The sequence below is a fragment of the Miscanthus floridulus genome, chromosome 15 (genome assembly GCF_019320115.1).
Source record: "Miscanthus floridulus cultivar M001 chromosome 15, ASM1932011v1, whole genome shotgun sequence".
NCBI lineage: Eukaryota > Viridiplantae > Streptophyta > Magnoliopsida > Poales > Poaceae > Miscanthus > Miscanthus floridulus.
In genome coordinates, this window is record NC_089594.1 from 19222934 (window position 1) to 19288983 (window position 66050).

A 66050-nucleotide genomic window follows, 5' to 3' on the forward strand; every position below is an offset into this window, starting at 1 on the left:
CTAGGTTTCCTTGGCAGGCAGATGTAGGAACCCCCCTTTCCTATGGCACATATCCATCGTGGCTATACTCATAGGAACAGAGGCAGCCCTATACCCAAAGTGGCAAGCCCCATTTGCGCCAAAAAGGTAACCTCTAACTAGTTAGGAAAGATCCTATTACTGAGCTAAAGTCAGAGCCATATGACTCTCCCGGTTGCACTGTCAGTCCCAGCTTTTGCCGACAGATAAGTCCTTATGGAGGGCCAGGAGCAATATGAACAAAGGTCATTTGCACTTTCGCCCTATGGAACAGTTGTTATAAATCATGTTACTCACTTTGTTCCATAGTATCATTCAGCAACGTGTATGTCAAGTTCAGTTAGAGCACTAGCAATCTACCCATATGCATTTGACCCATAGGAGACAAGGAACAGGATAAACAATCACTAGGATGTCCTTACGGGTATCAAAATTAGACACATGCAAATGAGTAATTGATTAAAGTGAAATAGGACATCAAGGAAGGCCCATGTTATACTTGCCTTGGTTCACAAACTCGTGCTGGTCCTGCTGGTCGTCGAAGAGTTCTTGGTCTCCAACGTTTTCCTCACCGTCTGAACACGACCAACACAGCAACATACAACATTCCAAAAGCATTCATGCAAAGCAAACATTCCTATCATTAGAACAGTACACCAACAGTATTGAAATCAAGATAAAATGTTTGTAAAACTATTCTACGTCTCACTACGATCACGTCAACGCGAAGTTCACGAAAAACGGAGCTAAAATGCGAAAGTTATGATTTAAACGGGTTTTTCCTATAGCCATATATTTAATTAAATCTAATCATGAAATTAAAAAGTTCTAAACTTGACTAACAGTAGCTCCAACATGTAGCTTATGAAATTACGAAGCTAACGCGATTTGAATGGATCAATTCGGAGCTAAAACGACAATTTTATAAGCGAAACAGTTCAAATGGCATTTCTGTAAATTCTGAAAGCGTACTTTTGACTTGAGCCGTGGAGTTTACGCTTTCTAATCGAGATTGCGCATTCGGGGAAATACGTTTTGGGCTGCGGGTTAGGACTTAGAAAAGTCCAGGGACTCTTAAGCAAAATTACCCGCGAAGGGGTAACTTCTAATCCTGGCCGTTGATCTCGCGATGGGCGGCTAGGATCGGCCTGGGGGGGACGGCCGGCCGGAACAGGTTCACCGGCGGCCAGGCGCCATGGCCGGCGGCATGAAGGACACGGTCGCGCGCGGATTAGGGGCTAGGGTTCACCAAACGGACGTCTGAGGGCACCCGTGAGCTCGGGGGGAGAAGGGGGTCACGGCCATGCCGTTTTGGCGGCCGGAAACGGGGGCTAGCGCGGTGGCCGCCATGGCCGGCGACCATGGCTCGCGGAGCTCGCGGCCAAGGCTCAAGAAGCCAAAAAAACGAGAAGTGAGATGCACGGGGAGATAGAGGGAAGGACGGCGAAGCTCACCAAGGGGGAAATGGAGACGGAGGCGGCTCGGAGGAGGCTGTCCGCGCGGAGGTCCCGAGCTCGACGATGGCGGATCCCGGCGACCACGGCAGCGGCGGTTGCGGCCTTCCTCGGTGCTTGGCAAGCGCGAAAATGAGAGCGGGGGGGGGCAGCCGGGTGCGCGCGGAGGGGTCGGCTGCTATTTGAAGCGGCCGAGGCGCGAGGAGGGGCGCTCCCACGACGCCGTTCGTGGGCGACGGTTGCGGCGCGGGGCGAGTGGGAGGTTGGGGGCGGCGCCGACAAGTGGGCCCGGACGGTCAGCGGCTGGGCGCGGGCGGTTGCCTGGTGCGGGCGCAGGCGCGGCTGCTGGGCTGGGCGCGGCTACTGGGCCGGCGACGCCGAGGCGCGCGGCTGGGCTGCGGTGCCGGGCTGGGCGCGGCTGCTGGGCCGAGCGGGGAAGGGGAGAGGAGGGTGAACGGGCCGTGCGGGAAAAAGGCCATGTGGGCCGATAACAAGGAAGGGGGAGATGATCATTTTCACTTTTTATTTTCCAAACAAATTTTCCCAAAAGCATTTTCAAATAATTTTTGATTTCATTTGAACTCTAATTCAAAAACAATCAGCACATGAGTAAATAGTGCAGCAGCATGTATGCAAATCTTATAATTGATTTTAATTCGCCAAAAATTATTAGTTTCCTATAATTGAATGCACACTTAATAACATAATTAAATCAAATTTACTTATTTAAAAGAATGAAAAATTTTGGGTGTTACACGCGCCCGCCCACACCTAGCCCTCGGCGCCCGCCCCTGCGCGCCGCACGCCGACGACGCACGCTCCTGGCGCCCCGCGCCCGGCCCCCTGCCCCCACGCACCGACGACACATGTATGTTCCTCCTCTCCCTTTCTCTGCTATCCATCCCCATCTTGAATAGAGGCTGAAGAATCCTATGCTTGGATTCCCATCCCCTGATCCTAGCTTGTCCCCCTTGTCTGTGTTTTGAAGATAGTAAGGCTTCGATTTTGGCGATCAAGGTGAAGTGGGGGCGGATGGTTAGTAGTTTTGCGGGCAATTGAGTTCACTGTATGCAATTTGAGCTGTCACTGTTTTTGTGTGGTTTTTTTAGTGCGAAGTTGTATTTGAGAACACTTTCAGAGCACAGAATTTGCTCAGCTGCTGAGATTTGTAGACGTCCTATCTGTTGGATAAAATATGACAATGGTTTTATGATTGATAGAAGTTTTCTGTTTTAGAGTTATAATGAGCCTCAATGCTGAGCATATAAGTCCAGAACTGATTTTATTTGCTCTTCTTAATTATATTGCTTATGCAATTCTATGCCTTCGCCTTCAGACTTGTCGTAAGATTGAGTAGCAAACCACTGGTGGTCCTGAACATGTTTTCACTTCTCAATATGTAATTTGTACAGTTGGGCTCAAAGGACCAGCCACTGAGGAAACTCCCACTTAGTCACACTAGAAAATGGTACATGCTACTGTTAGATGTACCACTGAAGGGAATGAAATTGTTTATCTTTATATCTGGTTACAAAACTGCTTGTATTTGTTAGGTGTACCACTGAAGGGAATGAAATTGAACATGATATAAGCAGTTTCAAAAATTAGTATGCTTGTGTTTGCTTATACATAGGTTTAGGATTGAAGTTTTTTTAGAGTGGCAGTTTCAAAAATTTAGGTATTGGGATATCAATTTGTCAACGGATTAGAAATTAAGAATGCAGTTTGCAGGATTTTTTTTACATGGTGCTGGTGATGAACATGAAATTTCTAGCAGCAAGTACACATGTTATTTCTTTAATGATCTGTTCTGACTTCCTGGATTATATACTATAGTAAAACTTAATTATTTGTTTTTTATCAGCAAGTACACATGTTATTTCTTATTTGCAGTATGACATGATATGATTTGTGGTAGGTTCTTGCATTTGAACTATGGTTGGATTGATACATGACGTTGTAGAGAAGAATTTAGTTTTCATTGTTGAGTTATCAGTTTGACTTCATCGTAATGAGATGTGCTAGATTGCTTGTCAAAATATTGCTGCATTGTTCTAGCATGCTAGCTTGACTGTATTTTTTTTATGAAAACTTGTGCTACTTGCTGGACTATGATAGTAAAGTTGTATTACTTGCTGGACTATGATACTTGCTTGACTGTATTAGTTGACAGTTTCGATTTAGGTGATTGTCGTCCACACCTAGCATGTCAAAATCAAGAACTGGAAGCACAAGCAAAAGCCAACTCCTAATATAAATAATACAAAATGCTATTCACCTTATAATTTGAGACTTGGAGGATATACTGTCGTTCCTTGGAGTCCATCATAACAAGCTTTGTTTGCCAATCCGTCATTTACTCTACTTGTTGCTTCTCCACATCATTTTTAAATTTCTCCAGCATCCTAGAAACAACACAAGTACTTATCATGTTTGACATAGAAGCTGGAGGATATTTTGTTCTATGTTTTGTGTTTGGTTTTGATTGGGCTCCATGGCACTTACACTGCATACTTTCAACTGTCTTGATGCTTACTACTTTTAGCACATGCCACTCTGTAACTGTCTTGATGCTTACTACTTTTAGCACATGCCAGTTGTTGTCACTGTCTTGATGCTTACTAGCAGTGGTTGTCACTGTCTTGATGCTTACTAGCAGTGGTCGTCAATATCAAATCCTTAGTACTACTACTACTAATACTTAACTACTACTTAAGCTGTCCTTCCTACTAGTCTGTACTCTTACTCTTACTCTTACTACTACTTCACTACTCTTACTCGTACTACTCTCTATACTACTACTACTGCTCTACTCCTACTCCTATACTACTACTACTCTACTCCTACTCCTATACTACTACTACTCCACTACTACTACTCTACTCCTACTCGTATACTACTACTACTCCACTACTACTACTGCTGCTCTACTCTACTACTTTTACTACTACTCCTCTACTCTACTCTACTATCTCTACTACTCTCTACTTTTCTATACAATTACTACTACATAACTACTGCCACTGCTCTATACTACTACTACTCTGTACTACTTAACTGTTGCTGCTACTCTATACTACTACTTAACTAATACTTAAGTTGTCCTTGCTACTACTTTATACTCTTACTCTTACTACTACTTCACTACACTTACACTACTACTCTTACTACTACTCCACTGCTCTTACTACTCCTACTACTCGTCCTCTTACTACTCCTACTACTCCTCCTCTTACTACTCCTACTACTCGTCTTACTACTTGCTACTCCTAAGTGGCTGCTGTTGCTTTTTTTGCCAAATCTCCCAGGACTCGCCCAGGACTTGTTGTCCTGTCTTTTGCCATCAGCTGCTGCACTATGTTTGCTAAGCAGCTGTTAGTTTTTTTACCAAATCTCCCCTCTCCTCTCCTCTCCTCTTGTTTGTTTTGCCGATGATGAAATTGTCCAAGTCCATACATTATATGGAATATGAGCTGATGATCAAGAACTTGTGAGGAACTTGGCATCATTAGCAGCCGCCCCTACATTACCTTCTCCTCTCTTCTCTGTTATGATGCTTTGATGCTCCAAGTTCAAGATCAGATGATGATTGACATGTTTCTAAGGCCTCTACTACTGCTACTACTAGTTTTTTTGATATATTGTTGTTTTATAGGACTACTTTGGTTTATAGCCCTTTTTTATTTCTTATACCTTCTCGCGTACCTAAAGCACACTTTCTTGCATCTTTTAGAACAAAGCGCGAAATAATGTCGTGGACAACAGACAGTGCAGCTCGATGCCCCGAGCATGATGAGCAGCCAACCCTTGAGAAGCAAGCACTAGAGGACTAGCTTACTCAGGAACAGTTCGATAATGAGGTAGAAAAGGATCTAGAAGTGATGCTTACTCAGGAGGAGAGTGACGAGGAGGAAGGCCCCGAAGGAGAGGCTGCTGAAGGCGAAGAAGAAGAGGATGATGATGATGATGACTCAGAAGAGGGATATGAAAGTCCCGAGGATCCTTTCCCACCTGAAGCAAGAAGGAGGCCAACGGAGGAAGATTTGGACAAGGATTTTGACCCGAACGAGGAGGTAGGGAAGAAGCCTTAGCTTGTAAATTTTGCTAAAGCTTTGGCTGTGTTACCTCTGCTAACACTTTGACCTGTCCTATATGCAGGTCCCTCCTGAAACTCAGAAAAGACGACATCGATGTCCGCGACATCTTGCTGGACAAGACAAAGTAGAGGAAAGGAGAGCAGAGGCAACAGCCATAGAGATGGATCATGATGCCTCTGCTCCACAAACTCAAGACACAACCATGACTACCAAGCCTAAGAGGAAACAAGGGGATAGAAAAGGAAATCTATATCCAGATAAGGCTTGCTATGTGATAACGGAGGTCGGGCCAGCAGGGGAGATCCTTGAGCCGACGGAATTAAGAGGACGATTCCGTAATGTGATCGGGGCCCTAGTAAGAGATAAATTGAACCCAGCAATCCCTAACTGGAAAGAGGTACCAGAGAACATAAAGAATGCACTATGGGATAGGCAGCTGAAGATTTTTGGAGGGTAAGCACGAATTGGTAAAAAAATGCTATCAGGATGATGGGAGAGTCATTCTGACGTTGGAGGTCAGAGCTCAACACGAAGTATATCCAAAAGGGGTTAACTCCCTTCAACGAGTTTGGCAAAATAACTCCTAGTCAATGGGAGGAGCTCATGGCTCAGAAGACTTCACCGGAGGCATTGGAGCTCAGTGCCCGTGACACCGAGCTGGCGAAGAGGAACAAACACCACCATCATCTAGGCCCCGGTGGCTACTATGCCAAGGAAGAGCAGTTTAGGAAGATGGATGAAGAGGCCGTAGCTGCTGGGAATATCGATGTGACGAACTTGAAGGTACGCTCAAGGAACTGGATATATGCGAGGAGTACAAAATTATCCGGTAGTAATCTTAAGTTTGATAAGCCGGAGACCCAAGAGGTGGTATCAAGGATACTGAAATATGGTGAAGACAAATAGAAGGGCTCATTCAATCCTTCCAGAGAGAGGGACGAGCTTAGCCTTGGCTTGGGAAACAAGGAGCACACAGGCCGCACCAGGGGGCTAGGGAAAAGGATGATCTGGAAGCAAGGATTCGAAGAGGACAGGCACATGTACAAGAAACATGGCCGAGACCGAGAGACTAGTCTTGAGCTCCAAGTGAAGGCTCTAGTTGCGAAGGCGCTGGAGGAGCAAGGACTATCTACGGAGCCATGGATATTAGTGACGCCGCTGGGAGAACTGGCATTAGTTGGCAGCCCTCCGAAAGTTCCTAGCAGCCAAGGTTCCACTGCAGCCATAACCCTAGTCGATCACATACGGGAACCAACTAGTTGCACCTTGGTGTTTCTCAGCGGCCGACAGAACACTGTGATGGAGGTGGCAACGGGTGTGGCACATCCTCCTAGTGGCTTACACCACAATAATAAGATACCGCCGGACTACACTAGGGTCGAGGTGCATATAGTGAAGCCCAAGTTTATGTAGTGGAGGATAGACTACGCAACTCCCGAGGGGCTAGTGTTACTCGGAGACGTTATGGGGTAGTTCATCCTCTGGCACAAATGGGACATTATATTGGCTGCTTCTTCGCTGCCTCCCCCTCTCCCAAATTTGGAGCGAGTTGTTGAGGTCAGGGAAATATTTTCACCGTCTCGTGACCCCCACATTCCTGAGATGCCACATTCTTCCCCGCCTGCTATCGAGCATGTGTCTGATGAGATGCCACAACCTTCTCCAGCTCATACCGAGCAAGTGCATCATGAGATGCCACGGTCTTCTCAACAAGCACAACCGATACATGAACAACGAGTGCCTGCTGAAGAAGGTGATGCACAAGAAGATGAGGACGTGCCTGAATGGGAACTTCGAAAGAAGATTCCAATCAACATAAGGCCAGTTTATGTTCCGATCAAAGACGTCTCGTCGGTGTCCAAGTGGTATTCCCATGACCAGTTCAAGCCTGAGAACCAAGTTAAAAAGTCTCATCACGGGGTTCTGAGGAGGCCGTCACTAGCAAACTCCACCAAATTGCAAAGAAGTATCCAAATGTTGATGCCATCAAATGGTCAAAGGATTGCCCGAAAACATATGAAAGAGGGAAGCCCTTCCTACCAAACTAGGACATCCAGTGCCTACCACTTGGAATGAGAAGGTTCCATGATTGGTACTTGCGTGTTCTCCCAACGAGCATAGATATCATACAAGCATGCTTTCCCACCGGCACATTTGGAAGCCCAGCCGGGAAAATTGTCTTTGACTTCAATGACATGCACACATGCTTTCACCTGGGAGAAATGGAGATGAATCTAATTCGCACATGGTGCCTGTAAGTCCTTGTCCTCCCGATATGATATGAATGTAATCTTTGAATTTTGTTGTAACTAACCCACGCCGTGATTAGTAAGATGCAAGTGCACATTGTCAAACAAATGCCAAGTGTGAAAGTCAGGTATGTAGACCCTCAAGCTATAGCCCAAACAAATTTTAATTACAATAAACGGTAGACACTGGATGCCAAAGAGCTAGCAGCTGCAAAGACTCTTCGGGAGAAAGAGCGCATCCGTAGTGCGAAGCTAAGGGAAGAGTCCCTTAAGGTTGCAGCATACATTGCCTTGGCTTTCAAAAATCTCCAACACCACTCTACTATATGGCTACCATACAACTTCGAGTAAGCTCAACTCTATACTTAAAGCTTTGTTCGATATATTTTATTCGATGCAAAAGGGCTTATCTAGTTCTATGATTAAATCCATGCAGCAACCACTGGATTTGTATAGCCGTCGATGCCAGGAGGAGCATGGCATGGGTCTTTGATTCATTAGATAAGGACACGGTGACATACTAAGACTTCATATCGATTCTCAAGACGTATACATATCGACAATCCTCATTAGCTTATATGTTTGTATACATACTTGTAACGTTCACTTTTGGATACTAACAAGTTGTATTTGCTAAAATAATTCGAACAGGGCATTTAGGTTCTATGTCACTAATCATCATGGAAGGCATGATCCAGCAAGGAAGAAAAAGCTGGCTATAAAAACACTGTGTGCGGTAAGTGTAACTTACTTCTTCAGTACTCCGTTACATGGCTGTCAAAAGCATTACTTAACATTTTCATATGCAAAACACACAGTGCCCCAAGCAGAAGCCTGGGAGTGTATATTGTGGATACTATATATGTTCTATACTGGGTAACATCGGTGCTTATAGGAGACACCCCTTAAGGGTAAGTTTGAACCTCTTCACCCGTAGTATAAAAACTTCGTAAATGGTATGAAATACTAAACCGAAACTTGTTTTCTTGTAGTGGAGAGAAGAGAAAGGAATCAAAAGAGACCCATACAAGGATGACCAACTCTTAGAGCTCGTTGGCGACCTTTGCAACTTCATATTGGACCAGATTGTACACGTCAGAGGCGCCTACCATGACCGAGAGTCTGAGTTAGGTACAAATCCTCAGTACCAACACCTTCGTGAGACTGAAAGGCTAGCTCTAGGACGTTGATAACAATGTGTATGGAATTTGTATATTTAATGATGGATTGTATATATTCTTGTGAATTGGACTTGTAATTGTAGTTTATAGAATACTCTTATGCTTGTAGTCACGGTCGCGGGGTGTTTGGCAACGCGAACGCTGGTCGCGAGGCGTTCGGCGACACGAACGCGGTTCGGAACGTTGGTCGCGGGGCGTTCGGCAACGCGAACGTGGTTCGAAACGTTGGTCATGGGACGTTCGGCAACACGATTTTGAATTGTAAATTTGAATTTTTTTGGCGGGAAAACGTACTGTAGGGGCGGTTCTAGATTGAACCGCCCCTACAAATACCTGTTTGTAGGGGCGGCTGGTACTACAGCCGCCCCTACAAATTGATTTGTAGGGGCGGCCTGGGAACCGCCCCTACAAATGTATGATTTGTAGAGACCCTTGCGTAGGGGCGGCTGGGCAAACCGCCCCTATAAAGGGTTACCAGCCACCCTTACAAATGCTTTTTGTAGTAGTGCCTCACTGTATGTATATCTTCCTTCTGATATCATGATGTTATATTGGGGTGATTGTTTGTAGTTAGCTCATCAAGAATAATCATTTTTTTTCATGAGCTTCCTGTATAGTTCATCTCCTATGGTGACCGAGCTTTTTAACGTTTGCTGTATTTTGTTGCTGCAGGGAGCTTTGGATGGTGGCCTGGATATTCCTCACAGTGAGAAGCGATTTGCTGGTTTCAAGAAGGATGACAAGCACCTGGATGCTGATATCCACCGCAGGTACATCTATGGTGCCCATGTTACTGACTACATAAAGGTGAGTTGTGCTTGCTGCTTATCACACCACATTTTCTTTTCCTTTATTCCCTTGTAAGTTTATTTCAGAAATTATTGACCGTCCTACATCACGACATTATTAGACTAGAGGCTGACTAATTTCTTCTGCTCTTTATGTCCCAGAACCTTGCTGAAGAGGAGCCAGAGAAGTACCAGCCTCACTTCAGTGAGTACATTCAGAAGGGAATTGAGGCTGAGGACATAGAAGCTCTGTACAAGAAGGTCCATGCTGCGATTGGTGCTGATCCTTCCATGGTCAAGTCAACCAAGCAGCCACCAAAGGAGCACAACAGGTATAGTAGCTACCCTCCTTATTTTTTATATCTATACGCTATATATGGTCACCATAATTCTATCGTTTGCTCTGCCCTTACCTTCTGTGTGTTTTCAGGTACAACCCCAACAAGCTGACATATGAGCAGAGGAAGGCGAGCCTCGTTGAAAGGCTCAACCAACTCAACTCCTCCACAGTTAAACCAAAGAATCTACTCACGTGTCTGCCTCTAAATTACATTAAAGAAAGGTTAATAACGAAGCTAGAAAGGAGGAACCTTATCTATATCCAAGTAACATTGAAATGATTTCAGGTATGTTACGGCTGCCAGGTTTTTAGTAGTGTGGCAGTTCTTAATCACCAGTGTTAGCTTACAGTGTTTTGTGTGCCCTTTAGGTTTTAGGGCACTGTTCTACAATTTGCGTTGTAAGTTCGTGATTACCACGCATAGAAAATGCTATGATTTCAAAAGTATGCATAGTACATGTGTCCTACACCATAGAAAAAAGGCTCCAGTCTTTCAGTTTTTGTGCATGACATATCTACATTAAACTCATAATATTGTTCCCATGCAGAGATTAAACATGTTTTTTACCTGCGCCTTAACCAGATGATTTGCCAGCGCGCGCGTAATGGACTAGTATATATAAGTAGCCATCGCTGTCCGCCGATGGAGCGCAGAAGCCTTCATCTCTCACCGGGAAAGCCGGGCCTGGCGCACAGGAGCCACCTCTGCCCGCCGACGGAGCGCAGAAGCCTCCATCCTCACCACCGGAAACCGGCACTTTGCCGAGTGCCGGAGGCTTTGCCGAGTGTATTTTATCGGGCACTCGGCAAAGACGGTCTTTGCCGAGTGCCGAATAAAATACACTCGGCAAAAAAAACACTCGACAAAATGCGTCTTTGCCGAGTGCCTTTTTTCTGGCACTCGGCAAAGATGTATTTTGCCGAGTGCTATTTTTCGGCACACGGCAAAATGTGTCTTTGCCGAGTGCCTTTTTTCTAGCACTCGACAAAGATGTATTTTGCCGAGTGCTATTTTTCGGCACACGGCAAAATGCGTCTTTGCCGAGTGCCTTTTTCTGGCACTCGGCAAAGATGTATTTTGCCGAGTGCCTTTGTTTTGGCACTCGGCAAAGAGGCATTTTGCCGTGTGTATTTTTTTTGGCCCTCGGCAAATCAGTTTTTCAAAGCAATTTTTGTGGCCCTAAATGAATTCAAATGAAAAACTTTTCAACTACAAAGTTGTATAACTTCTCAAGATCTACAAAGTTTATTTTGGTCATTTCTTCATTTGACAAAGCGACAATAACGTTGTTCATAAAATCTACATCTCTCATATCTCTCATTAGTTTCATGAAAGTAGAAGAGAGATATATAAGATTTGTGAACAATGTTACTACCACTATGTCGGATGAACAAATGACCAAAATAAACTTTGTAGATCTTGAGAAGTTATGAAATTTTGTAGTTGGCAACATTTTGATTTGAAATCATCTTGTCATGCAAAAACGACGTTTGAATTTGAAAATTTTAAAATTTGAATTTTTCAAAAGACCTCAGATGGAAAAACTTCCTAAATGAAAATTGTAGATCTCCAAAAGTTATGAAACTATGTAGTTGACAACTTTTTGATTTGAAATCATCTTATCATGCAAAACTATGTTTGAATCTCTCAAATTTGAAATTCAAATTTTTCAAACAACCTCGGATGGAAAAACTTCCTAAATGAAAATTGTAGATCTCGAAAAGTTATGAAACTTTGTAGTTGACCACTTTTTTATTTGAATTTGTTTAGGGCCTCAAACAAGCAATTTACTCTCGGTTTAGTATAATATATGAGGATAGATAATGGAATCTAGACACAAGTGACAGTGTAGTGCAGTGGTAGAGCAGCAGACACGTGAGGGAGATGTCGTGAGTTCGAATCCCGCCGGCCACGTTAGCCGCAAATTTAGCGCAAAAAATGCAGCGACTTCAATGGAGACAGGCGGGCGCTAGCCGGTGGCGGTCTCCCCCGAATTTTTTTTGAAATTTTTTGCTATTATTTTTGGGTTTTTTCGCATTTTTATTTTGCCGAGTGTAAAGGCTTTGCCGAGTGCTTTTCCGGCACTCGGCAAAGGCTTTACCGAGTGCCCGACAAAAAACACTCGGCAAAGTATGTTTGCCGACTAAAATTCGCCGAGTGTCGTTTGCCGAATATCGACACTCGACAAACCCTTTGCCGAGTATTTTTTAGGCTTTGCCGAGTGCCCCTGGCACTCGGCAAATATCCTGATTTCCCCCTCACCGGGAAAGCCAGACCTCTGCCCCAGCCTGCCTGCGGCGCGCAGGAGGCACCCCTGCCCAACAGTGGAGCGCAGAAGCATTCATCCCTCACAGGAGTCGGGTCTCCATCCCAGTCCAACCATGACGCATAGAAGCCTTCAATCCTCTCCGACACCGAGGCACCAAGGAGCCCAACCACGATCGACCCGGAGATTCAGGCGCAGGCATGGGCGCTGCTCCCTGACTTGGCAAAGGATTTGAACATGCTCAGGACTTTGAAGCGGACGGGTGCAGTTAGTACGGAGGGCAGCTCAGCCTTGTTTAGTTCCACCTCAACTTCCAAAAAGTTGCTACAGTACCTGTCACATCGAATGTTTGCGGCCCGTGCATGGAGCATTAAATGTAGACGAAAAGAAAAACTAATTGCACAGTTTGATGGGAAATTACGAGACGAACGTTTTGAGTCTAATTAGTCTATGTTTGAATACTATTTGCCAAATAAAAACGAACGTACTACAGTAGCCCCAAAATCCAAATTCTCACAACTAAACACGGCCTCAGCCATCAATCTTCACCCAAGCGGAGCTCACACAAACCCAGAGGCTACAACCACGAATCCCCAAGAAGATTTGGAGCTTCAATGCGCCCTCCTCCAATCCAGGATTCCGGCAAACCAGGGGTGTTTGATCCAGCTACTAAAATTTAGGAGATGTCGGGAGAATATTGCATAGGATGTTCGGATACTAATAAAAAAACAAATTACGTAATCCGTCTCCATGAGACGAATTTTTTAAGCCTAATTAATCCGTCATTATCACATGTTTACTGTAGCAAATATTGTCAAATCATGGACTAATTAGGCTCAAAAAATTCGTCTCGCAAATTAGTCACAAACTATGTAATTAATCTATATTTAATACTCCGTGCATGTGTCTAAACATCCGATGGGACAGCGACTAAAATTTAGGAGGGGCAACCAAACACCCCTAGAAAGGGAAAGAAGTGCTGAGGGGAGAAGGCATTCGTGGAGAGCAGTCTAAAACCAGCAACACTCAGGCTACTGCCCCTGCCTCAACGGTTAGTACCTCTACACACAAATCCCACTACTACAATAAACATTCGTAGGAGCGGCTAGAGATCGTTTGTAGAGGCGGCTCAGCCAATCGCCTCTACCATACCGTCTCTATAAATCATGTATTTGTATGGACGGTTCCCAGACCACCCTTACAAATCGATTTGTAGAAGCGGCTGGTGTTCCCAGCCGCCTCTAAAAATTAATTTATAGGGGCAGTCTGGGAACACCAGCCGCCTCTATAAATCGATTTGTAGGGCAGTCTGGGAACACCAGCCGTCTCTACAAATTGATTTATAGGGGCGGCTACAGTAGCAACCGGCCCTACATTACATTTTTCGCAAAAAAAATTTAAATTTACAATTCAAATTCGACCAGAACATATATTTTTCATGCACAACTCTATCATGACTTATCTTCTGCGATTGTACTGAAACTCAATGACAATACACATTTATTTATACCAGATTATAACAAATATTCCATAACAATACACGGTGCAAATTATTGTGCTTGCTGTTCATTTAAACTATGAGACCGCACATAGGTATATGAAAAGTAATGTGAAAATCAATCTTCGCTCGATGCAAGTAACACAAGAGAGAACAAGACACACCGCAGTAATTGATGGTATATCTGCTCGACCTGGAGAACCATGTAAGATGTGGTAAAAAAACTAAAAATCTGCATAAATTATGAGACTGCTATTATTGGATATTGGTTCTAATAGAACAAATACCTTTGGAAAAAGAGGTACGAGCTGATGAAAGATGTTACTATCTTGATAGAGTTCAAAGCATTCCAACACCTGACAGACAAGATAAATGGGAAGGCAAAATTTGGTACAAGCTACATATGTTTACCTTGTTCTACAAATGTAACGAGGGGTGGATCTATGGAAAAAAGGCAAGTAAACTGCACATAATAAATAGATCAGGCGCAACACTAACCTAACTAAATTAGTTGAGTTTGGGACGCAGTGGAGAGCGCTATAGAAATATGATTTACAACTGCAACGCCTATATCATTAAGAGGAAACGGTTAGATAAATAATAGTAATTCCCAGTGACATTTCTCGCTGCAAACCAGCATGTTCTTTTAAAGGGTTTTAAATTTTTTGCTGCGGCAATGGAAAAGGTAACATTTTTTTTGAAAGAAGACATGATTTTTAGAGGCTTCAGAAACATACCAATCAATAATTATCATGTTGGCCATTCCGTTCCCATCCTATCCATGACAAGGAGAACAAGGTAGGCAGGTTTGTTAGGCAATAGGCACCTGCATTGTGTAGGAGCAAGATGACAACCCAGAAAAAGAAAAAGGGTATGCAATAGCAGACAACAATACAATTGACTGAAAGTAAAGTCACTTCTAGAAGAGCATAGCTGCCCATAAAAGCAATGTTCACAGTAGCAATTGACATTGTGCATTTGTGTAACAGCACAATATCCATATTTTCACTTTCAACGGGGAGAACAATAATTAGCATACCTTTGGCCTCATCATACACCTGCAAGCAGAACTGTACATAGCATAAATAGCAAATCATCAATAGGATAATAGCCATGTCCTGTTCTAAGTGATCAGGCATGCTGATTTCAATAGAGAGATATGTAAAAATAATTTGGAAATCTACGTATCCACCTTGTAAGCTACTCTCTCCATTGCAAATTGTAAGACATTTTGGCTTTTTAGATACATAGATAGTAGATACATGACAAAAGTAATTTATGTAGAAAGGACAAAATGTCTGCATGTTTGTAACTCAAATATCAGTTAAGCTAAAGCGAAATAATTAACATGACGCTGACCACATCACAAGCAGCCCAGGTTGCAATGCAGTGCTTTATAACATGAACAACTTTTCCTTTAGTGATAAAGAATTGACCTTCTAAAAAAATAGTGCTAAAGAACTCGATAGATAAGCTGTGAATTTTGGCAGGGCATTCTTCCAATTTGGGGTAGCCTTCCTAACCTCTGCATGTACAGACGTATTTTTCGGAGCCTGCTCAGCCACCTAAGTGTGTGCGGTTTTAGTTTTCCTCTCACATAGATGATACACACACACATAGATAAATAAATAGATAAATGTGTGTGCGGTTTTAGTTTCCCTCTCACAGAGAGAACTACTCAAATATTTTAGAACAGAGGGGGTAATATGTCTGCGAACGAACTGAGCTCAAGCCAGCTTGTGTACCACGGATCACATGATCCACCACAGCGGTCAAGCAGGGTTCGACGGGAAGTGCATTAAGATCTCCGTTCTTTGTGCAAACAATGCTAATCATCAGGCCGGTGGCTTAGAATAGCCTCCATGAAAAATAAATCAATCATCTAGATGTATTCAAACCCAAAATCTAATAGGATTGAACTCGAATCCCCCAAAACCGAAGAGGAAAAGGGACAGAGGTGGGAAGAGGACGAGGGGAGGGAGAGGAATGGAGCCTCACCAGCAAGTATCGGGAGTGGACGAGCAGAAAAGATAAGCGAAAGAGGACGAACAGGGAGAGCAGCGGCGGTGGGTACCAGAGATGGCGGGGAAGCGGTAACCCTAGCGCTCCCGCGCGTGTCGCTGTCCACGACCGAGGCGTACGGAGGGGCCCAGAAGGCGAAGGATCCGGCCAACCAGGCGACAGATCTGGCCACCCAGCAGACGGATCCGGCCAAGGACGGGGATTCACCAGAGCGACATCCATCCGCGCCGCTGCGACGACGCGCCGAGGGAGTGGGTGCCCGCCCTGCACCCGTGCCCAACACCGGGTCCTGCCCGCGCGGGTGCGCCGCGCTCGCACCGCACCAGTGGCCACCGGCAGCTGTCGGGTCCCACCTATGCTGGTGCGGCTACCTCTCTCTGGGTGCTCTGCTCCGGGCCTTGGCTGCATCCTGTCGCTCCGGGTGGGCCCCTCTCCAAGCCTCCGCTCGCTGCGTGGGGGTGGGGACCGGATCTAGGGCCACCGTGGTCGGATTTGCCACCGGCCACCAGCCAGCACCCGTGCGCTGCCTCGGCCAGGGCTCCGCACCGCCACAGTGGAGGAAAGGAGGAGGGCGGGGGAGGTGAGGAGGAGGCCGGATCTGCGCGGGGAAGACAAGGAGGGTGGGGGAGGTGAGGAGGAGGCCGGATCTGCCACCGGCCACCAGCCAGCACCCGTGCGCTGCCTCGGCTGGGGCTCCGCGCCGCCGCAGTGGAGGCAAAGAGGAGGGCGGGGGAGGTGGGGAGAAGGCCGGATCTACACGAGGAAGGTGAGGAGGAGGGTGGAGGAGGCCGGATCTATGCGGGGAAGGCGAGGAGGAGGGCAGCGGAGGTGAGGAGGGCGTCGTGGTGTGGGAGGGAGCGAGCAGGTGGAGGCGGGGTGCGACCGTGCGAGTGAGCGACCCGAGGAGGAGAAAGGAGTCTGCGGCCTTTTGTACGTGCAGCGTTTGTAGAGGCGGCCGGTGATTGAGCCGCCTCTACACATCATAATACTGGAGGTGGCTGGTGAGTGAGCCGCCCCTACAAATCAGACCCATTTGTAGGGGTAGCTCGTATCACCAGCTGCCCCTGCTGTTCTATTTGTAGGGGCGGCTGGTCTCTGGGCTCCCGAGCACGCCACTGTAGGGGCGGCTCCATCACTAGCCGCCCCTACAAAAAAATTTATCCCATTGCTACAAATCTTTTTTCACGTAGTGTCCGATGCTGCTCTGAGAAATCATATCTTGGATGTTGAGGGAGGATGGGAACCAGCTAAGACATATCACCGAAGAAAATAGGATTAATAGGGGACGTCCATCCATGGCTCACATCGAGCTCGGGATAGATCGACGGGCTCTGTCTTCTTCAAGAGTAAGATGGAGAGCAGATGTTTTAATTGCTTTTCCCGAAATGACATCGCTCCCTCCTGTCACCGGCCTCCTGTTAGTTGATCTCCACCAACAGGCCGAACGGCCTATTGGGCCCTTGGATCTGCGCCTTGATCGGAGGCGCCCAACCCTAATATGGTTGGTGGGCCCCTATCGCACAGCACTATAAAAGATATGTGGGGATCATGGCTCGGACGACGAGGTTGACTGGAGCCGCTATAACCACCCACTGAGAAACCTAATCCGATCTAAAGTGAGTGCTGCCAGCGATGGGAAGCTCCTCCGACTCCGTCGTCACCTCTGCATCGCCCCTACAGTGTCACCACCAGGCCACTAGACCTTGCCTCCTCTCCACCGCGCCGAGCTCCTTCGACACCGGCGTACTCAAGGCTGCGACGCAACTGCGCCAAGGCGGTCTAGAGGAGCTCTAAGTAAGATGCTTACCCTAATCTATGGTTTAGAGGCACTCTGTTATCCTAACAATGGTACTAGAGCCAAGGTTAACTGTGTGTAGATCAGTATGGGGTAGAGTATTGAAAAGAAATAAAAAAGAACAAGGGTTCAATCCGTTTCAGATTGAAACCCTAACCCTAACTGGGTAAAAGAAAACAGAAAAGGGACCAGGGGTGGTGGATGTCACCCAACTCCCAGTCACCACCGCCACCGAGCGGGGAAAGATGCCGCACCGCCGTCCTCTCGGGCGCACGGCAAGAAAAGAACATCCGTGTTCGAATCAGAGAAGAGAAGAGATAGGGGTCTCGGCACTCCAAGCCAAACCCTAACCCACGCAAATAGCTCGGGGAAGAAGAATAGAACGCCACATAATCCCCAATCGGCAAAGAACCAAGAAGAAACAGACTAGAAAAGAAAAGAATTGAATTAGATCCCTTCGGATCCAAGAAGAACAGAGGGTTCGGTGTAACCCTAACCCTAATTGGGTGAAAGAAAGAAGACAAAGAGGGCTCGGCACACGATGCCGAACCCCAAAATCCATAGTCCCTCTGGGGAAGAAGAAGTGCCCATCCCGAAACCCTAACCCTAATTTTAACCCCATCCCCAAATCAGGTTAATCCCAGAAGAAAGAAGGGGAAAGGGAAAAGAGGAAGAGCCGTTTGGGCTTACCTCGCCGCTGCACAGTGTTGCTGCATCATCGGCGCGCGAGGAGAAGAAAGGGCCGAGCCGGGGAGCTGCTCGCCGGGCTCGGCTAAGGGGGCACCGCGGCCAGGCCGCTCGACGGCGGCGCGCTCACCCGCTGGGGAGCGCGCACGCCAACGAGGGGGCTGGCGACGGTGCCATCGCTCCACCGTTTCGCCTGCTCGCTTCGCTCGGTTGCGGCTGCGCTGCGCTGAGGAGAGAAACCAGAGCGGCGAAGAGAGAGAGAGCAAAGGAGAAAGTGATGTTAGGGTTTCAGGAGGAGGCCGGCGTCGGCGGTTTTTACTCACCCGATCTCACCGCTCGTCCGTCCGATTGAATCCAACGGCGCCGGTTGATTGGGTTGGCTTTCAGCCCAGGCGGGCGCGAGCGTCAGGCCATTTTCCCGGCCCAGGCCCAGGTTGTGGCCTGGGCGCGGGGGAGATCTCGGGACAGTGCGCGCGCGGGCGTGGGCCGTGGGCCGCTTTGTCGGTTGGGCCGAAAACAGTGATAGAAATGAATCAGTTTTCCTTTTTCTTTTTCCAGTAAATGTTTATTTCCTGGAAATTGATTAATGGCTTAAAGAAAATAGAAAAGAGATTTTTTCCATGTGGGTAAAATTCAAGAAATTGAGAGTTTTTCCGCTGTAAAAGAATGGAAATTGATTAGTGGCTTAAAGAAAATAGAAAAGAGATTTTTTCCCTGTGGGTAAAATTCAAGAAATTAAGAGTTTTTTCACTGCTAAAGAAATTATTTATTCTCCAGTTATTTTGAACCAACGTGATATTTAATTGGAGAAAAGGAGAGTTTTCCGCTACTAAAGAAATTGCTTATTCTCCAGTTATTTTGAACCAACGTGATATTTAATTAGAGAAAAAGAGATTTTAACTTGATTATGATGTTGTTATTTTCTGACCAACGTTGTTAATAACAATATCATGATTTTTAATGATTTATGCATTAATTCTATTTCTGCCCAACGGTGATGTAGAATTAGTGTATAAGAACATATGTAAATTTTAATGATTTATGCATTAATTCTATTTCTGCCCAACGGTGAAGTAGAATTAGTGTATAAGAACAGTTGTATGTCTTAATTTTGACCAATGTTGGAATCAAGGCATGCAATTATTGTTATTTTTATGTTTAAGAAAAAGATTGACCTAGCCTTCATCTTGGCTGAGATGGACTGGGTAGTCACCTCACCGTGTCCCACTGATCCTGTGGCACCGGTGAGGGAGACAAACGAGGCTGATGCCACTTAGGCAACTAAAGAGAGGGATTTTGAATCCCAAAAGATGTCATACGGCCTTGAGCATAGAAAGTGGGTCACTGCCAACAAGAAATATTTGGCTGTGATAAAGAACACGATTGAGCCTACAATTATGGGCTCAATCCCAGAGTGTGACACGATCACCGAGTACCTCGATAGAATAAAGAGTCAGTTCACTGGCTCTTCAAAGACATATGCTACCCAGCTGATAAAGCAGCTGGTGACAGAGAGTTACTCTGGAAATGGTGGCATAAGAGAGCTCACGATGCGTCGTCGAAATTATGGCACTATCGTTTATGCCATATTTTCGAGGGGGGAATAGAAAGACTAGTTAAGAATAATATTCTTCCTCCATTAGAGCTCTCAGATTTAGAACAATGCAGAGAATACATAAAGAAAAGTATGTAAAGAAAATTAAGAAAGATGTCAAACGAAGCGCAGGAATTTTACAGATTATTCACACAGACATCTGTGGTCAGTTTCCTGTAAAGAGTTTGGATGGTAATGATTCGTTCATAACATTCATAGATGATTACTCCCGTTATGTCTACATTTATCCAATCAAAGAAAGAACAGAAGCATTGGATAAATATAGATATTTAAGGCAAAAGTTGAAAACCAACGTAATTTAAAGATTAAGATAGTCAGGTCCGACCGTGGGGGGAGTACTATGGTCGGCATACCCCATATGGCCAAGTTCCTGGACCATTTGCAAGGTTCTTACAGTAGAATGGCAAAGTAGCCCAGTATTCTACACCGGGCGAACCTCAGTAGAATGGAGTAGCTGAAAGACGCAATTGTACCCTGATGGATATGGTGCGCAGTATGATAAGTTACTCCACCTTACAGTTGAGCTTGTGGATGGAGGCGTTAAAAACCGCCATTCACATTCTCAATAGAGTACCAAGTAAGTCGGTGCCCAAAACACCGTATGAGTTGTGGATAGGAAGAGTACCCTCACTAAACCACTTACGTGTGTGGGGGAGCCCTGCTGAGGCTAAAGTATTTAACCTAAATATTGGGAAGCTAGATCCCAAAACAGTAAGTTGCCATTTCATTGGCTACCCAGAAAAGTGAAAAGGTTTTCGTTTCTACTGTCCAGAGAGACATACAAAGTTTGTGAAAACAAGATATGTTGTCTTCCTAGAGGATGAATTGATGAGGGGGAGCATGGTATCTCGAGAAATTGACCTTGAAGAGAAGCAGGTGTGATTCATGAGCCAATTTTCTCACTACCTGCTGTCGCTGCACCGACAGTGCAAGATACTGTGGTGTCAGCACCTGTTGTTATTCCGCCTGTGCCAACAATGAATGACCATGAGGAACTTGTTCTTCAGGATCCTATAGAACCTATTGCCACACATGAGGGGGAGCAACAACAGCCTCAAACAGAAGATGTGCCAAATATGGAGGTTCCTAGAAGGTCTCAAAGAGTTAGGAAATCAGCTATTTCTACTAACAATGAAGTATACAACACTGAGGAATTTCAAATGGAGGATGATCCCACCTCATTTGAATAAGCCTTGAAAAGTGATCATTCATCAAAGTGGCTTGAGGCCATGGAAGATGAAATGAAATCTATGAATGCCAATAAAGTTTGGGACTTGAAGATAATTCCTAAAGGAGTGAATGCCAATAAAGTTTGGGACTTGAAGATAATTCCTAAAGGAGCCAAAACAGTAGGCTATAAATAGGTCTACAAAACAAAACTTGACTCCCAAGGGAATATAGAGAGATATAAAGTGCAACTTTTGGTAAAAGGCTTTACGCAAAGAGAAGGGATTGATTACAATGAGCCTTTTTCTCCAGTCTCATGTAAAGATTCCTTCAGAATCATAATGGCATTAGTGGCACATTACGATTTAGAATTACATCAGTTGGATGTAAAGACGGTATTTCTCAATGGAGACTTGGAGGAAAATGTTTACATGGCACAACCGAAGGGTTTTGCCATGGAAGGAAAAGAACGAATGGGATGTCGCCTAAAGAAATCCATTTATGGATTAAAATAAGTTTCAAGACAGTGGTACTTGAAGTTTGATCAGACAATAAGGAATTTTGGGTTTTAAAGAGAATGTAGAGGATAATTGTGTCTATGCAAAGTTTAAGAATGGGAAGTTTATCTTTCTTGTCCTATATGTGGATGATATCTTACTTGCTAGTAGTGATGTCAGTCTACTACTGGAGACAAAGAAGTTTTTGTCCTCAAAATTTGATATGAAAGATCTTGATGAAGCTTCGTTCATTCTAGGGATCGAGATTCACCAAGATAGAAGTAAAGGGGTATAAGAACTGTCACAAAAGGCATACATAGAAAAGATCTTAAAGAAATTATGTATGCACAAATGTAGTCCCTCACCTGCTCCTATAGTCAAGGACGACAGATATGGGGATTTTAAATGCCCCAGGAACCAATATGAGATCGATCAAGTGAAAGTGGTTCCATATGCTTCAGCTGTCGGAAGCTTGCAATATGCTCAAGCATGTACGTGCCCTGACTTGGCATTTGTTACCGGGTTACTTGGCAGATTCCAGAGCAATCCTGGAATAGAACACTGGAAATTAGTAAAGAAAGTCTTGCGTTGTTTGCAAGAAACGAAAAGCCTCATGATGACGTATAGAAGATCTGATTCACTCCATATAGTGGGATATTCAGATTCTGATTATGCGGGAGATGATAGAAAATCCATGTCTGAATATGTATTCACTCTCGCAAAGGGAGCTATTTCATGGAAAAGCTCAAAGCAAACCGTCACTACATCGTCTACAATGTATGACGGTTTGTAGCGTGTTATGGGGCAACGGGGCAGGTGAACTAGCTAAAGAAGTTCATACCCGGGTTTTGAAGGTGGTTGACGACATCTATAGACCACTTAAGTTATACTACGATAATAATCCGGCAGTATAGTATGCTCACAACAATAAGTCAAGTGGTGCTGCCAAACACATTGACATAAAGTATATTGTTGTGAAAGATAAAGTCCGGGATCATGTCATAAGTCTTGAGCATATAAGTATCGAAAAGATGCTCGCAGATCTGCTTACAAAAGGCTTACCACCCAACGTGTTCAGAGAACATGTAGCTAGCATGGGTTTAAGGGAAAGCCTAAAATTCCTGGACAAAAGAAGGCCCAAAAGTTAAGTATCTATTTCAGAACAGAGTGGGGTGTTGTAACTGTTAAATCTATCGGCAATTGACCGTGACGATGAAACATGCTCTATGCGCTAATCTGTAATGGAATGAACAAAAGTAAATGATATGAAATTGAAAGATGATATTGAGATCAAGGGGGAGAATGTTAGTTGATCTCCACCAATAGGCCCACCCTTGGATCTGCGCTCTGATCGGGGGCGCCCAACCCTAATATAGTTGGTGGGCCCCTGTCGTACAGCACTATAAAAGATATGTGGGGATCACGGCTCGGACAACGAGGTTGACTGGAGCCGCTGTAACCACCCACAGAGAAACCTAATCCGATCTAAAGTGAGTGCTGCTAGCGACGGGAAGCTCCTCCGACTCCGTCGTCACCTCTGCATCGCCCCTGCAGTGTCACCACGGCCGGGCCACTGGACCTCGCCTCCTCTCCACCGCGCCGAGCTCCTTCGACACCGGCGTACTCGAGGCTGCGGCGCAACTACGCCAGGGCGATCTAGAGGAACTCTAAGTAAGATGCTTACCCTGATCTACGGTTTAGAGGCACTCTGTTATCCTAACACCTCCAAGATGCTGGAAATGCTACCAGTCCGGGCACAGAGCTAAGGAGTGCTCTCTCAACTCACGGCGGCTCCAGTGTAAAAGAGAGATCCACCATGAGCAACGCCACCACGCCAACACTCACAAGCAGAGCTCAGGCCACAGTGGGCACAAGATCGACCACCGCTCCTTCGCGGAGGTGGTCAGAGGCAGGGAGGGCAAGGAGGAGGACCAGGGAGGCATGGCGGTGGCTCGGTACCCTGGCGACCCATAGGCCAGGCCCGCGCGCGGCTACTGCATAGTGTCGGCCACGGGTGACATCCGCCGGCGCCGGGACGAGCTCATCGGCAGGGCGGCGGTGTGCTGGTTCCCCGGCAACAGCCACAACACGAAGCCACACCACCACCTCGGGGACGCGCTCCGCAACCAGCTCGACATCCACCACGACGACGTCCAGGTGCTCAAGCACTTCCCCGAGCAGTTCCTGGTCATCTTCAACAACCCAAGGGACAGACAGCGTGTGGTGGACGTGGGCGTCCTCCTCGACAACGGCCGCTGCTTCCAGTTCGCAGCATGGAGTGAGCGCCGCTATGCCAACAACGTCAGCTGGGAGTTCCGCGTCAAGGTCCGCATCGAGGGCATCCCGGTGCACTGCTGGGCGGAGGAGGTGGCAACCAAGGCGCTCGGAAAGAGCTGCGCCATCCACTACCTGGAGGAGACGACCCGGAGGCGCCAGCGCACCAGGTCCTTCGACCTCTGGGCTTGGTGCTGTGACCCGTGCGACATCCCCACGGAGGTCCAGCTCACAGTCACCGAGCCGGACAGGGGACATCCACACCACGACGAGCCGGTCGACATCAAGCGGGGTCAAGTCTACATTCTGCGCAACCATCTGGAGGTGGTGGATGACCTCACCTTCCTGCAGGAGCCGGGGAGGATTGGGTGACCTGCAAACCGCAAGGCTCACCGTGTCTTCGACTGGGACTATGGCGTGCTGGACACGAAGGGGGAGCGCCTCCACGGGAGGCGTGCTGGCCACGACCGCGGCCGTGACATGGGGCCACGCCGGGATGACGACGACTACGATGGCAGGCGCAACCACGGCAACCGTCGTCACCGCAGCCTCTCCGCCTGGGCAAGGAACTCTTGCTGCAGGGGAGGCGCTGAGGATTGCATCAGCTCCAACAGGTGACGCGGCCGGGGTGAATCACCACCACGAAGGAACAGGCCGTCAGGTGGAGCCTACCAGGCGCCAGCCCAAGTCTGGAAGGTTAAGGAACACAAGAAAGAGAAGAAGGCAAAGAGGGTCTCCTTTGCAGACCCTATTGCAACTGAGATGAAGCCACCCCCCACCTCCCGCCCCCCCCCCCCCCCCCCCCCCCCCCCCCCCCCCCCCCCCCCCCCCCCCCCCCAAGCGCTCTATCACTGAAGACAGCATTATGCTTATCAAGGGTACTTCCTCCTCTCCAATCCAAATTGACGATACTGATCGTGTGGTCGCTGATTGTGTCATGTTGAATTCCTCATATACAGTGGCTAACAGCACCACCCTGAGCAGCAGCAAGGAGAAGGAAGGGGGACAGGATGGCCACACTACCAACAACTCCTTCACGAGTGAGCAATTCAATTTCTGTGACACTAGGGTAACTGAACCTGTAACAATGCCTCATGTTGTTAATTCTGATAATGCCTCTGCAGAGATGGCAGAACCTGAGGGGATGCAAGGCAAGCCCGCAAGCAGTGACTACTGTGGCATCACTCCAAGTGAGGAAACATCACCTCCTAATATTACTCCTAATGCTACTGATAGTTCTGCGTTTGAGGTTACTGCTAATTGCGCGTGTACAGACACAGCTACAACGCCTAATACAACTCCTATTTCATCTACAGAGCAGGAGGCAGGCAAGACAGCCGAGGAGGCACTGGCCGATCTGGGGATGGTACTCGGACATGGGATGCATGATGAGTCTGTAATCATAGAACAACCTAGGCCATCCCTAAACGCCAATCACTCATCACCTGTGCAAAAACCCAACCATAGAGCAAGAACTTCCGGTGGGAGATGAAAGTGATCCTGGTTAACCTGCTGGCCCTGGAGCCTTCGGCGGAAAACATGTATGAACAGGACTTGGGTAGATAACTGGGACCTGCTGGCATTGTTGCCTTCGGCCCTCCCCATCTGCGCTCTTTGGACCTCGGGAGAGAACCGCGGTCTGCTGGCTCTGTTGCCCTCGGCCACTCTCAGTCGTGAGCAAGTAGTAAGAATTATTCATTATGTCGGCTAAGAATTGTAACCTGCTGTGTTGGAATGTGAGAGGTTTGAACGACGGGGCTAAGCGCGCATCTGTTCGAAACCAAGTATTATCTACTGGTGCTACAATTGTTTGTCTACAGGAAACAAAAATCAGCACCTGGACACGTAGTCTATTAGTTGAGACAATCGGGGAAGAATTGGCGAACAACGTAGCGTTTCTGCCTTCCGTGGGTGCTAGCGGGTGCTAGCGGAGGAATACTTACTGCTGCATCCGATCGTTTTTTCAACATAAGCCAACCACACCTCGCCGCCCACATAGTATCGGCAACGATAACGATGCTAGCAGAAAATAAGACTTGTACCATAACCGGGGTCTACGGACCGCCTAGAGTGATGCGGATAAACTTTTGTTTCTCCAGGAGATCACGGATTTGCGCACACTTTGCCTACCAGCCTGGCTGGTGCTGGGAGACTTCAACTTAATCCTAAATGCGCAAGAGGAAAACAACGCACGTCTTAACCTGCCAATGATTAACAAATTCAGATCAACAGTAGACAATCTAGAACTCGCTAGGATTGATCTAAGGGGGAGGAAGTATACCTGGTGCAACGATTAGCAATCTCCAACAATGACAAGAATTGACCATTTCTTTGCATCCGCGGATTGGCTTGAATTGTTTCCAAGAACCGACCTCCGAGCGTTGGCCTCACTTGGCTCGGACCATAGCGCTTTATTTTTACAAGGGGATGTTAGCCTGGATTTTTACGTAGGTTTTAGATTTGAGACTCACTGGGCGCATAGACCAGGTTTCCTAGATACCATTAAAGAATCATGGATCAAACCGGTGAACATTCAAGACGCCATCCTTCGGCTCCATGTCAAAATGCTACGGACAACCAAAGCTCTAAAGAATTGGCGGCGAAAATCCCTCGGTGGTTGGAAATTGAGTTGGGCCATTCTAACTCTAACCCTGGCAAACTTAGAAAAGGCACAAGAAGAGAGATCTCTCACACAGGAAGAATGGGAGTTCAAGAAGTATCTCAAAACAAAATCCATGGGGATCGCAGCTATATACAGAAATCATGAGCTCGCCAACACTCAAGGCTAACTTGGATTCGGAAGGGAGACACACCAACACGCGTTTCTTCCAACTGCATGCAAACATGAGGAAAAAGAAATCATTCATTGCCACCCTCAATGGAGACTCGAGACCGGTCATCTCGCAGGAAAACAAATCGGCTCTGGCTTTCAATCATTTCTCAAACCTGGTGGGCTCTCCGAGTATAAGAACCAGAGCAATTAATTGGGAGGAGTTAGGCTATGAACACCATGATCTGGAGGATCTCGACGCACCCTTCACCTCGCAAGAAATTGAGGCTGTAATCAAAGATATGCCATCTGAAAAGGCGCCCGGTCCTGACGGATTTATAGGATGCTTCTACAAGAAATGTTGGCCAGTCATCAAAGACGATGTGATACAGGCGATCATGAGTTTTTCAATAACCAAACATCGAAACTACACCTGATCAACATTGCAAACATTGTTCTGTTGCCTAAAACCCAGGATGCAGCCGCGTTATCAGACTACAGACCTATAAGCCTAATCAACAGCTTTGTGAAAATCATTACGAAATTACTCGCAAACAGACTGGCACCTCACATGAATGACCCTATGTCTAACGCTCAGAATGCATTCATAAAGGAGAGGTGCATCCATGATAATTTTATCTATGCGCAACGGGTGATCCAACTACTACATAAGAGAAGGAAGCTGACCCTATTCATAAAATTAGACATATCCAAAGCATTCGATTCCATTGGATGGAGCTTCCTGCTAGAGGTACTTGAAAACTTGGGGTTCAGCACAAAATGGAGAGATTGGATCGCGGCTTTACTTGGCTAGGCAACCTCAAGAATTCTGATCAATGGTCAGCCGACGAAGGAGATAAGACATGAGAGGGGGCTCAGCAGGGGGACCCCCTTTCACCACTACTGTTCATCTTAGCTATTGACCCATTACAGCGCATCATCGAGGTCGCTGTGAATAGAGGCATTCTGAATCCAGTTTTACCAAGGGCAGCGAACCTTCGGTGTTCACTATATGCGGATGATGCGGCAATTTTTGCATCCCCCAGTAACCTAAAAATCGATCATTTACATAGAATCCTTAATTTCTTTGGAGAATGCTCGGGACTCAAAATCAACATCTCCAAAACAGAAATCTACCCGATCAAATTAGACACCAACACAGTCATGCAATTACTTCAAAACTTCCCTGGCAAAGTTTGCAACTTCCCTGGCAAATACCTCGGCCTCCCTCTCCATGTGCGGAAATTGAGGAAAATAGATGTGCAACCCCTTTTGGATAAAATTGGTGCAAGATTGCCAGGGTGGAAGGGGAGATTCTTATCTTCAACTGGGATACATTGGTAAAAACGGTGCTCTCCTCTCAACCAATCTACCACATGACGGTGTTCCCCTGAACTCAAATGGCTTATAAAAAGGATTGATCGAATGAGAAGAAGCTTTCTTTGGAGGGGAGAGACACCCGACAAGGTCTATGGAGGACATTCGATCGTCAACTGGACTACATCCTGTCGTCCCAAGATTAAGGGAGGGCTAGGAATTCTAGATTTGGAACGTTTCGCATGAGCGCTTCGCCTACGTTGGCTATGGTTCCAATGGCGCCAATAGGAAAGGGCATGGAACAAATTAGAACTACCATGTGATGGCTGGGACAGGGACCTCTTCGCAGCATTGACGATAGTAATGATCGGCGATGGCAAAACGGCCAAATTCTGGACTTCATCGTGGGTGCAAGGAATGGCGCCTAAGAGCTTTGCGCCAACCTTATTCAAGAAAGCCAAGAGGAAGAACGTCATGGTGCAAAAGGCAATACAGGACAATAAGTGGATTTCTCACATCACCCCAATCCTGTCAACTGCCAAAATTCAGGAATACGTCCGACTGTGGGAAGCTGTACAGCTTGACGCTAGTAGGGAGGACAGCATAATATGGCGCTGGACGGCAGATGGAGAGTATACATCCAAGAGTGCGTACCGCATTCAATTTGAAGGATCATACAGCAAGCTACGGATCATGCCGATACGGAAGGCTAGGGCTGAGCCGAAATGCAGATTTTTCGTGTGGACGTTGCTACATAAGAAGATCCCCACGGCAAACAATTTGATAAAGAGAAATTGTCCAAATGACCCTATATGCAAACTATGCGGAGTTGATCCAGAAAACCCCACACATTTGTGCAAGGGTTGTCCCTTCTCAAAACAAGTATGGTCCATCTTGAAAACTTGGTTTGGGCTCTCAGCAATCAACACAGTGGGAGACAATGGGTCGCTCCATGGTTACTGGCGCAGATGTAGGCTGCGGATAGATAAACCTCACAGGAAAACTTTGATGGCCTCATGATCTATTTTTGGTGGAACATATGGAAAGAGAGAAATAGAAGAACTTTCCAAAACAAAAGCTTGTAGCCAAGGGAGGTGGCATTCTTATGCAAGGAGGAGATTGATCAATTCCGATTGGCCACAAGACCAAATGCAGAAGCTCATCAGTAGCGTTTATTTTCGTCTGTTCCCTTTCTCTTTAAGAGTTCTATTGGTTTTGTTTTCTTTCCTCAGTAGAGTGGTTTGGTCTATATGCCTTTAGTAGAGTTGAGTCTGTTGTTGAGGTTGTAAAAACTTTGTAACACCCTTTTTTCCCTTTCTATCGTCTAATAAAAATCCGGCAAAAGCTTTTTGCCACCTTTCGAAAAAAAATATAGTACATAATTAATATCATTAGATAGATCATTAAATTTATTTTCATAATTAATTTATTTAGATATACAAATATAATGTTGCTAATACTTTCTATAAATCTAGTTAAACTTGAGAAAATTTGACTAGTACGAATACCACAACGACACTTAGAGATAGAGTGAGTAGTAATTAGTTCCTGGACCTATACGCACTACGTCTCTGTCCAGACCACAACAATTTCTATGACTTCCTGTCTCGATCAATAGGAATTCTTGGCCCATATCAGTGCATATTAGTTGTTGGTTGCTCGATCCATAGCTCCTAGTCAATTGTTTAATGTTGTGGTCTCCTCTCTCCCAACGTTCTATATGATCAAGCAGATTGACAAGTTTAGAAAACACTGGAGACGAGATGACTTAAATGCAAAATGGCCTCTTAAGGCGGCTTGGGAAATGATGTGCATGCCAAAGGATGAAGGTGGTCTATAGGTGACTAACTTGAAATCTCACAACGAAGCCTTAATGATGAAAAATCCTCACAAATTTTAAAGTAAGCTGGACATCACTTGGGTGAACATTAGTTGGAAAAAACTCTACCCAAATGTAAGGCTAGCAAATCATGTGAAAAAAGACTATTTCCGTTGGAGGGATAATCTGAAATTGTTGGACACCTTTAATGTAACATATATACCAGTTTTTTATGTAATACAAAAATATGAACTTTCAAAAAAAAATCTCTAATATGTGTGTCATGTAGTTGTTAGGTCAAACCTAATTCAAAAGTTTTCTCTTCTCACCCTGTTTTCAAAATCATGACTTCTGTTGACGTTGAAAAAAATGAACGTGGCGCGTGCGCGCCAGCCTCGCTGCCAGCACAGCAAGCCGGGAGAAACCACGTGGAGCAGATCCCGAGATCTCCCAGGACTTCGGAAACACAGGACCGGATGGTCGTGGCCTGAGACGTGCTAATCAATTTGACCCTATAATTGACAAGGAGAAGAGATTGATCAGTAATTTAAGGTGGAACATATCGGCGTTGCTCCAGATAGTTCCAAATGTACGGCTAAATAGCCGATGAGATAGGGCTATTGACTAAAGAGTCGATATCCAACATGTTCAGGATGCAGAGTGAATAAAATAAACATTATCGGCAATTATCATATATTAATTATGTAGATCTTAACGGTCGATGATCATGAAAACATGCAAAAGCGGAAAGAATAGATGTGAAGGCATTTATATTGATTGAGAATCATACTAGCTTTTGACCAAGACAAAAACAAGTACAATCATTAAAATAGGCAATGTATCCTCAATAAGCAAGTTATCGGCTAAATAGCCGATTCCGGAGATTATGTTGTATAACATGAAAATACTCATCTATTGGGTATAAATAAATCTACGAACTGACTAAACTCAATCTACTGTAATGTCAACAAGTCAAGTCAGCTGATGCAGCATTGACAAGAGGACCCTAGATTAGAGGCTAGCAATCAGAAAATCTACTCATATTTCAATAGAATCGTGAAGATCGTACACGTGGAAGCTCGGACTATCGGCAAAGCAGCCCAAGTGTATGAAGATAAACTCATAACATGCAAGCAATCAACCGTTAGATATAAATAAATCTATAAACTGACTAAACTTAATCTATTGTACTGTCAACATGTCGAGTCCGTTGATGCAACATTGACAGTAAGACCCTAGATCAGAAGCTAGCAATTGGTAAATCTATTCATATTTAATAGAGTCATGAAAACATGTTATGATTGTGGAAGCACGTACAAACATAGCATATAGTCAGAGGCTATGTTTGACCATAAGCTAACTTGTCAATTGATAATTTTTTATCTATAGTGCTAACAGTGGGGGTCGACCGGATCAATGACAGCCATAATAACAGTTCTAGACTAAATTTCATCAACTAACAAGCTTACTTAAGATCAAACATGCCTTGACCACATGCTATCTTCGATCAAGATTGGAATAAAACGACTAATCTAGCCGAAACCATTGTCGAAGTGAGATATAGGCGAGATAAAGCAACAAGACGATAGTTTGATAAGATATAAAGCCGATCCATTTCGATCTTAATCGGGTAAGGGATGATGTTGTTACAAATAGTAAAAATACCAATTATAACAAGATCTATAACTAGCAAATCTACTAAAACAGTAAGGAAACCCTACTAGTCTTAATAGATTTAACCGATAACTAATTCGTATCAAGATTTGTAAGAGGTCGGCCGGACCGATGCATCCTTACAAATATTGATAAGAATCGATAAATAACTTGTATCAGGAATTGCAAGAGGTCGGCCGAACCGATGCAGCCTTACAATTACTGATAAAAGTTGATAACTAACTTATACCAAAGCTTACAAGAGGTCAACCGGACCGATGCAACCTTATAAACAAAAGTATAAGTCGTGACGGTACTCATAAACAAATCGGAGGTCGGCTGAACCGATACAGCCTTACTTGCCCGAAGAACTCACCGAGATCTATTCTACTCCTACTCTTAGGGTTGGCGTAAGCCAAAAAGTAAAAGGTACGAGTTTTGTGTTTGATCGAAGAATGTCCATTACAATAGCCAGGGTTAAATATTTATACTCTAGGCTCGATTATGAATCCTGGTCGAACAAGACCAATTACAAAATCTGGAAAAGAAGACAAAACATCCTAAATTAAGATAACTTGGACTCCAATCTTTCCATTCTATGAAGTCCATCGTGTCTTCTTGCTTCTGATAACCGCCATCTTCCACCGGTAGAGCCCACTCTCAAGATGATGACGTCATGAAATTAAGCCGATTTCAATAGTGTCTCAGCCAGCTGATTTCACATACATTTCGGCATTCCCCAATAAATCTTGAAATCCGGAGTCCTAGTATCGATCCAAATTTTGGTGTCAATAACTTCAAAATTGTTTTTGCAACATGCCACTCGTCATGAAGTTGACTAAGTCAACAACATGACGAGAGGTACTTTCAAAATAAAATGGTTTTTGGAAAATAAATTTGATTGAATTTTAGCCGCATTTGAATTCAATGTGACACCACACGTGACATTGATGTCCCATAGTGAAGCCGGTGAAGGACAGTCAGAAGAAAGATGTCCCGAAAGCGTCCACCGCTTCCACCACCGTTGCCAATCAAGCAACGACAATGGATCTAAGCGTCATTTGGCATCGGTCTGTTGCCACATAGGCGTAGATTCAATCCCTCGTTGATAGTGGCGTCCTATCACTCTAATCGCTTTCTGGATGGAAGTCCGCACAAGGAGAGATGATCCCCTCCCCCAATGTATATTTGGGTCCCTAAATAATTTTAAATAATAAAGCTATCAACTATCAGCCCGTTCGGCTGGGCTCGCTGACTGACCAGCCCCCTCACGCGGGCACTGTTCACATGAACCAGCCAGAACGGTATTTTTCTCTCACACAAACCAGCCAGCAGTACTTCCTCACGAACTAGCAATGAACAAGCCAACAGTTCCGAACAGGCTGTATAAAGCTTTAGATTTTATCGAGCTCTATAATTTTGATATACAATTTATCTTTATCCGAGTTTATTTAGAAAAGCTATAAGTTTAATTGTTGGGAGGCTAATTCCAAAGTAAGTGAATCGCCTCTGAAACCGATTTAAGAGTGGTTGACTAAGTCAACAGTTCCTAGAAATGACCCTTTTAAGGATGGTTGAGATAAGAAATCGTTCCTGAAAGAATGATTTTTAGGGTCAATTGTTTTATGCAAACAGTCCCTAATGGGATAAGGCCATCCCACCCCAGCTACATAGTTTAAGGTATACCATAGATCAAATATTTTTCTCCTGCCTTATTCTTGCTAGACATAATTCCTTGCTATATATCTGGTACCCCGTCTTTAGTAACCAAATCTTCTAACTAAAGTAAGGAGCACATCCACCTGTAACGCAAGTCCGAGTCTCGTCCTCTGTTTAGACGTAAGAAAAAGTATCTGCAACCAAATCTATTCACATCATTGAATGTTTGGAAGAGCTCCGGCAATACTACATCAGTTAAAAACAATTTCACTCTATGAATTCTTAGTGAAACAACTAGCTCCATATAGAATCCAGCTCCATCAAAATTTAGATCTAAGGACGTCCTTCAAGGAATTATGTCCCGGTTGGTTGGAGTTACCAACCGGGACTAAAGGGTGCGGCCATGTTTAGTCCAGCTCCATATAGAATCCAGCTCCATCAAAAAGAAAAGGAACCTTTAGTCCCGGTTGGGGTTACCAACCGGGACTAAAGGGTGTGGCTATGTTTGTTCGGCTGGAGGACCTTTAGTCCCGGTTGGTAACACCAACCGGGACTAAAGGTACCTCTTTAGTCCCGGCTCGATGACCTGGGACTGAATGTTCCACCTTTAGTCCCGGGATCGTTGTCCCGGCGCGGTAACCGGGACTAAAGGCCGTTACCGCCCGGGATAACAAGGCCATCCTGTAGTAGTGGACTAAATCCATAAATTTCATAGAGCTTCTAAAAAATACGATAAAACACTTTTTTTACCTCTCATGGAGTGAACAAAATGGTTTTTTTTGGATTGCTGCCATTACAATTTTGCAAGTTTGAAGAAACACCATTACTATTCGTCTATTTGGAAAACCTGCCATTATAATTCTTCTTCACCTTAAATTGTGCCAGTTTCTACGTATTCGACAACGTCGGACCCACGTGCAGGTGACAAAAGGTCAATGTATTCTCGTATGTCCCAAAATAACCCTGCTGCTTCTCTCTCCCTCCACTCACTGACACGTAGGCCTCAAATGTCATCTTCTTCTTCCTCCTCTCCTCATCTTCCTTGCTGAGCAGCAGCCACCGGCAAATGGGCGAGCTGGCGAGCAGCCGCGGCCACGCCTCGCGCTCGCGCCACTCCAACTCGCGCGCACGGCCATGCCGCATCGCGTCGCATCACCAACCATCTCAGAGTCGCAGGCGTCACAGAGGCGGTCATGGGCAGTGAGCTCAACGACATGCGCTTGCTCTGCGGCTCCATCTCAAGCGATTGGCAGCGGCGAGCGGGGCAGGCCGGCGGGATTCGCTGGGCCTACGGCCCTGGGACCTGCAGCGGCTGCCCAGTGTGGCCCGAGCGCTGGGAGCGGGACCCGTGTGCGCGTCGCGTATGGCGCGGTGGAACAGAGGCGGCGTGCGGCGGCAAGGGGTCGCGAAGACGACGACGAACGGTTGTCTCCAGCGGCAAAAGCTCATGCGAGCACGCGTCCGAAAGAGAAGAAGATGGGGCGAGCCTAGGGGCGTTGGTAGTGCTGGTAGCGGTGGTGAGGGTAGCCGAGAACAATGGTGACAAGCTCGGCTTCGAGCTTGCGACCATGGCACCAACGCACAGCAGCGGAGAGGGTGAGGGAGCGCCCAGCAAGGACCCATGTCTTTGCATCTCCATCGCAACCAAGCGCCTTCAGTTTCTAGCTAGCTAGGTTCCTGAGCACACACTTCTGCTAGCTAGTAGCCATGGCTTCCGGATCCACTGCCTCATCTCTCTTCTTTGCCATGGCGCTCGTGATGATGGCGCTCATCATGCTCGGAGGCAGCAGCGCGTGCCACGCCGCATGGCATCTCGCCTACACAACGACTGCCCCGACCGCCCGTGCGGGACCTCCGTCCGCCATGGTTGCATGGGACCACCGTCCGCCATAGCGTTGACGACCAGATCTACCACCAGCTGGCCCTGCCCTGCGGGCGGCGTGGCCTTGGGCGAGCAGGAGGTAGCGGGCGAGGGGGGGCTTGGGGAGGAGCGGCCGCCGACGTCCGGTAGCCTCCCGTGTTGAGCTTGGTCGTGAAGCAGAGTTGGACTTAGACCATGCGCTGGCTGGAGGTTGAAGGAGGAGCTGACTTGTGGGTCCCACGCGTCAGCGAGTGGAGGGAGAGGGAAGAAGCATGGGTATTTTGGGACACAGGAGAATACATTGACCTTTAGTCACCTGCACGAGGGCGAGACGCTGTCGAATATGTAGAAAATGACACGATTAAGGTGAATAAGAATTGTAATGGCAGGTTTTTAAATAGGTGAATAGTAATGGCATTTCTTCGAACTTACAAAATTATAATAAACCCAAAAAAAAAATTATCCACCAACACCGGTGATTACAGATTACACAGTGTTCGTTTGTTTTCTTTCTCGTTCCTCTTCCCCGCCGTGCACAGGCTCGCCGTCAGATCGCCGAGCGCTTCCAGCCCCACCGCCATGTGCCGCCGCTCCCGACCTGGCCGCCACTTCGCCGGCGCTCCCGGCCCCGCCAGAGCGCGCGAGACCGACGCGCGCCGCCGCCTGCCGCATTATGCTCCGGCCATTCCTCTCCACTCACTGTTCTGCCGCCTCCACCGCAGCAGCCGCGGGCGCCGCGGCGATGCGACCCGCCGCCTCCTCTTCCTCCTCCCGCTCCTCGGTCACAACATCTCCGTCTCGCTGGAGTTCGACGTCCAGCTGCAGACCGAGGAGGCCGTGCGCGCCGGCTCCGGCGCCGACGCATCCATGTGGCGCGAGATCGAGGCGCTGCCGTGGAAGGGCGGCCAGTGCAGAAAACAACCCAGACTACGAGTGCCTTCGCGCCGAGCTCCGCCGGATGGCGCCGCCCAACGGCCGAGCCGTGCTGCTCTTCCGCAACCGGTATGGCTGCCCTGTTGCCAAGCTCGAAGGATGGGGGCGCCCCCAAGACCAAGCGGCGCAACAAGAAGTGAGTGATGATTGTACTGCTTGTTGGATTATTGTTGAGATTGCTTGTGTTTCATTCACATTTAAGTTGTCTTGGCCTAGAATGCTTCTTAATTTCTTTTCATTGCCTTGAAATATCTAGCTATTTTATTTGTTGGTGTTTGGGCTAATAAAGAGATAAACCGTTTACCTATAGGATTCATTTCTGGATGACTAAAGTACGAGGGGTACTGCATAGTACTTTCTACTCTCTGTGGAGGCTTACTATTTTGTTGGACATGGGTTGATCTTTTGAATAACCTTTCCCAACTTAGAGTGCCTAGCTTGCAATCCACTCGTGTTGATCTTTCAAAAAGAAAAAAGAAAAATCCACTAGAGGAACGTCATATAGAGCAATTTGCAGAAATAAAAAAAAACAAATTAGTTAGACAGTTCTTCATGCCTTGGAAGCCACAAGTTGTCTATTTTTAAAACCCTTTCAGGAAATAAGAAGACTACTAGCTTTGTTAGAAGTAAGAATGAGCTAGATCGTTATTTGGACGAAGAAACCCTTCCTTATGATGAGAATGATTATTTTGATGTCCTTGGTTGGTGGAAGTTGGAGGGAACTCATTATCCTACTTTGAGGCAAATTGCTCGTGACATCTCGGCTATTCCAATCACAACCGTAGCCTCTGAATCAGCTTTTAGTACTAGTGGAAGGGTTTCAAGTGAGCATCGCAGCCGTCTTACTCCTGAAATGTTGGAAGCTTTGATGTGTAGCCAAAGTTGGCTTCGTCACACTCTAAAAGGTACTACACTACTACTGTAATAGATTGTTCATTTGCATATAAGAACTATTAGCTGCAGCTACTAAAATATATGAAATTTTATTGTAGATGATGCTGATGGAAGGATGGATAGCTTCTGGTCATGCCTTCAAGACATTCAAGAAGAGATGATTTTAGAATCTTGCATCACTGCTGATGATTCCGACTAAGCTTGGTTGAACTTTTTATGTAATGGTGTTGAATAATGACTTGTACGGCTTAATGTGTGTAAGACTTATTTATTTGCTTGGTTAGACCTTTATTTCTGTTAAATTGTTAATGTGTGTAAGACTTATTTATTTGCTTGGTTAGACCTTTATCTAATGGTTTTTGTCTCTTGCCTGATGGTTGTTTAACGTGGTGAAAAACTAGAATTGAGAGTTGTATTTATGTGTTGCCTGATGGTTTTTGTCTCTTGCCTTACTGTTGTATAAATGCTATGCGAGTACACGGGCATGCCCGCGGGCATGCGCTATCCGCGGACAGCGGGCATGGGCGCGGTTTTCTGCCCGTGGCGGATAGCGGGCGCGGGCGCAGGCTTGGTTTTTTGCTCGCGGGTATGGATACCTAGACCTTGTATCCACGCGGATTTTACCTGTTGCCATCTCTAGCCACAACTGAATGAGAAAATAATTAAGTATAAAATGCTGCTACATCGCAATCTCTGCAACAGTGTTTGATGAGTTAACTGACCACGCCTAGCCTCAGTCTTTCGACTTTTTGCTGGAGAATAAGAAATTTAGAGCCCACCTTAAATCTTTCACCATACTTCATCTCAGTTGTGTATAGCAGGTTGAGCCCCATTATTGTTAAATTGCATGATACTTTTCTGAGTTTCTCCAGCTGGTTTGAATAATGCACAACTCTGGTCTTCTTAAATCAAATCATCATCCCTAGCCAAAATTCCATGCATCTCTATTATCACCTTGCCTTTATCAAAAGGTTTGAATAAATGCCTCCTGGATGGCAACAATTTTCGCACAAATATCTTGCATTCCTGGTCTATCTTTTGGTGATTCCATGGAGCACATCAGGCCAATTTCGACCAATGGTACGATATAGTTTTGCATACGTAGATTACAAACAACTTCATCCTCCTCATTTTGCATTTGGGGGTCTAAAATCTCATTGATTTTATCAGGGAATGCTATATCCACATACTTGTGAAGGCTGAGGTCGTTGCCAAATAATTCGTCAGTTGGTCGCTTTGCTGTGAGCAATTCTAGTAGGAGCACCCCAAAACTATAAACATCACCACCTGTTGAGATTTTGCATCCCATCCCCATACTCTGTGAAATAGATGCACACAACAATGCACATAGAAAAATTGAGAAGCTAACCAAAAAATGATGAGAGATCAGAGATAAGTTTATAGTCCTCCCAATGTAGGAGCCATATGGCATAGTACAACTTACCAGGTGCGATATACCCAATGGTTCCTGAGGCACCAACCAAGCCTTCTGGACTGCTAATAATAAGACTTGAAGAGAGAAACTTTGCTGACCCAAAGTCACCAAGGCGTGAGGTCATGTCATAATCCAAAAGAACATTGCTAGGCTTCAAATCACAGTGAATCAATGGAGGTATCAACTGGTTGTGCAGATAGTCAAGAGCAGAAGCCACATCTGCGGCAATACTAATTCGTTGACCTAAACTTAACACCCTCCTTGGTCTACCTTGGTGTAGACTTGGGTGTATCCACATGTCTAGACTATCATTTGCCATGAACTCATATACCAGAGCTTTGAATTCATTATTCTCAAAATCTACTGTTGAGCACGAGGTGATTGCTTGAATTAGATTGCGATGGCGGGTATGCTTCAAGACTTCACACTCATTGAAAAAGCTATTAAGTGAACCTTGCTCATCAAGATGAAATACCTTGATGGCAACAATGTATGTATCAAATTCAAAGCGACCGATGTATACTGATGCCGTATGACTTGAGCTGATCTTGTTGACTGGAGAGAACCAATTTGTAGCTTTAAGAATGTCTCCGTATGACACCTTCTTCATTGTCTCTCTGAAGCTTTCAGGTGGTTGGGTTGCTATTCCCTTCATAACAGTGGCAACAACACATAGAAATGACAACAAAGCAATCGTAGCCGGTGGGGCTACTATGAGCAGCAGGCATGCATTAAATTTTCTTTTTGTTGTTGATGTGGTGGGGCAGATCGGCAATGAAAATATAGCAATTTGTTGACATAATCCCAAGTTACCATCCAACATGACTGCATTTGAATTTCTGAAGATACCACTGGTTGGAATTGGTCCTACCAGTTTGTTGTATGACAGATCAAGATAATCCAAGGTCATGAAGTTCTCGAAGAATTCTGGAATTTGACCTGATAAGTTGTTTTCAGAGAGATCCATCTGCTGCATGGCCTTTAGTCCATTGAGAGACTGAGGAATAATCCCACTAAGCATATTTCTTTCCATCTGAAGGTATGACAAGAAAACACACTGGCCAAGTTCAGTTGGTATCTCACCAGATAATTTGTTGCTGGAAACATTCAATAGGCCAAGATTGATCAGTTTTCCAATTTCTGATGGTATTGTTCCATTAAGGTTGTTGTTTGACAAGTCCAACCCCAAAGAAAGCGAAGAGATGCTCAGGATTTCACTTGGTATGGATCCATCAAGGTTATTGACAGATAAGTTTAGCATAGCCAACCTTTTGCACTGTCCTAGACTTGCCGGTATGTTTCCAGACAATAAGTTATCATCCAGGTAAAGCTGGTTCAGTTGAGGGAGATTGCCAATTGTCGATGGCATTTCATCTGACAATCTATTCGCGGACAGTGTCAGAACAATCAAGTTTCTTAAATTACAAATAGCTGAGGGAATGCTTCCTGAAAGCATGTTGTGGTCCATGGCAAGCAGAGTGAGATTCACAAGGTTGCCTATCGCATCTGGTATATTTCCTGAAATTTGGTTGCCTCTAAAGTTAAGCCGTTCCAGGTTTCTGGAAAGATTGCTGACTGATTCTGGAAGGTTTCCTTCCAGAGAATTCCCATCCAGTGATAACATTAACAGTCGACTGCAATTTGTCAGGGAGGTCAGAAACGCCCAGTCTTCAGCTTGTAGCATGTTACTTCCAAGATTCAGTCGACTGAAGTTGCTCAAAGATCCTAGAGATGGAATCGAGCCATTTAGTAAATTACTCGAGAGATCAATCTCTTGGAGCTTTGACATGTTGCCCAGTGAAGCCGGGACCATTCCACTGAATCTGTTGCCACTCATGATTAATGACATGAGGTTTGGGAGTGAGTGGGCAGTGTTCAGAAGTATCTGCCCATCAAGCGAATTGTTGCCCAAGTTAAGATATCTGAGTGATGATACATTGTATATCGCCGCTGGGACATTCCCTGATACCTGTTATCACGTAGATCTAGAGTGTTCAAGTTTGGGATGTGGCCCAAGGCTTCTGGAATCGATCCTGACAAGGCATTCTCTGCTAGCAGGATGGTATTTAAGGATGAAATATTTCCCAAAGATGGTGGTATCCTTCCAGAAATATTATTTCTAGTAAGCCCAAGAAATTGTAGAGATGTGGTTTTCTGGAAATAAGGGACATTCCCTGATAACCTGTTGTCGCGTAGATCCAGAGTGTTCAAGTTTGGGATATGGCCCAAGGCTTCTGGAATCGGTCCTGACAAGGCGTTGTATGCTAGCAGGATGGTATTTAAGGATGAAACATTTCCTAATGATTCTGGTACACTTCCGGAAAGATTTTATTTCCAGTAAGGAATTGCTCCTTGAAAACGATTCCACTGGAGGTTAACTGTGACAAGGTTGGATGACTTATTGAATAGGGTACCTGGGATCTTTCCAGCTGGGAAATTCCTCGAGGGGCTCAACACACGAAGCAATGGAGCTTTGGTTAAGGAACCAGGAATAGCTCCGCTAAGACTATTTCCTGCAGGATTAACATACCTAAGAGAAGCTGCTGCACCCAGTGACAGAGGGATGCTACCTGCAAGGTTTTTCCGGCAAGCATCAGAGTCTGGAGGCCCGGAAGCGCAGCTATCTCCTCAGGTATGCTTCCAGAAATATCATTGCCTGAAAGATCCAGCCGCACCAGCGAGGTAAGGTTCGCCACGCAACTGTGCAGTCTTCCTTGGAGCTGCACAGAGCTTAGGTCTAGGGACACCACCCGGAAAGGGACGCTCGAGCTGCAGCTGACGCCTCGCCAGCTGCAGAAGCTGAGCGAGTCGGTGCGCCATGATCTGAGGACGCCCTGAGGGTCAGCGGAGATGCCGGATTTGAAGCAGAGCAGGGCTTGGCGATCAGCCTCTGACCTGTTGTTGCCGGGTTGTGCCGAGGAGAATGTTGCGTTGGTTGACAGAAAAACGAAGATGCTGCACAGCAGGAGTGTATGTGCATGACGGGGAGATGGAGATTCAGAATAATCCATGTGTCTCTTCTCAACTTCTGATCCTGTGTTTTTGATGTAGTATGAGTTTTTGACTGTGTTTTGAGGTGTGTTTTGTTTGCGAGCCAGAGAGTAGTAGAAGGTTTATTATGGAGCGCTGCTCGACTTTGACTAGTTGACTACTTGAGCTTGTTCGGCTGGCCACAATCGGCTGGCTGGTCAGCTTTTTATTTTCAGCCGGGGCATGGTTTTTCTCTAAAAAAAACCAGCTGTTACAGTGTTTCCAGCTGCTATAGTATAAAATTAATGCCAGCCGAGCAGCTTCTTGATGTTGTATATGTTAATACATATTTTTTTCTATAAACTTGATCAAAATTAGACAAACTTGATTTAAGACAAATCTAAAATGACTTATAATTTAGATCGGAACAGCGATGCATAGTTCTGAGTCACGTGACTATTATAGTTATCTTAGTGGGTATGCTAAAGTAATCAGCCTACCGATATCTCAAAGTGCGAGTGGGCCACTAGCATTTTGTGCCCCCTCTTAAATAAAGGCTGTTCCGGCCTCGACAAGGCTCACTGAATTTTTCTTTTTTTCTTTTTAGTATTCAGCTGATTGTTTAACATCGCCATTTGTTGGTTGCTTCTATGAGTGCTCATGACCTGTTTTCATATCTTGGATGAGGCAACACAGTGGGTGGTGATGGCCGCCGGCTACGTGCTACTACTGCTGTTGGCACTTCAGCCTATTGATGATTGAACCGGATGAAAGGACCTTCGGCCAATTAAATTGGCAGGAAAATTTTCCTTTGGCGATATTTATAATTCAGCTGATTCAGTTTGTTGGAAATCTTGTCACTGTCGACATTTCAATTGACAGAGGGCTCTATTCTCGCTGGATAAAATGGCGAGGTTGAAATCTCGCCATATCAAACGGGTCTGAGGAGGTATATATGTAGTTACAAAATTTGGGTCTAGTTATTAAAAAAAATTTTGCAAAAAAGAATTAATAAAAAAATTATGAATTGGAAAAAAAAATCCTGTCCAGATTAGTAGGCCTGGCGGCCCAGTACATTTCGGATGCACGGCCGAATCAAGATCTTTCTTCCATTCCGCAGATTAGAAAGATTTGCATTTGGGATTAAATGTAGGAATCCTTAAATGTATATTCCATAAGAGCCGGACCATTTTCTTTTACACGCGGCCCATTTACTTTGGATGCAGGTGGATTATTTTATTTTTATAAATTCGTTTTTTGCTAAAGTATTTGTCTGAATCTGAATTGAAAAATAAAATAAAAACTATACTACTACCACCGATTGAGCTGGCAGAATTTTGTTACCGCCGTTTGAATTAGCAGATAATTCCTTTTTCTGCCCGCTTATCTTAAAAAAATATACTCCCTCATTTCAAAATATAAGACATTTTGGTTTATCCGTTTTTACTATATATCTAGATATAGTATATATCCAAATACATAATAAAATTATTTATATAAAAAACCAAAACGTCTTATAATTTGAAATGGATGAAGTAACTTTTATATATGAACTCAGATGTAGATAAAATTTATAAAAAGAGATATACAACTTTGTAGTTTATAGATTTTTCATTTGAGGCCGTTTCTAAAAAAAATGATACACTGTTTGATTTGTATTTGTAGATTTGAACATTAAATTAATTATTCAAGGCATCAAATGGCTTTAAACAAAAATATTGTAAACTACAAAAGTGTATATCTCTTCAGTATCTATAAGATTTGTGTAAACTTACAGGCTTACAGCTAACTTCTCTTCTCTCTTCACCTCAGCATAAAATCCACTTATACATCTCATTAGTCATAAGTAGGCATGGGTGTTCCGGTTACTCGATTTTTTGGGTCGGGTAGTTTAGGTAATTCGAAATTCGGGTAATGAAAACTTCTACCCGATGTTAGCCTACTCATAACGTAGCAAAACGATCTGAAAATAATTACTTTTCTCAGTACAGTAGCTCAAAGTTATCTACAATAATTTGACAATTTTACATATGGTCATATGCAACAGATGGAGCACTCGGTACACTCCCCAAAAAAAGTTTCCTTCTTCCTATAGAAATAAATTTACTTCACAGGTAAATAAATATAAATACTAATATACTCGAAGAAGTAGACCCTGTTCGCTTGAACTTATTAGTCGTACCGTTTCAGCAAAATAACAGTATTTTTCTCTAACAACAAATCAGCATCAGCCTCCGCCGTTTTTCCGACAAGCCCATCAGGGCCGTAATCTGTGCGTTCAATGCAGAATGCCCTGTCGCTGCTAGAGCAGTACTGTTATCACTAGCCGTTTACGTTTAGGCGGCATTAACAACGTCAACGTGTATGGAGTATGGACACGATCGCCGGCAGCGACGGCGGCGATCACCACCACCACCAGAGCGGCTTGACCTTGACCCTGCACCCCCTATTCACCACCGCGGCGTCCCCGTCCAGCCTGTCGACGACCACCTCGCACCGGGCCTTGACGTCGACGGTCCACGTCCGGAGCACCTTCCCAAAGCGCAGCCGCACGGGCACCCCCGCCTCCACGGTGAGCGGCACGGTGCCCGCGTCCCGCTCCGCGGCGAGCTGCGTCCTCTGCGCCTCCGTGAACCGCACGCCCTGGCCCCGCATCGCCGCCGCGACCACCGTCACGTTCCGCGGCGCCTGGCGGAACGCCGGCCACGTCCCCGCCGCGAGCCGCTGCCCGGCGTAGGACACCGCGACGTCGCCGCCCGCGCGGTACTCCACGCCCACCTTCCCGTTCCGCCCGTTGTCGGCGCGCACGGCCGCGTCGAGCGCGGGGGAGAGGGAGGTGGAGGCGGAGGAGGTGGCGGAGGCGTTGAGGCCGCGGACGGCGAGGGAGGGCACGGAGAAGGACGGCGCGCGGGGGCGGAAGACGAGGAAGATGGCGCCCACGAAGGCGGCGGCGGCGAGAAGGATGGCGAGGAGCGCGGCGCAGGCGAGGCAGCACGCGCGGCGGAGGCGGCGGCGCCGGGCCGGGCGGCCGGACAGCTTCTTGTAGCGCCGCGCGCGGTCCGGGGGCGGCGAGCGGAGGACCTGGTCTTTCGGCACCTGGATGATGTACGTGCCTGGCGGCGGCGAGAGCGCGAGCGGGCGGTCGTGGAAGAAGGACGGGTGCAGCGGCGTCGTCTCCGTGTCCGGCGCCGCCGCGGGATCGGATTGTTGGTGATAGTGGTGGTCGGGTCGCCGTCGCCCTGGCGGAGGTGGAAGCGGGGAGGAGGAGGGAGATGACATGGGGTGGACGCGGTCGGCCATGGCGCCGACTGAGCTGAGGCAGGCGAGGCGAGCGCGGGGGCGGAGCAGCTTTAGCGTGGGAGTGAATGCCTGGCTGTGTTTATGTATGTAGGAGTACGCGTGAGGGCGACGGAGCCGCGTTGATGGAGACAGGCGAGGGGGAGGGATCGAGCTGCAGCGCGTGAGGTGGTGACGACTGACGACGGCGACGAAGAAGAAACGATGGAGGGAGGGAGACGAAGGAAAGGGACAGGATGGAGGGAGGGAGGAAACGGTCATCTCACGCTCTTCACATTTCACACTGCTCTAGTATAGTAGTGTAAAATGAAATACGGTGGAATTGGTATAATATTTCTTGAGACCAGATGCCTGCCATGGTTGGTAATGTTTGAAATGACGCAGGATCGAGTTGTTGTACATGTTTTGACAGAGGAGTGGAGGAAGGCAGAGTCAGAGAAGCATGCATGCATCCTAGGACCTTTTAATTTTAGTCCGACATATGCGGCCAACAAACGAACAGGCTGATAGCACGATAGTAAACTATACTCATGAATGAATGAAAAAAAGGAGAAAGGATCTAAGTTTGATTATTAAGGCCCTGCTGGGATTGTAGGAATTTTGAAGGACAACTATAGGAACGAGAAAACGGAGGAAAGCAAGCTGAACTGAGTGTCTGGAACAGAGGAAATTTGCTGCCCTTTCCTTTGGATTCCTGTAGCTGGACGCCGATTTCATAGGAAAGAAAACATCCATCGTGACCCCTTGTTTTCTTTTCCCTTGGCATTGCTGAGGCAATGAGCGCTCGCTGTCTTCCGTGGTGGGTGTCATTAGAACGTAATATCCTGGCAAACCTGACGATGGACTGCGTTAGCAGAGAAATGGAGGAAGAGGAAACGACCAGAGTGAACCACAGCAACCGTAGCAGGAGCAAGGATAAAATCTTGGCACGTGGACTTATTTGTAGCTTTTTATAAAACGAAAGGAGTTGTGTTTACTGTTATGCTTAGCTTAAGCCATTGAGTTTCTAGACTCATAGATTCCAATTAATGCTAGTCATGTTCCCGTGTTCCAAACACCACCCCCTCTATAGTTCATATGTTTTTCCAATCCTATATTTTTCAACCTCTATTCATTTCCTATTCTATGTTTTTCTCTATTTCTGTGTTTTACATTCCTCCGTTCCAACGCAATGTTTGTTGATTTTGCAACGGCAGGCGCTGCTAGGTGTTACCCACCATGCATTTGGTCATTTGGAAGCAGCTAGCAGCTAGCTAGCTAGCTTTTCCGTCCTTGAGCCCTATATAATTTGCATTTGCGTGCGTGCTTCCAGCTGCATTTCTTTTAATTTGTTTTCTTTTTGAAACGAATTCCAGGCCAGTTATGCATTATATATTTCATTCTTGGACGGTATACGTGTGCAATGCAGGAACATGAGGAATTGAATAAGCAAGTCTTCCAAACAGTGCCGAATCTGCTTTGACACATTCTCTGGTTTGCTGCTGTCAGCTTATAATAATTAAATAAAGAGTTAAATGCACCATAGGTCCATTAACTTATGAGAAGGTTTCGGTTAGGTCAATCAACTTTCAAAGTGATTTTTTGGGTCCACAAACTTTGTACGCCGTATCACTTAGGTCCATACCTCTCCACAGTTGGCTTCTCGTGCTGATGTGGCATGATGTCCGTGGCCATGCGGGCGTGTAGGTGGCTTTCCTCCGGCGGCGCTTCGTCCCCTCCTCCATGGCCGGCCGCCGGCGCAACTCCAATAGCTTCCTCCGGCGCCCCTGTGCTCTGCCGCGGGCAAGGGCTCCGCCGCGCGCGGGCACCGTCGCGGCCCGAGCTCGACCGCTGTGCACGCTCCGACGCGGGCGCGAGCACCGCGCGGGCGGCCTCTAGGCCCCTCGTCGCCGCAAGCTCCTCTCTAGCGAGCGCGCATGCCATCCTCGTCGGCGCGAGCTCCATCCCCGGCGGGCGCGCTGCATGACGAAGACAGGGAGGGGAACGACAACATCAACGGTGGACGCCGCGGAGGACGACCTGCTCGCGCGCCTGTGTGGCCGCGGCAGCAGCTCGCCCGCGCCAACAGCGGCGGCGACGGCACCTCCTCGCACGCCCGCGTGCCTGTGGGGCCACGGCGCCGACGATGGCGCTGCCCAGCACGGCGCCGAACCTGAGGCCGAGAGCGAGCAGCGACACCCCGATGCTGGACATGGTATTGGGAAACTCGGAGTAGTAGAACTTGATCTGCCCGATCAGGTTCAGGCCCTCGGCGAGCCCCGTCAGGCAGTGCTGCGGCACCAGCTTCATGGCCGACATGTGCACCGGTTCGTCCGGGTGCCCCAGGTCGCGGAGCTCTTGGGTGATTGCGGCGGCTCGACGTACGCTCTCGGTGTGCGCGGCCACGGCCATGGCCACGGCGAAGAGCGCGAGGCCGGCGACGCAGCCCCTGGCCTGCTGGATGTACACTGATGATGGTGGCCACGAACACGATGGAGAGGCCTAGCACCGTGTAGTACCAGTTGAAGAAGGTCTGTAGCGTCCACACGTTCTTAGCAGTTGTTGTCCCGCTTGTCCAACTGGTCCGCCCCGAACGCCAGCGTGCAGGGCCGGATGCCGCCCGACCCGAGGGACATGAGCGCGAACGACAGTGAACAGCAGCGGCAGTTGCCACTGCGAGGTGCAGGAACCGAGCGAGCGGAGCTGCTTGATCTCGGCCCGGGACGCTCCCGTTGAAGAAGCTGCCGCCGAGGTTGAGCAGCTGGAGCCGACGCTGCTCGCCGAGGCCGCGCGGTAGCGGGCCGACGAAGCAGTTGCTGTAGGCATCGAGCACAACGGGTTGATCGACACAACGGGCTGATCGAGGGCGACGCCATCCAGCAGCTCGATGACATCGAGTCGTCCGCGCTGCTCCCGCGGTGGAGGCGGTGAACAGGGACCCCAGGATGGCGCCGGAGAAGGCGTTGCCAGAGAAGTCGAGGATGCGGAGGCTCGGCAGCAGTGGGACCCCCGCGGGGAGCTCGTCATGGAACCGGTTGTCGACGAGGGACAGCGACGCGAGGAAGGGGAGCGACACGGTGACGGCATTGGATTTTGCTCGCGCGCCGCTGGGCTGCGGCTGGCCTGTTTTCGCGCCCGTGTGGCAGGGCGGCGACACCTGCTTGCACGCCCGCATGGCCACGGCATCATGCCACATCAGCACGAGAAGCCAACGTGGAGAAGTATGGACCTAAGTGATACGGTATACAAAGTTTATGGACCCAAAAAGCCACTTTGGAAGTTGATGGACCTAACCGAAGGACTGCGTTCAGCTGGCTGGCCGGCTGAGGCTGGGTTGGCCAGCGTAGTCACACTTTCACTGTTCGCTGTGAACAGTGTTTTCCAGACTTAACAGTATTTTTCTCCCACAACAATCAGCCGGAACAGTATTTTGGCTTATTTTTCAGTCCTGCCGAACAAACTGAAAATCTCCTCACAAGTTAATGGATCTCTTGGTGCATTTAACTCTTAAATAAATATAGTTAATAACTAATACTCGTGCGGTAGCGCGCGGTGAAGTTTGTTAGGCGGACCGCACGACACGAGCAACGAACTGGTCAGGTCGCAAGCTTCACCGCCACAAAAGCGTGCACATAGGGACATATATACTAGCACGCAATCGCGTGCATAGAGGACGACCTAGTTCAGTTCATCTTGGCACCGCATCTATCGCATGCATGTCCTACGAGAATACGTACGTATGCATCTGCATTTCTGCAGGCAGGTTTCGACCGAAGCTGTCGGTCACACGTTGGCCAATTGACCAGACAATCACACGACCATCCACTCAAACCGTTTGTTTGTTTTCGTTTTCTGAAAGACTGATACACAATCAGGCGCATACTTACAAAGTTCCACACATATAGATTTTACGATATATGGTGTTTGATTAACAGAGAGCCAGAGACGGAAAAAAAAGACATTCTCTAAAAATAGTTAGTGATTTTCAAGACGGTGTTTCTATTTCCGAAGACAACGCCGTTTCAAAGGCGGGCCTCTTAAGAGGTTCGTCTCTAAAAATGCAGAGACCGGCCTCTTAAGAGGTCTGTCTCACTAAATGAACCTGAAGCCTAGGAGGCCTAGTACTGAACTCGTATATGTAAGCACACACTTAGGGTCTATTTGGATTTCATGAATTTAGACCAATGTCTAGAAAGTGCTTCCCATTTTATTATTAGATTATTTTTCAATTCATGGAGCGCAGCGCAGGCAAGGCAGACGACGCCCGCGAAGGTGACGGAGGCATCGGCTTATTGTCAATGATGGTTAATCAGGGTCACGATCGCCCTGGTGGAGGTGGAAGCGGGAAGGAGGGAGGACCGGAGGAGGCATGGGGTGGATGCAGTTGGCGATGGCGCTGACCGAGCCGAGGCAGGCAAAGCGTGGGAGTGAATGCCCGCCTGTGGTTATATATGTACATCCTCTGTCCCTTTTTATCGTTCTCGTTTCCCGAGAAGTCAAACATACTTAATTTTGACTAAATATATAAAATAAAATAAAATATTAATATTAATAGTACATAATTAGTACTATTAGATAGATCATTAACCTATTTTCATAACAAATTTACTCGGAGATATAAATATTGTTGATATTTTCTATAAACTTTGTTAAACTTAAAAAACTTAATTGACACGATACCCACGGCGACACTTAAATAGGGGCAGAGGGAGTATGCGTGAGGGCGACGGAGCCGCGTTGATGGAGACAGGCGAGGGGGAGGAATAAGATGAGATCACGAGTAGTGCGTGAGGTGGTGACGACAATGACGAAGAAGAAATGAAGGAGGGAGAAGGAAAGGGACAGGAGCGAGGAAGGAAACGGTCATATCACGCTCTTCACATTTCACTGCTATAGTATAGTACTTTCTCTAGCACAAAAGAATATAATTATAGATGCACTGTTAGTTAGGGTGTATCAAATTTAACTAAATATATAGATAACGATATTAATGTTTATGACATCAAATAAGTATAGTATGAAAATATATCTTATGACAAATTTAATGATACTTTAACTTGGTACTTGTCCTAGAATTTTATTTTTGTTGAACGAAGGGAGTATTAACTATTTACTATAACTATAGATATATTTCTTTTTTCTAAAAAGACGGTAAAAGCTTTGTCGCTATTTTTATTAGACGATATGTAACTCGATATAGACCTATAGTATATGAAATGAAATATATGGTGTAATCGGTATATAATATTTCTTGAGACCAGGTGCCATGATAGTGTTATTTTCTTTTGGTATGATGCAAGAGTTGTTTTGTTTTGACAGCGGAGGAAGGCAGAGTCAGAGAAGCATATGCATGCATCCTAGGACCTTTTCAGTCTGACATATGGCACGATAGTAAACTATTTGAACTTGTCCACTCTGAGATGGAGTGTTTAGAGCCAATGGACACTTGATTTTTGAACCGCTACGTTGGATCAAGATTGGTCGCTCTCTTTTTCTTCTATGTATATGTTGTCTTTCCTCTACCCCTGCTACGCTTCTTCCTTAACACTACTCGTTCACACGGTGTGTGACGTAATCCGTAGACCGTCCTTCTACTTCGTCTTCGATGGTAATCTATCGTCGCCACCCACCCTTACTTTGACCCGACTCCACCAGGCTATTACAGTGACACTCTTATTCTTGCCCTGTCTAGCAACCTCTTTCTCCATTTCTCGTCGGTGCCACCGCCACCTCGCCCTCACCGTCCCGTGTCCGCCAGCACTGTTGGTAATTCGGCCTCTCCTCCTAGATTCATCAGATTTTCTTCTAAGCACACCCAAGATCTCGAATCCGGTTTGAACCCTAAACTCTAACCTTGCCGTGGGAGCTGTTAGCCCGTCCAGGGACGTAGCCAGCGGTGGGGCTAGGGGGGCTTCAGCCCCCCCTACCCATCCTGAGCACGTGGAGTTTTTCTAAGTCCTCTCTTAAAATTTTATGCATACATGTATTAGGTAGGAGGGGCTAAGGTTAAGAGAAGATAAAAAAACCTCTATTCTTTTGTTCAGCCCCTCCTAAATTTTTTTCTGGCTTCGTCACTGAGCCCGTCGGTGGTTAAAACCCTAAGCCGCCGATCGAGTGAGCGAGATTATGTGAGCTTAGTTATCAGTTTGTGGATACCCTGAGTTAGAATTGATTTAATTTGCAAATCATCAGCTTAATCCGGATGAAGGCCGAGTCAGATAATAAGGACACGCGTTGCACATCCTATGACATTTTTATTTGGCATAACATATATACACGAAAACATTTGATTTCATCAGGGTGCTATTCCAAGACACGATCGATGTAATAACTAATAAATGCTTAAAATATTTAATAAGGAGTTGGTGGCTGGTGGGGCCGGACTATATATATACTCATGAATGAAGGAAAAAAGAAAAGAAAGAAAGGATTTGAGCTTGATTAAGACGGCGCAATGTTTGTTGATTTTGCAACGGCAGGCGCTGCCAGGCGTTACCCACCATGCATGCATTTGGAAGCAGCTAGCTAGCTAGCTAGCTTCTCCGTGCTTGAGCCCTCTGCTAACTTTCTAGTAGGTCGTTGGAGTGTGTGAGGCAACAACAATGCGTCTATATAATTTGCATTCGTGCTTCCAGCTGCATTTCTTTTTAATTTGTTTTCTTTTTGAAACGAATTCCAGGCCAGCTATGCATTATATATTTCATTACTGGACGGTATACGTGTACAATGCATGCAGGAACATGAGGAATTGAATAAAACAAGTCTTCCAAACAGTTCCGAATCTGCGTTGACACGTTCTCTCTGTGGTTGCTGCTGTCAGTTTATAATTAATAGCTAATACTATCTCGTGCGGTAGCGGTGAAGTTTGTAGGCGGGCCGCACGAGCAACGAACTGGTCAGGTCGCAAGCTTCACCGCCACAAAAACGTACCAAGTGAGATGCTATAGCACGCAATCGCGCGCGTGTGTAGACACGATCGACCTGTAGCAGCCTGTTCGGTTGGTTGTGGCTTGTCGTAAACGATCGTAAATTTTCAATCGGAATAGTATTTTTCTCTCGTACAAACTAACCAGCAGTATTTCTTCACGGACTAGCAACGATACGAACCAGCCAACCGAACTGGTTGCTAGTTCATCTTGGCACGCATCGCATGTGCATGTCCCTACTAGCTAGGTTTCAATACCAAAGCTGTCGATGATCACGCGTTGCCAATTGACCAGACAATCACATGCACGACCATCTGCAAACCGTTTGTTTTCGTTTTCTGAGCATGCACACATCACATGCATACTACAAACAAAAATTCCAAACATACAGAGAACACACTATCCCTTTCTATAACAAAAAGCAGAAGTTCCCAGCAATGCAAGGTGGGTGGTAACCACCACCAGGCCAGAGCAGCGGCGGAGCCAAGACCCGGCCACCCTGGCAGGGCCGAGCACAAGCACGTGCAGCCGGTTCGGTCGAACAGGGCCCCCAAATAGGAGGGGCCCACCAACCAGTCAGGTGCAGTATAGGTATAGATGTACATGTACTGTACAGGCCTGTAGGTGTATAGTAGGCCCAATCGATGGCACATGGCAGGCAGCAGGCGGCCAGGCCTAAGGCCCTAACACTACTACAGGAATCAATTTGCGCAGCGTGGCCAAAACACGCTCCGTGGCGGGCACCTTTTTTGCCCGCCACGGTTAACCGGTGGCCGGCCAGCGAGGCCGGCCACCGGGGCGCCCGCTGCGGGAAATTGGTTTACCGCGGCGGGCAACCTTACTTGCCCGCCGCAGGAAATCGTTATTTACCGCGGCGGGCGGTATGAATAGCCCGCCGCGGTTAATACGGTTTACCATAGCGGGCTCTTTAAACTGCCCGCCGCGGTAAAGACTTGATTTACCGAGGCGGGCGTTTTATGTTGCCCGCCGCGGTAAAGCCTGTACAAATACAGACCTCAGCCCCTCCTTCTTCTCCACGGGTCTTCCTCTCTCAAAACTCATGGGGGGAGGCTTTGCCCTAAAATTTGAGGAAACTTTTGATTTGAGTTGAAGGGCTTGGATTTGAGGGAGGAGGACATCATAAGAGGTTCATAAAGGCTCTCCCTCTCTCCTTCCATCCTCTCTCTCTATTTCCATCACCTAGAGTTCTCTTTAGATCTAGATCTAGATCTAGATCAATTTTAATGGAAAAAATGATGTCATGTATTTCTTTAACTTTAGATTCATCATAGATGCATGCTTCATCTTTCACATCGTCATTTCCTCTCTTTTTCATGATTTTGGACGTAAAAATCATCAATTTCTCCTAATTCTTCTTTATTTAATGTTGATTGTGATGGATAATGTTCGCAGATACGATGGATAGATCGGAATGGATGTACCGGATCGATAGAGTGAATGATCCGTGGTACCTCTTTGAATTAAGGAAGTTTATTGCGGCTAGTAAAGCTCACCGTGAGAGACTGAAGCGGATGACAACCATATGTCCATGTTCTCGTTGCAAGAACCTGAAAGCCCACCGAGACAGCGAGGTGCAAACTCATTTGATCATGTATGGTTTCATCGAGGGCTACACAGTCTGGACATTTCACGGCGAAAGAGTTGGTGCGAGTGGCGCTGCATCTGGAGTTACCTCTTCGACGCCGACGACGACAGCACCACCGGTGAATAAAGATCCTTCCGCAGCAGCTGCGCCAGCCGACAGTGACAACAGTTGTCGTGATTACATCACGGTGGATGATGTAATGCAAGACATGGCCGACGAAGCCGGCGACGGTGTTGATGGTCAGGATACTGTGAGCCAACCCGAGGATGTGCAGCTTGTTGAAGATCTAGTCAAACACTTCGATGAAGACGACGTTGTGTTGGGTTGCCCAAAGTGGTTGGAGAATTTTAGAGAGTTGAAACAGGCGGCAGTTGATCCTCTCTATAAGGACGGCGGCGATTGTCCAAAGGACTGCACGGCGCTCCGTTTTAACCTCCATATGTTGATGTTGAAGGCTCGTCATGGTTGGTCTGACACTAGCTTCAATGAGTTGTTAAGCTACCTTGCCACCACGTACCCAACGGCTAACAAGGTGCCCGCCAATACTTATCGGGCCAAGAAGCTGATCCGGCCAGTGGCGATGAAGCTTAGAAAGTTTGATGCATGCCCTAACCACTGCATCCTGTATCGGGGCAATGAGTATGAGAATTTGACGAGTTGTCCGCACTGCGGCTTTAGTCGGTACAAGAAAAATGCTGGTTGTCGCGTGGATGCAGAAGACGAGGGAGGCTTGCGGGGTGGTCGGAAGAAGAACAAGAAGGGGGCAAAGAAGAGCAGTGTGGCCAAACAGATCTCGGCTCAGCAGGACGATGAAGAAGAGGGTTACACGCACAGGAAAAGTCCAGCACTGTCGGTGTGGTACCTGCCCGTGACCGATCGCCTGCGTGCAATATTCGGGAACCCGGACGATGCCAAGCTCATGTCCTGGCATGCATCTGCTGACCGCCTGAACGACGATGGCAAGCTACGACACCCATCCGATGGCAAGCAGTGGAAGGATTTCGACGAGGCCTACCCGGAGTTTGGCAAGGAGCCTAGGCATGTTAGGTTCGCGCTAAGTACCGACGGGATGAACCCGTTCGGTGAGCTTAGCAGCTCGCACAGCACTTGGCCTGTCGTGCTCACCATGTACAACCTACCTCCCCATCTATGTCAGAAGCGTAGGTACCTTATGCTGACCATGCTTATCTCCGGACCGAAGCAGCCCGGCAACGATATAGATGTGTTCCTGGAGCCGTTCATGGAGGAAATGAAGTTACTATTTGATGTTGGGGTCCAGATGGTGGATGCATCCCGCAAGGAGAAGTTCACACTAAAAGCAATCATCTTTGTCACCATCACCGATTACCCCGGTCTCTTCTCACTGTCGGGGCAGATCAAAGGGAAGACCGGCTGCGTAATTTGCATTGACGGGACCTGCTACACTTACCTTAAGGGATCCAATAAGATGGTGTACATGAGGCACAGACGGTTCCTCGCAAAAAATCACAGGTATAGAAGAAGTATTATGAACAAATACTTTGACAATCAGGACGAGCCGCAGCGTGATCAACCGACACAGACTAGTTGGGGGACAAAGGTGTATGAGATGGTCAAGGACATGGATCAGGTGGAGTTTGGAAAGAAGAAGAAGCCGCCTGAAGAGGGGAGCAAGCAGACAAGGAAGCGAAAGCGGGACCAGACGGAGGAAGTCCCCTCCGCCGTTCCTTTCAAGAAGATGTCAATTTTCTTCAAGTACCTGTCGTATTGGAAAACACTGAATACACCCCATGCCATCGACTGCATGCACCTGGAGAAAAATGTCTTCGAAAGCACGATCGGTGTCCTACTGGACATCAAGGGCAAGACAAAGGATGGTATTAAGTCATGGACGGATCTTGTCAATCTGGGCATCAGGCCGGACCTTCACCCGGGACCGCCTCAGAATGGTAAAGTCGATATCCCGGGTGCGGCCTGCAACCTAACGCAAGACGAGAGGACGGCTTTTCTTAAGTTGCTTAGGGGTATCAAGGTGCCGACTGGTTTCTCTTCCAACATCAAGAGCCTGGTCTCCATGAAAGACCTCATAATGACCGGCTATAACTCACACGACTGCCACGTCATGCTGACGGTGTTCCTACCAATTGCGATTAGGGCTATCCATCCAGAGTACGTGAAGATGGTCATCTCACGGATGTCATACTTCTTTAATCGCATCACTCAGAAGGTCATTGATAAGGCTGAGCTGCTTGCCCTGAAGGAGTTCATCGCGGAGACCCTTTGCCAGCTCGAGATGTGCTTTCCACCATCTTACTTTGATATTATGCCACACCTAATGATGCATATGGTCGATCAGATCCATCAACTAGGGCCCGTGTACCTACACCAGATGTGGACGTACGAGCGGTTCATGTCCACCCTCAACAGATACGTCCATAACCGCGCTTACCCGGAGGGCTCTATGATTGAGGCATACACAACGGAGGAGGCCGTGAACTGGTGTATGAGGTACATAAGAGATGGGAGGGTGATTGGGTTGCCTGTCCATCACCACGAAGGCAAAACCTCAGGAATGGGGTGCACAGGCCGAAAAGTGCGCACCGATGTGCCAAACCGAATGGTGCAAGAAGCTCATTACAGCATCCTTCATCAGTTAGTGAGCATGGAGAAATATATTGAAAAGAACCTGGAAGAGATCCGTGCCGCTAATGATGGACAACGCACGGAGGCATGGGTCCAGAACCATCACAAGAGCAATTTCGTAGAGTGGCTCAAAGAGCAACACATACCCCTTGAAGGATGCCCTGATGAAGATACGGAGACCGTTAAGAGGCTTGTGTTAGGCCCATCCAGCCAAATCACCACGTGGCAAGGGTATGACGTCCAGGGCTACAGGTTTCACACGAAAGACAAGGACAAGAAGAGCTCGGCACAGAACTGCGGTGTTCGATACGAGGGCGAAGAAGAGTACACGGGCCAGAGGAGGCAATACTATGGGCAAGTTGAAGAAATATGGGAACTTGACTACGGCCAGAACCTACGCATAACCGTCTTCCTTTGCCAGTGGGTCAAACCGAATGCAGTTGCAGTGGACAGTTATGGGCTAACCACCGTGGACCTCAAAAGTATCGGCTACAAAGATGACCCGTGGGTACTAGCAACCAATGTCGCACAAGTGGCCTACTATATATATGCAGAGGACCCAAAAAGGCATGTGGTTGTGTCCGGAAAGCAGCGGATTGTGGGAGCTAATGGGGTGCAGAGTCCCGAACAATACAACAACTACGCAGAGCTCGAGCTTTTTACCGATCACCCAAAGAAGATCAAGGCCGTCGAGGACCGATTCAACAAGTCCAGGATGATGCCGTGGGCCCGCCCCGATGGTGAGAAGAGGACGGTGAAAGCACCTGCACCAAAATGATTTATGTATCCTAGAGACATATATATATATGTAATAATGTAGTGGACTCTATACGTATCCCAGAGACATATATATAATAATGTATCCTAGAGACTCTATATGTAACAATCCCAGATACTCTATATGCATACTCTATAAAAGAGGATAAGATTCTTAAGTGTGCTACAAAAGTCAAGTAATAAAAAGCCAAGGGTTCTTTTTATCACTCAGCGCTTCTTGATAGGTGGTTGTTGAGTGTTGGTGCGAATGTCCCTATTACTTGTTAGGGATGCAAATATATCGGATATGGTGGGATATCATTGATATTATATTTATTTTTATATTTGTATTCGATTTTGAATTCTAATGCATTATGTTAGTATAGACTAATGAATATAGCTAATGAATTAGCTAATGAATTATGTTAGTATAGACTAGATTCATCTTCATGAGACTTAAAATAGCTAATGAATTCTGAACTAATGATCTTTACCGCGGCGGGCATATAACAGAGCCCGCCGCGGTTAATAGATTAACCGCGGCGGGCAACTTCACCGCCCGCCGCGGTAAACATTTCCCGCGGCGGGCTGTTACGTTGCCCGCCGCGGTTAATCGCAACCTATATAAGCCGTCCCCACCCTCAACATTCTAAGTCTTTCGCGCGGTTCAGTTTTACCCCGAAGGGCTGCCAAAATCTCACGCCGCCGCCACCATCTCCACCGCCGATTGAGCTCCTCCGTGCACCGACCCCCGCCCCCGTTCTCCTCCCCGTGCCCGGTCCGCGCCCCCGTCCTCCTCTCCCTTGCCCGCGCCCCGCCCCCGTGCTCCTCCGGCACCCTGTCACCGGAACCCTAGCACCTGCTCTCGAGTCTCTCGACTCGGCTGCTGCCGACGCCGCCACCACGACTCCGCTCGCAGTGACTGGATCCTACCGCCGCAGCCCGCTGGCCACCGCCCTGCTGGATCCCTGTCTCCCTCCGCCGGTCTGATGCCCTCGCCCCTCGGCAGGCGGCAGCTCATCTCGAGTGCTCCCTTCTCGCCCACGGCCGTGCTCACGTAGCCCGGCCGGCGTCACCGCCGGAAAGGTGTAGGCAGAGCAGCGGCGCCGTGCTACACCGCCCCCGGGCCCCGGCTGTCTTGAGCCACCACCCACGGCTTGTAGGGCGCAGGCTGGTGGCCGGAGCTCTGTTCCTGCGGTCGGGCCTTCAAGGTTGCACTCCTATTCGTCTGCTCTGGTACAGCTGCAACCTACAATTTGGTACATTTCTCTCCTGTCTTACTCCTTAATTTCCAATTCCAGCTGTTTGTAGTTGTAGTCTCTATTAAATTGCATTGAAAATTGAAAGTAGAGCCACCATTTTAAAATGAAAATTAACAGAATGTTCACAACGAAAAGGACCAAAATTTTGGCGTCTTATTTTCCCTCAGGCTGCTATCAAACAACAGAAGGTATTTGTTTTTGTGTGTATCATGTAATGTTTTTGTGTGTATCTAGGTTCCACTGACTTTTATCACTTTTGTGCGAATTATATTGGGGTGGGGGGTTAATTGCTTGATGACATGATGATCTAGGAAGTACGGCCATCTTCTAGCCGACTACAGTACTAGATATGAATCGTATCAAGTAAAAATCAGTTTTGTTGCTTTGCCCCTCTAGAATCTTTTCAGTTGAATAATCACCTAAATTGGGCTTATTGAATTTGGATCTGTATGTCTAGGGTCAGTTTTGTTGCTTTTGGTCTCTTTGCTTTGCCCCCTCTAGATCAGTCGAATAATCACCTGAACTGCATGCTTTGATATGTGCTTTGATAGTTCCTTGGATATGTGCTTTGATAGTCGAAGATGTATGTTGTAGCTGTTACCTGAGAAAGTTTTCATTGTTGTCAATCTGCATGCTTAGGAGATACATGAAGGCTTATATGCAGTTGACGCTATAGCTTTTGCCTGTGAACACTACTAGTATACTGCCTACTACTACTCCCTCCTCCTCTACTCCTCTACTCCCTCCTATACTACTAGTATACTACTACTACTGCCTACCTCTACTCCCTCCTATAATACTACTAGTATACTACTAGTAGTATACTACTAGTACTGCCTACTACTACTCCCTCCTCCTCTACTCCTCTACTCCCTCCTATACTACTAGTATACTACTACTACTGCCTACTACTACTCCCTCCTCCTCTACTCCTCTACTCCCTCCTATACTACTAGTATACTACTACTACTGCCTACTACTACTCCCTCCTCCTCTACTCCTCTACTCCCTCCTATACTACTATTCTACTACTGCTGCTCCTGTTTTTGATTTGTGAAAGGTTTTTGTTTAATGGGGCTGGTTCCTTTTTTGGCATATGCAATGATGAACTTTTTTGGCATTTGCCTCTCTTGCTTGTCATTGGCAGTTTGGCATTGCCAATTGCCATTATGCCCATTAATCCACTGCCTGCACTCTACTACCTACACTCTACTGTCTACTGCCTACACTCTATAGCTTGATGCAAATTTTTTGATTTGTGAAAGTTTTTTGAGATGGCTAGCTACTACTTATCCCCTTACTGGTACTCTACTACTTGATGCAAAATGGTACTTGTATTACCTATTTCTCTCTACCACTGTTGTCTTACTACTGCTGCTGCTACTCTGAATTCAACTGAACAAAGCAGTACTACACTTGGTGAATTTTGAACTGCTATACTACTGATCTATGATGCTTTTGGTGAACCGTAGCATTTGAATTCAATTCTTTTTGCTGCCTATGATGCCAAAGAAATTTATGACAAAATTCTGAGCATATGCCACTGCCTATGATGCACCTTGCCTTTAAACTAATTCTGAGCTAAATTTGTGAGAATTTTGAGATGAATTGGTCACTCTGCTGCAATTTTGCCAAATTTGATATAATTTGTGAGAATTTTGAGATGAATTAGTCACTCCCTCCTTTACTACTAGTATACTACTACTACTGCCTACCTCTACTCCCTCCTGTACTACTACTAGTATACTACTACTACTGCCTACTACTACTCCCTCCTCCTCTACTCCTCTACTCCCTCCTATACTACTATTCTACTACTGCTGCTCCTGTTTTTGATTTGTGAAAGGTTTTTATTTAATGGGGCTGGTTCCTTTTTTGGCATATGCAATGATGAACTTTTAAACTTATTGCTGAGGCAGTGGCATATGCAATGATGTGAACCCTTTTATGCCGAGGCAGCGGCGATGATGATCGAGTGCCCCCGCTAAACTAGGATGGCTTGTATACCAGATACAAGCAACCAGTTTAAAAGCGATGTGATGACAAAGGGGCAAGTCTGAGCCAACTACTACTACTTTACTACTCTAGTACTACTCTACTTTACTACTCTATAACTGTGTCTATACAACTAAAATATGTATTCATTGTAGCTTTCCAATGGCGGAGGAACCGATAAGCGAATGGCGCGACCCTACCCCTAGTGCATCATCATCAACTAGCCTCGAGAGCCAAGTGTCCGTGACCCCGAGGCCAACAAAGAAATGTCGTACAGAGGACGATGATGATCCGACCTACCAACCGAGGGACGACGAAGTTGAAAGTGCGTGGTCTCCAAACCCTGAACAGATGCCGGTGGTGCCTCGAGAATTGAATTTCGAGGAGGAAGAAGTCAGTGACAAAGAACCCCCCGCTCCATCTCCAACCACTTCAGGCAAGTCTAGTGGTCAGAGGACAAAGCTGAGAAGGGGGGAACACGGGAGGCACCGGAGGGAAATCCATGGCGAAGTCCATGTGATCCATGAGGTGGGACCAGAGGGAAACCCGTTGTCGCCACCCACGGTCCTTGCCAAGTTCAGCAACCAGGTGGCATGTATAGTCAAGGACAAGGTGGAGATCACTTGGGCGGAGTGGAACAATGTCCCGGTCGACTACAAGACACATATCCGGGGTGAGGTGACGAGGAGCTTCCATTATCCCGAGGACGCCGATCTGGACAAGTGTAGGGAGTGGGTCATGCACGTGGCAGGAAGAGCCTTTAGAAACTTCAAGTCCATGCTGACCAGGTACTACCTGAAGCTAGGCAAGTCACCCTGTGTCAAATACACTATGGTGAAGGAACATCACTGGGAAGAGTTCTGCAAACAAAGAACAACAGAAGAAGCAAAGTCAAAGAGCGCCAAGTTCAGCGCACTCGCGAAGAAGAACCTGCACCCCCACCACTTGGGCATGACTGGGTTTGCTGGTAAGAGGCCCCAGTGGCGGGAGGAAGAAAGGGCTAGAGCTGCCGCCGGGCTTCCCGATCCGTACGACGGTGTAGACTTGAGGGCTAAGGACTTCATTTATGCCCGCAAGCCGAAGAAGCTCAAGGAGGGCGCGAGCAAGTTCAATGAGCCGAAGTTCGAGGAGGTGGAGAGGGCTCTCATCGAGGCCGCTAAATCCAAGGACAGCTTCGAGGTTCGCAGGGGCCAGGACTTGCTGACCCTGGCGCTGGGAACCCCCGAGCACCGTGGTCGCATCCGTGGCATATCGTCGAAGATGAGCTGGAACTCAGTGGAGTCATGGCAATCCGACGCTGCCACATACCAGTCAAGGCAGAGGTACAAGGAGGGCATCTTTCAGAAGGGCTATGATCAAGGCGTGGCCGAAATGATCAGTCGGTCCATAAAAGAAGCCTTCACGAGCAATGACCCAGATATGGTGTCGATGAGGTCACAGATGTTTTGCCAGGCTGGCATGGCCGTTTCACAAGTTCCACAAGGGCAGACACAAGGGCAGCCACTGCCGATGATCGAGGATCGCCCAAGGCACCCCGTCGACGACATCCAGCAACCCATGCGCGTCCACCTCAACATCCCGTTCGGCAGGGCAAAAAAGTTGACCGTGGGTGAGGGTTACATGCACCCCAAAGAAGATATCAAAGATTTCAACCAAGACCAGATCCCTGCCAACTATGCTGCCATGATACTTACATGGTATGCGACCCAATACGAAGAATTTGAAATGGAATATCCAACTGCACATGGGGTAACGATCCTTGGAGCTACCATTGGTTCCGAAGTCCTGTGGAACAAGGACGACATAGAGATCATTCTCTCGACGCCGACTTCTACGCCGATGGCGACACCAGCATCACAACCATCCGTTGCCGGATCTTGTCCCCCCGATGATCCGGATCACGGCGACGGCGATGACGAAGGCAATGGCGGGGATGACAAGGGAAGGAAGTCACCCCGAGGCACAAGCCCTCACCCTCGTTCTCCTCCTCCAACAACAAGTCCACCTCCACCTCCCGATAGTCTGTCTAAGGGCACAAGCAAAGGACCGGGAGGCACGGAGGAACCGGGGGCAAAGACACCACCTGCTGCCATTGCGAGCACAAGCCACTGTCCTCCACCGCCGGCGAAGACTAAAGGCGACCAAGGGCATCTCACATACTCACTTGAGTTCGAAAGGTATGGTAGCAGCGAGCATAATTTGCTAATAACTTTTCTTTGCCATAATATGGTACTAACATTTCTATCCCAGGCCGAGATCACCTTTCCATCTATTTCCTGAATCGGATGACTGCCCCGGCCATTACGAGCATGGGAAGTTCATGATAACCAAGGCCCAGCTCGTCGACGAGGAAAGGTGGGAGACAAGGAGGTTTCATCTCTGGTACATGGAAGCGGCAAAAGCTGGCCTACATGGTTTTCTAGTCAAGGTTGTGGCTGAGTACTTCCACTTGCCCGGCAATGATGTAGAACTCCCCGTGGACTTCCACGACATGTACAGACTACTACGGGAACAAGACCTTGACATCGCCCAAGTCACCTTGTTCTCTATGTAAGTGATGAATTGCGAGTTTCACATATCACCTACCTTTGAATCGGTCAAGACTACTTATATATGCCACGATGGCTTGTCCTTGCAGGTTGATGGCCTATATATCCAAGGAACTAAAACTTGATGTTATCTATCTATCTCCAATGCATATTGCTCAAAGAGTCATCATTGGTTACCACCTAGATGACAATCATCCAACCATGAAAGACTTGACCAAGCGACAGAGAGAGGCGCACAGGAAGAAATTGATGGACAATGAGAAGTTGAGCATTTCAAGGTACATACTAGGAGCAATGAAGAAGATCAGGAGAAATGGGTGTATCGTAGCTGCCTACCACTTTGGGTAAGTCGAAGACATGCCTGTAGAGATAAGTGGGTAGCTAGCTAGTATTATTATTTCTCATTGTAACCTGTATTTTGTTTCAATGGCGCAGCCAAGGCCTCGAGGGTCACTGGGTTGCATTTATCATCTATCCTCAGGATGGCAGGGCCTGCGTATTTGATTCGTTGAGAATGCCAAACTTAAAAGGGTACAAGGCCTTTGAAGATTGCCTCAGAGTGTAAGTGACTGAACTGTCTTCTCATATGCGTTCTAATGCCCTGCCTAATACTAGTACATTTCGTATAGCGCTTATAAGGAGTACGTGAAGGATCCTGAATGCTATGATCGAAGAACAGAGAATTTTAAGGCTAAGCATAAGAACCGCATCAAAATCAGACGCAACTTTCCGGTAAGTATTTGAAAGGTTTAATTGTGCTTTCTGTTCATAAGCGTTCTAATGCCTGTATTCTAATGCTTGTGTATCGATCATGCAGTGTGCCAAACAACCGGTAGGATCACAAACCTGTGGCTTCTACGTCTGTGAGTACCTGAGGGAGTGCAAGCAGTACAGCAGCAGTTGGAGGGTGCTCAAGAATGGATTGAACTGGTGGAGAGACGTGCAGAGCACCCAACACTCCTTCAAGCAGACAAAGGCGGACATATGTAAGTTTGTCTTAGACAAATGCGTGCTTGAAGGGAGCACGTTCTTCAATGAGAACAGCCAGCTAGCAATTTTACCGGAGTACGAGAGGCTGAGGAAATGGCCCACGATGATGCGTCCGCAAGATTACTCCTTAGGGCATGTATAACGACTTTAATATGTAAATGTAATGAATTAACGATGACAAGAACGACTAAGTGAATGTATATATATGTATATTATCTCATGTGTAATGCCTACATACTTTTTAAGTTTAATCTGTGAAATCTGGATGTGATTTGAATTTGAATTTGAATTTGAATTTAATTATATGCTGCTGTATTTTTTTTTAATTCAGGAAATAATTTACCGAGGCGGGCAAATAATAATGCCCGCCACGGCTAACTAACATAACCGCGGCGGGCGGTGTACCGTGTCCGCCGCGGTAAAATAATATAACGCGGCGGGCGGTTCAACGTGACCGCCGTGGTAAAAGTATATTTACCGCGGCGGGCACGTTACACCGCCCGCCGCGGTAAATAGGTTAACCGCGGCGGGCAAAGCCGCCCGCCGTGGTTAAGCCACGATTTACCGTGGCCTCTAGGCCGCGGCGGACAGCTTTGCCCGCCGCGGAAAATCAAAAACGCCCGCCTCCATTAAAGTTTGTGTAGTAGTGTAAGCCCCCAAGCGGCAAGCAGCATGCCCTGCGGCCTAAGGCCCTAAGCCCCCAAGCGGCAAGCGGCATGCCCTGCCCCTCTGGCCCTCTCGCTGTCTCGCATCACAGGCATAGGTACCGCGACGGTACAGCACTGCATGCCGCATCATCAATTCATCAGTTCATCACGCCAGCCGCCAGGCGTCGCATCGGCGTCCAGGACGCATCCGTAGACCGCAGGGCGCCACGCCGGCCAGGCAGGACGCCAGGACGGCAGGACTCCATCGCACTTCGCGCACATCGCAGTCTCGCAGATCCCGTCTCGTCCGTGATCGGTGATCCGTCAGTCCGTCTCGTGTCTCGCGCCTCGCGGCAGATCGGTATACTAATCTGATTTCTGATGCAATTAATTTTCAATATTTTAATCAACATTGATGGATAATGACTAATATAGTATTGATCCATCTAGGTGTTTAGTTATATTTGTTCTGGTTCTGGATTATCTAGTGTTTCGATACAAGATTGTAGTCATGTCTTCTGCAAATCGGTCTAGAAAGTATGAATCTAGTTACCAAAAGCGTAAGAAAAAACAAAGAATAGAGGATTTAACTCAATCTCAAAAGAGGGCTATGGATAAATTTGTTAGAAAAGAGTCACAAGTGTCCACCGATAATGATGACAATGATCCTAGAGACGGTCAGATGGAGACATAAAATATTGTTGGGGTCGAGGAAGTTCTTATTGATAACACAAACATTGAAATGGATAACAATGCTGATAACATTGGGGCCAATAGTACTTCACCAATTGCGGATGTTAATGATTCCTTTCAGCCTGATATATTTGATCCTAGATATTGGGATTCCCTTGATCATAAACAAATTGATATTTTAGCAGAGAAGGGCCCTAGAAGAGATTTATCAATTCAGAAAGGTCCTAAGGATAGATATACTAGAAGGTTTTCTGCACTATTCTATACAAGAATTTTATCAAATGGAGAGCATTGTGATAGGGATTGGCTTGTCTATTCTAAGGAACTCGATAGGGTCTTTTGCTTTGGTTGTAAATTATTTACAAAAGGCCATCGAAAAGGTCAGTTGGCAAATGAGGGGTTTAATGATTGGATACATCTTGGTAGTAGACTTAAAGAGCATGAAACAAGTCCAAATCATGTTTTGAGTATGGCAACTTGGTATGAGTTGCGTAGTAGATTGCAAAAATATCAAACTATTGATAAAGCCGCTCAACGACAACTCGAGAAAGAAAAGGACCATTGGAGAAAAGTTTTGTTCAGAATTGTTTGCATTGTTAAATTTCTTGCCAAGCATAATCTTGCTTTTCGTGGGACTAATAGCAAACTGTATGAAGATAGCAATGGGAATTTCTTGGGATTGGTAGAGATGTTGGCTGAATTTGACCCAATTATTTAAGAACATGTTCGTCGTATTACAAGTGAGGAAACTCAAGCTCATTATCTTGATTTTAAGATTCAGAATGAGTTGATACACTTGCTTGCTTCTGCTATTAAGTCTGAAATTATTAAGAAAATAAAGAGTGCAAAGTACTTCTCTGTCATACTTGATTGTACTCCTGATGCAAGCCACCAAGAACAAATGTCTTTAATTATAAGATATGTTGACTCATCTTTAAGTGATGTTGTCACACCCAATTTTAAGGATAAAATTGAATGCACAGAACTCGTGTGTGCCCAGGAATCAATCACACACACAAGCTGACAAATTACAATAGTATCATCACAGTGTCTCATACATCAGAGTTATAATAAAACTTAGTCTTATACATCACAGCGGAATAATAAAAAGATAATAAACTCTCGTGGCCGTCATCACAGGGAAGGTCAACTGGTTGACCACAAGCCTAATAATCCTCCGGGAAATCCTCATACCCGTAGTCATCTGTTACCCATCCGGGATTTTTATCCAAGTAAAGAAAATAAACAAGTGTAAGTACATTCCGTACTTAGCAAGCAAACATGGGGTTATGAAGCTCAAAAAGGATAGACTCTGGTTTACTGCAGTTAGCATTTTTAATAGGTCAAACTTTTATTCTCAAGTATTATCAAGTTATGCTTAAGCTCCCATTTAATTCCCATAAGAACAAATATCGGGGTCAGGTGTACCATATATCATCATTGAACAACTTTAAATGATCATCAACAA

At 46.6% G+C, this 66050-nt stretch overlaps 1 protein-coding gene, 2 long non-coding RNA genes and 2 pseudogenes across 3 annotated transcripts; 3 read left to right on the forward strand and 2 right to left on the reverse strand.

Moving 5' to 3' along the window:
- Window positions 1-24939: 24939 nt before the first annotated feature.
- Window positions 24940-25587, forward strand: LOC136507879 (uncharacterized). The gene is made up of 3 exons (XR_010771770.1): window positions 24940-24989; window positions 25074-25139; window positions 25266-25587. It is a non-coding gene; the product is annotated as an uncharacterized lncRNA (long non-coding RNA).
- A 9950-nt stretch (window positions 25588-35537) lies between these two features.
- LOC136506439 (uncharacterized) lies at window positions 35538-37107 on the forward strand (annotated as a pseudogene).
- Window positions 37108-37819: 712 nt separating this feature from the next.
- Window positions 37820-41301, reverse strand: LOC136507134 (probable LRR receptor-like serine/threonine-protein kinase At3g47570; annotated as a pseudogene).
- A 1954-nt stretch (window positions 41302-43255) lies between these two features.
- On the reverse strand, window positions 43256-44602 carry LOC136509174 (NDR1/HIN1-like protein 13). The gene has a single exon (XM_066504004.1). It carries the CDS (start codon window positions 44558-44560, stop codon window positions 43664-43666), a length of 897 nt encoding a protein of 298 aa, XP_066360101.1. The 5' UTR covers window positions 44561-44602; the 3' UTR covers window positions 43256-43663.
- A 17186-nt stretch (window positions 44603-61788) lies between these two features.
- LOC136509175 (uncharacterized) lies at window positions 61789-62478 on the forward strand. The gene is made up of 3 exons (XR_010772244.1): window positions 61789-61880; window positions 61954-62253; window positions 62342-62478. It is a non-coding gene; the product is annotated as an uncharacterized lncRNA (long non-coding RNA).
- Window positions 62479-66050: the final 3572 nt, after the last annotated feature.

Excerpts from the sequence above, each read along its gene's own strand:
- LOC136509174 (XM_066504004.1), bottom strand. The coding sequence starts at position 44,560 with ATGGCCGACCGCGTCCACCCCATGTCATCTCCCTCCTCCTCCCCGCTT.